Source organism: Antechinus flavipes, chromosome 1 (assembly GCF_016432865.1).
Source record: "Antechinus flavipes isolate AdamAnt ecotype Samford, QLD, Australia chromosome 1, AdamAnt_v2, whole genome shotgun sequence".
Classification (NCBI taxonomy): Eukaryota; Metazoa; Chordata; class Mammalia; order Dasyuromorphia; family Dasyuridae; genus Antechinus; species Antechinus flavipes.
Window position 1 is genome coordinate 113,175,557 of NC_067398.1, and position 61,431 is coordinate 113,236,987.

General features: G+C 38.4%; 1 protein-coding gene across 3 annotated transcripts; it reads left to right on the forward strand.

Moving 5' to 3' along the window:
• Positions 1–7,472: 7,472 nt before the first annotated feature.
• On the forward strand, positions 7,473–44,217 carry ZNF316 (zinc finger protein 316). Of its 3 annotated transcripts, XM_051988172.1 has the most exons (7): positions 7,498–7,570; positions 11,391–11,527; positions 12,589–13,417; positions 13,702–13,793; positions 16,337–16,463; positions 17,535–17,648; positions 39,011–44,217. In XM_051988172.1, the coding sequence occupies exons 3-7, from the start codon at positions 12,616–12,618 to the stop codon at positions 41,182–41,184; spliced, it is 3,309 nt and encodes a 1,102-aa protein (XP_051844132.1). In that variant the 5' UTR covers positions 7,498–7,570; positions 11,391–11,527; positions 12,589–12,615; the 3' UTR covers positions 41,185–44,217. The 3 variants fall into 3 exon arrangements, with proteins under 3 accessions (XP_051844119.1, XP_051844132.1, XP_051844126.1); XM_051988159.1 differs by lacking the exon at positions 11,391–11,527 and having other exon boundaries at positions 7,473–7,570; XM_051988166.1 differs by lacking the exon at positions 7,498–7,570 and having other exon boundaries at positions 7,799–11,527.
• Positions 44,218–61,431: the final 17,214 nt, after the last annotated feature.

Sequence of the window (61,431 nt, forward strand, 5' to 3'; positions counted from 1 at the left end):
TCTGCATCAATTCATACAAATTTTTCCATATTTCTCTGAAATGATCTTTTATCACTTTTTACTGTAAAATAGTATTTTATTACATTTACAAAACAGTGAATTCTAAAGAACTTGTGGTGCTGGGTGCTACTGTGTCATAGGACAAAGAATCCCTGGCTACCTCTAGGGCAGTAAATTTCAAAATGGGCTCAGATTAAGAGTCAGACAGAGTAGATTAAAATGAGAATTGAAAAGAATTTTCATGGGACCAACCTGCAATATATGGAAAGCAGCCACCAGATGGCAGCAGTAGAAAAGTATCTATAAAGTTAAAAGATTTTATTTCTTCATGCATTCTGCCCCAGAACTGGATACAACTCTTTTGTTGATAGATAAGGAAAACAATTGAAGAGAACAGTTCTGGCCTCTGCTGCAGCGTTGTCTGGGGAACCCTGTTTCAAAGCAGATCATATGTACAGTGGATCTGGACTCAGTGGACCTAGATAGATGAGATGGCCGCTCAGATCCCATCTAGCTCTGACATTCTATGAAATTAAAGTAAATTAGTTGGATTTTGTATAATTTACGCCCTAAAAATCACCTAGTTTCCCTGTTTTATACAGAAAGAAATTTCAGTCCACTGAGAGAGGAAGGCATTTTCCCAGGGTCACACAGGTGGCAAGCAACAGAGCAAGGACTGGAAACCTTTCTTGGCTGCAACTCCCATATCCTTTCTACTTCACATGAAAGAATTCTAAATAGGATGTAAAATATCATAAAAACAAAGGTATATCTATTATAAATATCTACAGTCACTAAAAATGGAAAAATGATGTTCCCAGACTTGTAAAATAGAAATAAATTTAGATCGCACATTGGGTGTGTATAGTGGAAAGAAAATTGGGAGCAGAAGAGCTAGGTTCAAATTCTGAGATTTGACTTGCTATTTGACTCAAGCAAGTTACATAATCTCAGGACCAGTTTCCTCCTCAATAATATGAGGGAGTGGACTAGGTGATAACGAATGACCTTTTCAACATTAAATCTATAATATACATCAGGCTACAAAAATACTATAATTTTTTTCACCTTGTAATTTTTTCATGTGGGCAATTTTCCTATGTGAAAAACTCCTTTTGCTAGTGTAAATTAACATCTGCCCTGCAATTTATAGTATTAGGCAATTGTTTAGAGATTGCAAGGTTAAGTACTTTAATAATAACAATAGCTAATATTTATATAGTGCTATGGGCCAGGCACTATTCTGAGTGCTTGACAATTATTGTATCATTTAGTCCTCATAACAACTCTTGAAGGAAAGTATTATTTTTATGTCATTTTACAAATGGGGAAACTGAGGTAAACTGGTTAAATTACTTCCCCAGGGTTACATAGTTAGCAAGTGAAAAGAGACTACATTTGAACTCAGGTCTGGGACTCTACCACTGTACCAACTAACATTCCTGGTATAAATCTTACTTGGTCATAGTATATTATCCTGCTGGAAAGTTGTTTTAATTTCTTTGCTAATCTTTTATTTAAAATTTTTGCATCAGATCACAAATCTATTGATGAGCTCATCTAGCTATGTTACATGAACATTATTTGAAGTAATAGAATTGAGCATGTTGAGGGGAGGTCAGTTTAAGATTTAAGGAAAACAGAATAACAGACAATGGATTACCACATGAAAAAGTGTTTTTAAAAGCACCTCTGATCATCAGAGAAATGCTAATTTTAAAAACCCAACCTTGGATATCACTTTGCACCCATCAAATTGGCAAAAAGAATTGAAAATAATAAATGCAATGTTGGTCTTAGTGTGGGAAAACAAGCAAATATTAGTTATTTTTTTGGGGGAAAGTATTATGTAATTATACAATAAAATCTACATAATGTTCCACTATTGATTCCACCACTATAACTATGCAATAAGTATATCACTGGTGGAAAAAAAAAGACCATCTTTTCTCAAGGAAAAAAAAATAGCTGTAAATAACTTTTGTCCAATGAATGAGGAACAATCTCATACATATTATGATATACTGGAATATAATGGAATACTATTGCATCATGAGAAATGACATAATGAATACTAGAGAGAAATATGAGAAAACATAAGTGATTGAGTAAAGGAATTCCCATCTAAAGAACTATTCAGCTATGGATCTACCATGACTTCTGTGTGCAGACACTGAATCTCTGAGGTTTCCAAGGAAAGTGGGGTAGCATTGCTTATGTAGGCCCAAGTCTTGGGGAAAAAGCTTTCCTGGTGTTACTTTTTGTATAAAATGTCTCTTGGCCAGGAAGATGCATTTTTTGTATGTATATATTTGTATGTATTATGTATCCTTGCCAACAGTTACCCATTCCCAGTTTTTCAGTGAATGAACCCTAAAACGATATGATATGTATGTACCTCTTGTAGTGTAGTGCAATAGAGAGAGTCTGAATATGGAGTCAGAGAATATGGGTCTGATCTACAAATCAAAATCTCTTTGGGCCTCATCTGTGAGTTAGGATTAAGTAACTAAGTAACCATTTTAGATAAATATTAGTCTTTTAATCTAGGACAGTCACAATCTTTCCTCATCTGCAAAATGATGGTGTTGGAATAGGTGACTTTTATAGTCTTTTCTAGATCTAAATCTATGATATTTATTCTTTCTGAGAACAATAATGGGCTATGCCTCCCCAAGAATCTATTGTTGGAAGATGATTATCTTTTCCAGCTATCTATCTGATATAAGGGAAACTCCTCTCCCACCAAAACCCTAAATATTCGAATAATTGTCATGTGAAAAAATTATTAAGACTTGTTCTTCTTGGTCCTGTTTCCTGTTAAAGAGAGGCAGATTTATGGTCACTATGAGAGTTTCCTAATGATCGGAGGAGTGGGGACATGAAGTCTTAAATTGTCAGTGGAGGTCATCATTTGAGAAATGCTGGGTGACAACTGGTTTGGTACATTGTGGAGAGGGTATATGTTTCAGGTGTTGGTTGAATCTGATGAACTCTGATGTTTTGTCCAACATGGTTTGTTCTATTATTTTGATTCTATGATAGGACTTACCAGGGTTAAGAAAGAATCATCAGAGAACCTTTATTGAAATGTTTTAAGTCCTGTTTTGTTCCCAATCCTTATCCTAGTGGAGGAAAATGAAAAATTCCAAATAGATTAAAAAATAATACATAAATATATCAGAGGGAAGCAAAGTTCAATGTAAGATCTGGGGACGGAGAAGGGAGTCATTAATAACTGGAGAGATCATGGAATGTTTCATGCCTTGAGGTGGCATTTGAGCTGACATTTAAAGGATGGGTAGGATTTCAACAGGAGGTGTGGGGAGTGGGAGAACATTCCAGGCATAGGGAACAGCACGAACAAAAGCATAGAGGCAGAAAAGCCTTTAGTCTTCTATCCAGTGTGTAGAATACATGAAAAGGCATACTATAAGACAAGCCAGGAAAAATAGGGTGGCACCAGATTGTGGAGGGCTCTGAATACCAGTAAGGAATCTGAAGTTTCTTCTGTTGGTCATGGTCCACCTTTGAAGAGTTTTAAAGCAGGTGAGTAAAATGATTAGCTCTATGTGTAAGGATAATTAATTTGTGTGTCTGAAGAATGGCTTTGAATTGAGGAGAGAGTGGAGATGGGAACCAATGGGTAGAAGACAGGCAGATTTTGGTTCAATGGGAGGAAGAACTCAATTGGAGTTGCCCAAAAATGACCAAAAAAAGAATTTCACTCATGGCAACTTCATAATCCCTAACAAGATCTTCTGTTCCTGGGACTGAGGTATATTGTAATTTCTTTACAGCACTAGAAGGTTGGTCCCCGACTATGAAAACATATTGGAGCATTTAATCTGGAAATGGCCAGTTTTCCCCCATGGGTCATCCCTCAAGAGGGTAGGCATCCAGTGCCATTTGTTTTTCTCTTAGAGATGAAAATAGTGTACCCCTTCCAAAGAAGAAGTCCTCAAAACTGCATTCTAAGGAAGAGATTAAACAAGTTTTTTTTTTTTTTTTTAAATCTATTTCCTCTCCTCCAGTTAAAACAATTTCAGTTACACTAGTTTGTGGAAGTTGGATCTTGAACAGTCCTCTGATATAAAAGAGTAGAAATAAAACCTACTAAGTTTAAAACTGCTGGTTAATTTATTATTTGTTGGACTTTGGGAAAATTAAACTCTTTAAATCCAAGTTTATTTATCTATAAGATAAATGTATTGGATTACATGATCTCTAAGATGTCTTCCAGCTCTAAATGCTGTCATTCAATATAATAGGCTATTTTGGTAATGAGTTCCTCAGCACTGAAGTTTTCAAGTGCAGGCTGGATGATCATTTGTCAGATATCATTTACAGAGGGCATTCATGCTTTCAGGAAAGGGATGAACTACATTATCTCTGAGGCCCCTTCCAACTTTAGAAGTCTACATAGATCTATTAGGGTCTTGTAGCAGTAGCTGAAGTGATTGATAATGAGCTTTTGTACCATGGTGGTAGTGATTAAAAAAAAGAGAGAAAGCATGACAGATGTGAGACAATTCAGAGGTAGAAGTGACAGGACTTGAATTGTGGGAAGTAAAACAGGAGAAAAAGTCAAATAACAAAGTTTTGATTATGATAAGACTGGATAGATGACACAGATAGTGAAGTCCAATAGAAAATGGTTTTCTTTTTAAAGATAATTTAATTGGGCAATTGTTATGAATAAACATGACTTTGAAGGAATGAATCTAACTCTTTTTTTTTTTTTTGTGGAAGTAGAACATATTATTAGAACTTGATTATGTGCTTAGTTCTTCATAATGGCTTCCTCTCTCGTCTCTTTCCTCTTCTTTTTCTGCTATTTCTTTAATTCCTTGTTTTTAGAGATAGATCCCTGGATGGCATAGGGAGATGGATGAAAAACAAAGTGACAATTTTTTTTTCATAAAAGAAAGATAAACACAAATTTTAACATACTGGGTATGAGGCACTAGTGGTACATACAAGGTGAAGTTTTATAAGCATTTGTAGATATGGATCTGGAACTCTGAGGAAAATACAAGGCTGGAGACAGATTTATTTGTAATTAATCTTCTTTGAAACCACAAGAATAATGTTGTCAAGGTCGAGTGCAAAAGGAAGACAGCAAGGGACAGAATTTTGAAGAACATCTACTTCTAAGGGGTCAGGAGGTGCTACAGGAGACAGAGGAATAATCAATTAGGATAACCAGAAGTATGTGAAGTCAAGGGAGAAAAAAGTTGCCTGAAGGAAAGGAGTGGTCAAATTTTATAGGAACTAAGGAGACTGAAGACTAAGAAGAAGCTTTTACAGAGGACATTTAGGCATACCAAATAGCTGAAACATACATTTGGCAACAAGGCAATTACTAGTGACCACTGAGAAAAAACTTTCAATGGAGTGTTGAAAATGAAAACCATACTGCAAAAGGTTATGGAGAGTGGATAGAAGTATGGGTTTCTAAAAACATTTTTTTTTTTTCAAATTGTGATAAAGGGAGAGAGAGATAGAATTAATGGTAGTTGTTGAAGGATATTGATGTTAAAAAGTTAAGCGAAAGAGGGTGTTTATGTGTGTGTGTGTGTGTGTGTGTGTGTGTGTATAGGCACCAGCCCTACATAATCTTGTTCAGATTTTGTGCACAATTAGAATTTTTGAAGTTGGGTTGGCTGGTACTTACTGATGCTTCACTCCAAATCCATCTCAGATTTTGCTGTTTTGCAGGGCCAGATACTTATAGGTTCTGAAGGAATCTATAGCGCCACCCTTCCATGTTGCTTTGCGTGATCTATGTTACCATAATAGTCTCACATTTTGCATAAATAATGCAGGACCATGATCTGGGTGGAAAGTATGGCTGTCTACTTTGAAACAGGAAATGCTCTGATAATAACTGGTTTGGGAAATTCTTAATGTACCTAAAGGCAGGCAAAATGAATATTATGAATATAAAATAATGAGGGGCTCGTTCCTGGCAAGGGAAGGAGGAAGCAAAACCACCCTTTTTTCTAATGAAATCTCTTTCCAATATTTGATACTCATTGTTAATTTATATTTCAGGTGGATTTTTGATTGAATATAACGAACCAAATACCTGGACTAAAAGAGTGTTGTGCTATAATTCTGAAGGGAAATACAAAGCTTAAATAAGATAAGGTCTCTACTTTGGCAGATAAGGCGTATCCACACTAATACACTATAAAGCACGATGTGGATTGGGGAGGTGCGAAGATCTGAGTAAGGAAAGTCGGGGAAGTCGAGGTGGGAGCAGGTAAGACATTACTGCCGGAGGCGGGCGGTGAATCTGCCCTAGAATTCCTCGGTAGAGTTGGATTTAAAGGAGTAGGCGGTGTTCAGCAAGTGAATTGATCTTTAGGCAAATGGATCATTGTGTTAAGCAGCTTTTGGTAAACTTTGGAAAAGCCAATACACTCCCAGCCGGACGCACCCACGTGGGCTCGCGTATTTTCACCCTCACGTCTAACTTTTATTGGGGAATCATCTTTCTCGGATCCCGTCCTCGGGTTCCATGCTTCCCAAGCAGAGGGGTGCATGCAAAAAGGGTGGGGGCGGGTGAGGCATTCTCACTCTCCCCGCACGCGCGGACGGAACGTCTGCCTCACTGCACCCCATCTGGACCTCCCCGCCACTTCTCAGGCGGACTGTGGACCACGTTCCTAATCCTCCTTGTTCTCCCTCCTCGGGCCTGGGGCAGTAGGGGAATGGAGCTGACAGTACTTGGGCCCCAGCCCCCTCCAGGCTTCCAGGGCCGGACCCAGTCGGCTTGGGCCCGGCCTTTCATCCCCCACCCCAGTCCGGCGCCTCAAGGAGTTCATTTCCGGCAGCCAGAGAGTACACCTCCTTCCTTCCCTCCTTCCCACCCTCCCTGCGCGCCGCGGACTACGGGCAGCTGGCCGGCCACAGCTGGCCCGGGTCTCACACAAGGACAATAAACCCCGCGGGAGAGAGAGAGGGAGAGGGCGCCTGCGTGACCGGAAGTGCCCCCCCCATCCAGCCCGAGATCCGAGGGGCGGGGGAGCCCGAAGGGAGGAGAGGCGTGGGGGGCACTAGAGAGGCTCGGCGGGCTGACAGCGCAGGCGCCCCCGCTTGGTTCCCCCTCCCGACTCCCAGCTCCCCACTCCCCCGCCCTTCCCAGGGTGAGGAGAGGGGAGGAGCCGGGATCCGAGGCGGGCACTTCCGGTGCCCACGCGCCGCGCAGCTCCCGCGGCCGTCACTTTGTGTCTGAGCCCGGGCCCCCCCAGGAGCGCCGAGTCTGGGCTCCGGGCCCCGGGCCGTGCTTCCCCTTCCTCTCACACCCCCCTCCCCCCATCCCGTCCCCAGACCAGGCCTCCCCGACCCGGCCGGCTCCAGGCCCCAGGAGTTCGGGGCTTTCCAGTACCAGCCCTCTCGGAGCCCCGGCCCAGCTCTCCGGGCCCGGACCCAGGAATCCTCGTCTCCCAGCCGGACTGGGCGGCCGCCGTCAACCCCAGAGTCCGTCCGGCCGGCTTGAGGGAGGGCGCAGAGCCAGGCCCGGGACCCAGGGGATCGGGGTCGCCCAGCCCCGAGCCCCGGGGTGAGTCCGGCGGGGGCCGCCCGGGTCGGGCCGCGGCGGGGCGGGGCTCTCGGAGGGGAATACTCTCCCTCTCGAGGACTTCGGATGTCCCACGGGGGAGTGGACCCAAGCCCGTGGAGGGGGAGCGGGAGCGGGGAGGCCCCCGGGGAGGCGCCTTTGCTTCTTTCCCTTTCCTTTCCTAGTTGGGGACCAGCCTGGGAGGGTTTGGGGGAGAGGCCTACAGCCGGGCGAGGGGGGAGAGCGAGGTGTGCATGTTGTGTTTGTGTGTGTGTGTGGGACCGGCATGGTGGGAATCAAGGACAAGGGAAGGGGCGCGGGCCAGCTCCAATCCTCCAGTGAGGAGGTTGGCGGGGAGTGAGGGGAGTGAGGGCAAAGCAACCGGGGCCCCGGCAAAGAAGCTGCAGGTGCCCGGGCGCTCGTGGGGTTCGTGTCTAATCGCCTCCTTCCTCTCCCGGGTCTTCGAACGCCCCAAGCCCTCGGGCAGGGGCTTGGAGCTCCCCGTTGCTGTGGCCAGAGAGAGCAAGGACAGAGTGGGCCCTCTCATTTGGGGAGAGCTTTTTCCTTAGGCTGTGTAGGCCCTTTGTGAATCTGTAGGCCAGCTGCCTACCAGGGCTCCCTTTGGTGGAGTGGGAGGAACACTACCGGCTTAGGAATCGGGAGCCACTGGCTCTTAAGAGCCGCCAACTCTCAGGGTCTGATTAACCTTTATCTGGGCTTCCAGTTTCCCGGATCAGTGAAAGGGTTCCACTCGGCGATAATGTTTGTAGTCCTGCCTACCCCACCCGGCACTTGTGAGGATCGGATGCGAAAATGTATTTGGAAAGCACTTGGAACTGTTAAAAACCCTATATAAATACAAAGGATTGATAATTCTAAGAGGATTAGCTCGATTATGCTAACTGTTCAACCAAAAACCCAGTGGAAGAGAATAGAGCAGACCCCACACCTTAAAGCTAGGAGATAGGAAGTGCTAAAGGGCCGGAAAACTGCTGAATTTGAATTCGTGCACTGAAGTCGAAATGGATAGAGAGCTGACTTCGAAATTAAGGAGGTTCAAGGTGTCAGTCCAGACCCTGACACGTACTGGTTGTGTGACCTTGGCCATCCCTCAATGCTCTAGACAGCCGTCTGCCACTGTAAAGTGGAAGAGTGGATGCCAACCTAAATTGGTAGAGACAATCTTCTCACTTAGGAGTATCCTGAACAAATGAAATCACAGGTCCATTCCCTAATTTTTTTCCTGTTAAACAGGTATCAAGCCCAGTGGGGTAGAGAGAAGAGAATAGGATTAAAGGAATGAGAGGAGAATGGACTCAGTAAAGGTTTGGGATTAAGATCTTTTTCATGATTGAGGTAAATGAAAGTACAATTTGTTAGCCATATTCCCTACAGTTACCAAATGAATAAATTTGGGAAGGTAGGTCACCTTGATTGCTTTTGAGATTCTGTAATTAAATTTTTGTCAAAATGCATACTTATGATTTTTCATTCCATAAAGCTTTCCTTGAAGGAGATAGACTATGGAGGAAGGTTTGTGGACTTGGGAATGGTTTTAGGAGTGACTTAGGAAGAGAGTTTGGCATGATGAAAAATGCAATGAATTTAGGGTTTGAGATACCTAAGTTTGAAGCTCAACATTATTATTTAGTAGCCGTTTAATCACAGACAATCATTTAACCTCTTGAGACTTTAGTTTTCTTTTCAGTAAAATGAAAAGGTTAGACAAGATCTATCTTTACATATAGCTCGAGAAAACTGATGTTTATGGAAGTGAAAGTTGCTGCATCTCTGTAATAAGTTATTAGGCTTTACATCCTTGAGATACTGTCAGAGGGAATAACCTTTTAAGAGGTATTGGTAGGTATTGGTAGGATTTACTAGGGCAGTTATTAGGTTTATTATTATTATTCCAGTAGAGAAGAAAGTATTGAAGAATGAAGAACTGTATTTGTTGCATATGATCTCTGGATGCCAGCCGACTGTGGGTCCTTGATGAACACTTTATAGAGAAGGTTAAATTTTTGTTGGTGGCTAGAGACAAAGGGGCGATTCAAGGTCCCAACATTCTTTTTAGGATAGATTTAAAGGAAGTAGGGGAAAATGACTTGCATTCAGATGAAAACTGAGGGCATAAAGAGTCAAAGGCATGAGGATTGGTGAAAACTAGAAAGCTCTGAGTTTACCTATTCCCTGTGTTAAGATAGAGGTTTGGATAGGAAAATGGACCTTTGAGTCTCGGAAATGTGTATCCTAAGGAGATGAACAGGAAAGGTCTGCAGACAAGAAAAAACAAAAACAAAAACTAGAGTCTTCTGCATTGTTTTATTTTTACAGGAATTGCTGTTCACTTCAATTTTATTGAGCACATTATGTCCCCATCACTGTACCCATCAGTATAGAGGCTACAAGAGAAGTATATAGTCCCTGCCCTCAAAGATCTTACTGTTTAGATGGGTACAGGTAACTAGATGAAGCAAGGGAGAGTATAATTAAATGTTAAAGGTGTATATATATTTTCAGACAATAAGTGCTGTAAATAAAGGAGGAAGAGGAGCACCCCAAGATGTTAGGGAAGATTATATGTGTGATCTTGGGCAAGTTATTTAGCCCTCTTGGGCCTATAAAATATAGAATTTATTCATTTATTTATTTAATACTTTTTTATTGACAGAACCCATGCCAGGGTAATTTTTTACAACATTATCCCTTGCACTCACTTCTGTTCCGATTTTTCTCCTCCCCCCCTCAACCCTTTCCCCCAGATAACAAGCAGTCCTATACATGTTAAATAGGTTACAATATATCCTAGATACAATATATGTGTGCAGAACCGAACAGTTCTCTTGTTCCACAAAAATACAGAATTTGATTGAATAATTTCTAGTTTTTTTCCATGTCTAAATCCTATAGTTCTATGTCTTACAGGAAGAAATAGAACTTGTTCTGGGCTTCTCCTAGATAGAGAAGAGTTAGTAGTGACCTCCAGATATCCTATTATTTAGCTCTGGAGAAGCTAATTTGGAGATGGAGTTTTTCAGTCCTTCGGGCTATTCTCTCATAGCTGAGGGGAAAAGGCAGTTGGCAGTAACAACTAAAAAAAAACCTGATTAGAATCAGAATATTTATGTTTTCAATCGGTAGATTCCCTCTATCCATTTAACACTACATAAACCTTGAAAGACAGTCTGGATTATTAGACATTCTTCAAAGAAGTTTGAAAACAGTGATTCTCAAACTTTTTATGACACCCCACTCTGACCCGGAGCTCTCCAAACTTTTTATACAGACTCCAACAGAATCTGGAGCATTAATACTACATGACTTTGACTTTCCATTAGTATCACAATGAAAATAAGAAAAATTGATTTAAGATGATGAATACTAGGTAGGAACTTGAAATGTACATTTTGCATTTAATAATCAAGGAAATTGGAAACCAGCAAATTGATTTGGAGAGGGGAATGGTGTGCTCCAGGTTATAGATAAGAATAGATTGTTATTTGAATTGAAGAAGGAAAAAGAGTTTAAAAAAAAAAGTGGGAGATGGACAAGAGCCGAGGTTGAATATCACTGTAGGGGGGAAACAGAAGAGTGGATGTTTGTTACAGAGATGAAAGAGAATTTTATGAATGTAAAGGAGCCATATCTGCCTTGCTCCAGTCTTTGTTCTCTTTATATCTCTTTTTAACTTGTATTCCTTGGTCTCTAGGACTCTGGATTTCCATAGGATTTGCAGGTATAACCTCTTTGAGGATCTGTTTAGCCTGGGTCCCGTTGCTTTGCCTTACCTAACTTGTTTCTTTTTTCCTTTCCTTCCTAGGATATTGGACCTTTTTCTTCTTTTAGAGTACCTTATCTGATTTCCTTTAGTTTCTGATTTTGAGATGAATGTTTTGGTGCCCCAGTTAACTTTATAACGTTGTACCTCCTCCCTGGAAGTGATACGTCTGTATTAAGGTGAACTCTAGTTTAGGGTTCCTTCTTCCAGGTTGGGATGATAGCTGTGGGATTAAAGGTTAGTTCTGTAATGGATATGAAATTTAGGCTTATATCTGTTTTTGTCTCGACAATCCAAAGATTAATATTTGGAGTCATTCCATTTTAAAACTCCCATATTCTCCTTTGATGTTATTCCTTCTCAGCCACCCTGGCTTATTCATTGGAATTCTGAAGTAGCTACTTAGTGTAGAGTGGAGGCCAAGGCAGGGACACAGCTCTATTTGACTTGGCGTGGTGTCCAGTTTCAACTGGATCTCCCAGCCTGAGGCCCAGGCAAGAAAAGCCCTCCTTTAGGCATGAAGTGGGTGGAGATTGTGTAATCTTTATTAAGAGTTCAAAATGTCCTAGGCTCTGTACAGAAAATATACTTGACAAGACTCTGCCCTCTGGGAGATGACCAAGGCAACATGCCACACACATGTTATCACACTGTGGGTACTGCATAGGGCCAACAGACCCAAGGGAACAGGTTGTACCTAAAGCCTAGAGGAGGAGGCTAGAAGTTTTTTTTGTTTTTTTTTTTTAAATCTTTGGGTGCTAGAGGGAACCTTAAGATTAGAAATCTAAATTGGAACAGAACATTTCAACAAATTAAACTCACATGAACTTTTATTGCATGCTTGCTTTGTGCCCAAATACTGTGCTAGGTACTGAATTATCTGCCAGAAAGGAGGATCAGGAGAGAGGAATTTGGTCCCTGAGGGTGTAATTGATCAGTTCTTATATGTAGGAATAGAGAGGAACTAGATTATCTTTTCCTTTTTGGATTTTTTTTTTTTTTGTATTAATGGTATTCCCCCTCTTTCCCCCCCCCCCCCCCCCCCCCCAGAGAGCTAGACTGACTGGAATTTAAGAGCTTTATTTCTTTGGGCAAAGGGGCTATGTTGGGAGTTTCTGATTGTCCCAATAGTGGTGGCGCAGAGGAAGGCCTAGATGCAGGTATAAAATTGGGTTCATCAGGCATCCAAAGAAATGTGTTGCATACATAATGTCCTGATTGGATAACCTACTTCTTCTAGGCCGAGGCATCGGAGGAGAAACAGAAGATGGCAGCTTTGCATACAGCACCAGACTCCCCAACCTCCCAGCTGGAGAGAATGGAAGTCAGGCCAGAGTGTGAAGCTAATCATGAGGAAAGGGAGGGCAGCTCAGATCTGGTTGAGGACAGCCCAGATGAGGGTGAGGGGAGTCCAGAGCCGATGGAAGAGAGTCCAGAGGAGGGTGAGGGGAGCCCTGAGCCAATTGAGGGCAGCCCAGAGGAGGATGAGAGCAACCCAGAGGACAACGAACACAACTCAGAGCTGATTGATGGAAGTCCAGAGGCAATTGATGACCTCCCAGAGCCAATTGAAGGCAGCCCGGGGCCCATCCTTGGAAGCCCAGAGCCCATGATGGGCAGCCCAGGGCCTATTGATGACATCCCAGAGCCCATTGATAGCATCTCAGAACCCATCATGGGCAGCCCAGAGCCTATCGATAGCATCCAAGAACCTATCATGGGCAGCCCAGAACCTGTTGATAGCATTCCAGAGCCCATCATGGGTAGCCCAGAAATAATTGAGGGCAGTCCAGAACCCAACATGGGCAGCCCAGAGGTGATCGAGGGCAGTCCAGAGCCCATTGAAGGTAGCCCAGAGCCCATAATGGGCAGCCCAGAGGTAATCGAGGGCAGCCCAGAACCCATCGAGGGTAGTCCAGAGGTGATCCAGGGCAGCCCAGAACCCATCGAGAGTAGTCCAGAGGTGATCCAGGGCAGCCCAGAGGTGATCCAGGGCAGCCCAGAGCCAGAACCACAAGAACCATTGAACCATGACTCTAAAATGGAGTCCCCAGTTCTTCAGGAGAAGGGTAAGGAGAAACCTTCCATATGATTATGATGAAGGGGAATCAGATAACTGGAGAGATCAAGAGCACAGAGTAGGGGGAAGGGGAATGAAGCAAGAGACATTGGAATCAATGAAGTGATAAGTTCTAAACTCTGTAAGAACAGAATAAATAGGATTGGCCAGGCTGAATATGGGGTTGTAATGGTCTTTCCTAGTTTTAACTTTCTTAACTGTGGGGCTGGTGGTAGAAGGTGAAGGGGGAGGCATGAGCCTGGAGGAGTGATGAAAACACACTTTCTTCCACAGCTGTGTCAGTTTCCTGGGTTCCAGCTATTTTAAAGAAAGAGATCATTGCTGATGATGAGACAGCAACTGACTTCCTAACTACTGAGTCTCAGGTGAGCTTTGTTCTCTGAGATTCTTCTTTTAGTAGCTCTGTGACTTTGGGCAAGTCCTTTAGATCTCTGTGATCTTATTTCTCTTGTCTGTCAAATGGAGCTAATATTTAAAAACTCATCTCACAATATATATTTTTTTTAGGATCAAATGACATTACAGAAACATGAGTTGGAAAGGAACTGAGGGATCTTCTAGTCTATCACATATAAGATTTCCAGCATTGGAGAATCTACTGTTTCCCAAGAAAGCCTGTTCCTTTTTGGGAAAACTAGGATCCCCAAGAAGTCTTACTTCCTATCAAGCTTAAATCTGCATTTTTTTGCAGCTATAACCATTTCTCCTACTTCTGCCCTCTGAATTGAATCTTATTTCTATGTGACAGTCCTTAATATCTCTCCCTTTGAAGTTTTCCTTTCTCTGTGCTTAACAATCCCAGTCTCATTAACCTGGTCTTCATGAACTTGTCTTGATTGTCTTCCTTTGGAGGTTCTTCAGCTTTTCGGCGTCCTTCTAAAATGTAGCCTCTATAACTGAACATGATACTTAAGATATTGTTTGGGCAGCACACTGAGTACAGTTGGACTATTACTCCTTAGTTCTGGACCTAATGCCTCTTTATGCAGATTGTGTTATTTTCTAAGCTGCTGTGATCACACAGATGACATGTTCAGACAAATTTCTGATAGCATCTCCCCCCTCTTTTTGCTCATGAAGTTGTTTTTGAACCCAAGTATAAGACAACATTTATCCTTGTTAAATTGGATCTTGGATTTCTGCCCAGTGTAAGAGCATTTCAAGCGTTTTCTTGTTTCTGACTTTTACACCCAATATGTGGGTTGTCCCTCTTAGTTTTTTGTCAACTGTCAATTTGATATAAATGCCACCTGTGTCTTCTACTCATTGAGAAAATGTTTAATGGCACAAGGTATTTTGTAATACCAAAAGGACTATACAGAGTGTTCCTAAAGTTTGTAAGGAGTTTAAAACATTAGCTTCACTTCAATAGGACATAAAAACAATGTGTAAAATGCAATAGAGATAATTTATTCATTTTTTTAATGAAAAAGAAGTGAATTTTATTATTTTGTATTTTTCCAGATAACCCTAGTAGGTTAGATGGCTTCAATAGAAGAAAAAAAAAGATTCTGTTCTTTAGTATCAAAAAAGTTGTAATTACGAACTTATGTTAAAACGAAAGTATGGAAGAAACCTTGCTTTTAGAATGAACTTCATGATAGAATAATGTGACCAGTGCTGTAACACAATTTGAGCATTTGTTTGTGAAACTAGATGTAATGGGGAGACTGCAGTTCTAGAACATAATCTGCTGGTCTGAATAGGGTTTGTAGAATAACCACAGAATGTAGGCTACATAGAAAACTATAATGTGTGTTATATATATACTGAAGGTAAACATGTTGAAACTAAACTATTTTAAGATTAAATGTGCTAAATCTAGAATTAATTACCTTGGCATATTTAATAGATTTTTTTTATCTCCTATAGAATTTAATTTACTAACATTTTTAACTGCACTTGGACTTTAAGGACATCCTGTTTAAGATACCAGTTATTATTATTTAATGCACTTTCTTGGTAACCCTTCTGTCTAATCTGGATTAGATGCTGTTCCTCTTAGAAGCAGAGTTAAAAATTTTTACTTTCTGGAGATCATTGCCTGTCAGTTATTTAGCCAGTAAATTTCCCTTCTGGAATTTTATGCTCAGCTTTTTCAAATGTAGAAGATTGAGCCTGTCCCAGGAATTTTGGTTTCCTCAATATTAAATTCACCTCTGATTACTTCAATGCTTCAAAGCCCTCTGCTTGCTAAGATTTGGGTGTTCCTCCCACTGGTACAGATTCTAACTTTTTTTTTTTTTTTTTTTTTTTTTTTTTTTTTTTTTTTTTTTTTTTGTGAGTTGGTCTGGCCAAAAAAAATGAAGAAAAAAATCTATTACCTAACCCCCAAACTATTGATGATGAACCTTTCTCAAATTGGCTAGTCTGATCCTTTACTACCAGTCTGTCATCAAGCTTGTATCTGGAAATTTTGTGGTTTGATGGGATATACCAGAACTTGTGGTCTGTTGTCTCAGTATTTCAGAAACCAGAGTTTTTTCTCCACCATGATTTTTTACAGAAACGTTTTAATGGAAGCTACCAAGCTGTTTCTTTCCCCTAGATTTGGGCTTCTTTTGCTTCATATACTTTTCATGCCATCTTTCAATATAAGAGCTTTTCCCTGATTCAGAAAACTAAAATTTAGACTTATATGTGGATTTTTCTTACATCTCATTCACCTCTCTTTCCTCCCATCTCTCCTAAAATATTCATATATATTATTATACAGTTTAATTAACATCTATTAAGTTATACTATCTGAAGGTTAACTTTTGTGTGACCCAGACTCAAAGAACGGATTGTTTTCTCCACTTTATCTTTCAGTATGGTTTTCAGTTGTCACTGTTCGCTTATTTCTTTACTCTTCCTCCTCATTTGAGGCAAAATGGAGATGTATTTATTACTCTTTTTTTTTTCTAAGGGACTGGTGACATTTGAAGATGTAGCTGTGTATTTCTCTTTGGAGGAGTGGGGAAGGCTAAATGAAGCTCAAAAGGATCTTTACAAGGAAGTCATGCAGGAGAACTATGGGATTTTGGTGTCTCTGGGTAAGTGCTGGTTTTCCCAGCATCTAAGTAACAGTGAGCACAGGAATAAACTCACACACTTCCTTGGGAAATCCAACTGTGATATTCTTTCTGAAACATTGTCATTCTTTAGAACCGGTGGTCTCTGACAGATTGGGAAAAGTGCTAGACTCAATTCACACTTCCCAGAACAAAGCAGCACTCCTGGAGTAGCTCTTGAATTATAAGCTTAGAGAATGCACAGAATAGCATGTACATTGTACTCTCAAAGCCTCTTTTAGGATATATACAGTTTTAGATATGGCCATTGTATAGATTAATTTTGATTGTGTTAAACTTTTATTCCCTGTTCCTTTGTGTTTTAATTAGGAGGAGGAAAGGGAAGTTAATGGAAAATGAAGTTAATTTAAAATATATGATGATGATAATGTTTTAAAGGGCCATTGTAATATTTTAAATTTACATAAGGAAAATTCAGTTATTCAGTTAGTATTATAACAAGCAAAACTACTTTGAAGTGAAAGTAGAATTATATATTTAAAGCAAGTGGTAATCAAATAAAATTCATTTGCAGTCCTATTTTGGGAGGGGATGTTTTGATTTATATATGAAAGTTTTCTTTATGTTTAAACTTAAACAATAAATAAATAATTATAATTTAGCTTTTAAAAGCAGTCTCTGTTAGCCCAAGAAGCCCAAAGTATGTGTTAGGTTACATACATCTCTCAGTCCTACTTGGAATCTGTAGGCTACAGATTTTACCTATACATCCAGTGGTGTGAGGAGTCAATTGGAGTTGGAGAGATGAGAGCACTCAAACAAAAGCCACATTAAAATAGTGGTTATGGGAAAGGTGTGGTTAATAGAGTTGGGGGAAAATTAAAGGAAGGTTCCAAAAGAAAACTGAATGTGAAAGAAGTTATAAATATTTGAGATGGGCTGAATTAAGGAAATAACTTTGCTAGCAGAAGGCATCAGTGTCCTCCTTGGAGTATGGGGTAGAGGCTGTTGAGATAATATCATTTTCATTGATAATGAACAATCTGCTGTTCACCCTCTTTCTTTTCTTTTTATTTTCATCCTTTTTGATAGGTTATCCAATTCCTAAACCTGATGTAATCTCTCGAATGGAACGTGGGGAAGAGTTGTGGGTCCCAGACAGTCCTGGTCCTGAGGAAGGAGATATTTTAACTGGTGTTTACACAGGTGAGAAACATGAGAATCAGGGATTAGAGGAAAGCAAAGGAGTGAGAATTCCACAAGTGTTTTCTTTTCTACTGTTTTGCCCTCACCCTAGTCCTATAATGATCTTTAAAGCTCACTTTAATTTTCTAGTTTTGTGTTGATGTTGATTGCTAACAGTTCCAAGATAGTTGTGCAATGAGGAGTAAAAAAAAAAAAAAGCTGCTTAATATGGTTTCCTTTTTAAACTGGAAATTTTTTGGTCCCTGTGGCTAGCTAGTCCAACTCTCAACATCACAGCATGATTTTGAAAAATTAATTTTACTGACTATGCTGGTACTTTGTATTCTTTGGGGTTTGGGATGGGTGTGTTCAGGCTGAGACTGAATCTCAATGCTTGGTGGAAATATTTTCTGGCTAAAGACATTACTAGGCTAAGAATCCATGGGTTATATCAAATAGCTCACTGAAGTCATAGTGGATGAGAGAGAAGTCCCCTTTCAGCATCTTAAGAAGTAACTTTTTCTTCTATGAAAGTGTATGTTAAAGGTGTTTTCTAAGCCATTCACAGTTTTTAAGAATACTGCCTTCTCAAGGGTGGTATAAGTCTATGCCAGACTTTTCTTATGGTCTCATGTGTGGTTCTTTTCTTCTTTTGGTGGAGAACCAGCATGCCACAAAGCTGAAAGATCTAATGTGTGGTTCCATTGTTCCTATCAGCTTACTCTGTATCCTGCATTTGGGCCCCTTTGACATCATAGCCTTTCATTGTTCCTAAAACTACCTTTCTTTTGTGAGTCATGTTGCATATTAAGTTATATGAGTGGTAAGGTTTGATATTTAAATCAAAATTAGAGAAATGATATTAGAAAATAAATACCAATATTTCTTTTTTTTTTTTTTAAACAATTTACCAATACTTCTGGTCTGGGTTCCCTTCAGTTTGGAAAACTAATTGGATTTGAAAGAATAGGAAGAAGAAATAGAGGTTAAAAAGGAAGGTATATGAGGCTAAAAGTTAAGGCACAGGGATTAAGTTTAGGACTAGGACTGACTGGACCTAATCAAGGCATGAAGATTATTGCAACTTTGTTGATGTTTCCTGTCACCTTCCTGCTCTTAAAAATGATTTGTAAAGTGCTTGATATTTTTCAAAGCACTTTAATATAAATTACCTTGTTTAAATTTTACAAAAATCTATTAGGCAGGAAAGATAGAGATTTTCTCTGTTTTATTTATGGAAAAAGCCCTCAGGTCTAGAGTAGTTATGACTCATTCAATATCACATAAATGGTAAGAACAGTGTCTGGATTGGAGCCTAATTTTCTTATTATCCAGCCCAGATTTCTTCCTAACACACTTCAAAATATTATTCTTATGTGTTCATCATTTCTGTTCAACTTCCCAAACTGGGAACTCCGAAGGATTAGGTATATATGAAATATGTCACACCCATTTCCAAGAACAATTTCAAACAATGTTGTAACACTTAGAATGTATCTCAGGGGTTGCATGGATATCTTATGGTGAGCCATGCTTTTCCTAAGCCTTGCTTTAGTTGTTGGGACCAAAGTTCTTTCTCTTGACTTTCATGTACCCCTGACTTCAGAAACAGGTATTATGGAAATTACTAATCTGTTTTTTTCCTCATAAACCAATTGGATTAAGATCATGTGCCACCCTGTGACCAAGGACAATTGGGTCTGGCTGTACCTGACCTCTTGCTACCTTAGTTGGGCTGGCTGTCAGCCCTTACTACTTACCTCTGTCATTCATCTTCCTCTGATTGGTCATCTTAGTCCCAGGAGACAGGGGAGATTTTGGGGAGACCATGATTCTTTATGCTATAGCACAAAATTAGAAGGGTACCATGGAATTCAGAATGATGACAGTAATTCTCTTATAGGATTCATTATTTCATCAAAAGCAGTAGTCTTCTTTTGTACCATGTGTCTTTGGCCAGCTTAGGATCTCATGTACTTTTATATCAGTTGGGACTGACTTAGAGGTACAGAGGGCCCAGTGACAGTGAAAAGTGCCACTGCTGCTCTGGGGCCTTGTGGCTATGCCTGACCAAGGAGTCTGAAGCTCTGTACTATGTTGCAGAGAGGGAAGAAGGGATAACTTTCCATCAAAGAAAGATGAAGTTCAAAGGGCTAATGAAATGTTCCTTACCTACTTCACATGAGAAAATGTTCTAAAACAAAAAGCCCTAAAATCCAAATAGGAAGCTACAATGAGAGCATTAGCTCTAGAATACAAAAAGTTGGTAAATTCAGGGACTCCTAGAACAGTCAATATCAGCTTATTTCCTTAGTATCTCTAGACACACAAAAATGGTCTTTGCTATTTTGGAAAACTCTAATCTCATCTTTCACAATATTCTCTCTCTTGCTTTTGCTCTGGCTCTCGCTCTCGCTCTGGCTCTCATTCTCGCTCTCATTTTCGCTTTATCTCTCGATCTTTCTCCCTGTCCCTCCCCTTTCTATTTGTTTATCATCTATCTATTTATTTATTACCATTCCACAGTTTCCCGCTGATTTATTCTTGAGAGTTGGGAAAACTAAGACTGGTTAAAAATAAAACAGAATCAAGAGCTCTTCTATCACTAGATCCTCAATTTCTGTTGTTTTATGTTAAAAAGAACCAGGTATTCTTTCCTGGTTCTGTCAAAGAAAGAACCATTTTAATGCAGATCCATGGGACTGATAAGGAAGAGTAAGGAAGGATTAGAAAAGAGAAGAGGAGAGAGATGCTATGTTAGAAAACAGTCTGAATCAAACATTCTTGGCTCATTTCCTAGCATATAGAGCCTAGAGCTTGAGGCTAGAGAGGAAGGTCCAAGTAATTTAGGGTTTGAAAAGGAAGAAGGTATGTTATAGCTTGGGGGTTTTGTGTATATCGAACCACATGCTCTTACTCATGACTTTTCTGTACTCCAGAAGAGAATTTTAATCTCTCTGCCATCTAAAGAGTTGAAGGAGGCCTCGGGACATCTAGTCTAGTCCTCTCACTGGAATTGTCTTTGTGGCATTCCCAATAAGTGGTCATTCATCCTTCACTTGAAGGTTGTTTGAAATGATCCTGATTTTGTTGAATAGTTAAAATGAAAGTAGCCCCTTTGAGATGCTGTTGCTGTTTCTTTTCTTAGCCTCTTGGCTGTGTACATCTCCTAGCTATAAATGAGACCAGGATACATTTTTCTAGGCAGTCTTATTCATGGGTTGCTCTTTTCTGGAAAACAGTGGGGAAATTTTCTTTTGTTCAACAGGGAATTCCCATTTTTCTTATTATATTGTCTCCTGATAACTTTTCCCCCTTTAAAAAAAAAAAAAAAACTCCCTAGATAGGAGGGAGATCTCTGGAAGTTTTTTTTTTTTTTTTAATAAAACACAAAAATGTATGAACTTAGAAAATATTTCCCAACATTTCCAGCATTTCATTATGATTGGACAATTGCACAATTGACAGCAAGTGCAGCACTAGACAGTAACATTTTCATTTTTAATCATATTTCACTGACTTACTGCCTGTTTTTTTTTTTTCTGGGGCCTGGGCTTGTGGTTTCTTGCCAGAATTAAAGGGACTGAAACTAAGGGGGGGGGGCGGAACCTTGAAACATTGAGGTTAAATGAAGTGCCTAGGGTCATACAATGAGTCAGTGGCAGAGTCAGGATTTGAATTGCATTGTTTTGACTGAGTAGCTGAGTCATCCATCTGTGGTGACTGACTTGGGTTGGGAACTAGCCCAAAATAAAAATAACATTGTATGTGGCATTTACAGTTTACAGGGCACTTTCGAATTCATTAACTCCTAGGTTCTTCACAGCAGGGAGTAGATTGGTCAGGTCCTATCATCTCCTTTTGTCAGGAAAGAAAACTAATCCTGGGATGTAGTAATTTGTCCAGAATGACTCCAATAATAACTAGCAAAGCTGGAACAATCTGGATTTTTTTACTCCTGATTTAGTGAACAAAGGGTCTCTATTACATATTGCCAAATCAGAATATAACTACTATATCAATTTTTTATATTAGCAAGAAAATTCTAAAGAATGAAATTGAGAGTTGGGAATAAAGAAAGTTCTTAAAATTGATAGTGTCTCAGAAACTTGGCAGCAAGGTTACACAGTACATACCTAGAGTGCTAGTTCTAGAGTCAGGAAGACCTCAGTTCAAATGTGGCCTCAGATGCCTACTACCTGTGTGACTTTGTGTAAGTCACTTAACCCCTGCCTCTATTTCCTCCACTATAAAGTGGGGATAATAATAGTATCTTTCCCATGGGGATTGTAAGGATCAAATTAGCTGTTTGTTAAGTATTTAGTGCCTGATACATAATAGTCAACAGACACTCAGTAAATATCTATTAAGCACCTACTTTATGCCAGGCACTGAGCTAAGCAGTAGGAATGCAGAAAATAATGAAGAAGATAGTTTAATAAGTTATATAAATATATAAATTATATAATCACCTTATGGCCAGTGATGAGACTCTTCAGTTCCAGCTAGACTAGTCTTCAGATTCATTGTCTGCTTGTCTCAACTGCCTGTTAACTCAGTACTTTCATTCTTTTTAGCTTGATAAGAATTACTAGAGCTTGTGCTCTGATTGTATCACTTTTGAGAGTCCAGGATGACCTCTGTGTCATAATGGTGCAGCGGAAGAGGAAAATGGAGAAGTTAAATCAAGCCATAAAAATATATGAAGTTAATGTAAAAAGGACATGGCAGCAGTGAGCCAATTTTTAAAAATTTTTAATTTAAATTTTTGAGCCAGTGGTTCTAGAAAGAGAGGGAAAATCAGAGAAGTTAATAAGCTTAATTTAAATAAGAATTTGGAGTATAAAGGGGTTATTCCATTTGTCAGTCAGAGTTAAATATTTTTGGATCGAATATTGATGACCATAACTTGAAAAGAGTTAAATCTACCAAGACCTGCAATATCAAGTATTCATGGGAAATAGAACCCAATCTTTAGTGAGGGTAGGTACCTTGTAGCTCCTGATCCCACTTCAGAGTAATTTTAGGAACAGGAATAATTTGTAAGCTCATCTGGCTGTGTTTCTGTTTAACCTTAGATTAGAGGCCCCATTGTACTTACTCCTCAGACTATCTATTCCCTCTCCTTCATCTCTTTAGTGAAAAAGGCATTCCTGTGGAGATTATTGACATAGTGTGGAGGAATTGAGATCGTAGCTCTTTTTTGATTTGCCTTTGAGAAGAACTAAAGGGCAAAAAGAATGGTTTCCCCTTTTCTTGAATAAATTCAGTTCATGGTTTTCCTGAACTAAAATTGGTTGCATGTTCATTCGTGTCATAAAGTGGCCCTTGACCATCCAGTATTAGTTGGTTAATATGAACTTTGCCTTGCCCTAGCTATTGGCTTTTCATGAGAATCATGTTGTAATTTACTGTTAACTTGTAGCAGAAGGCCTTACTATTAACATAACAGTCAGTAATAATGCTTCTGGATTCCTCAAAACCTTGTCTCCATGGAGTAAGACGATACGGTTGAAGTTTAGTGCATCCCAAACTCTGAGCAATTTTATATTCAGAATTTGGAATCAGAAATTATTTACTTATATGTAGCACTTTTAAGATTTACAACATACTTGCCTCATGACAGTCTTATGAGGTAGATATAACAAATATTTTCTTCTTCTTGCAGATAAATAAACTGAGGTGCAGACCATTATTTAATTTATCTAGCATTTACATAGTGCTTTAAGGTTATTTGTGTTTAATTGTATTTGCTCTCTCCTTTGAGGTAGAGGCTATTCCTATTATACTGATAAGTAAACTGAAGCACAGAAAATTTGACTTGCCCAAGTTCACACATTTAGCATGTGTCTAAAGCAGGATTTGAATTTAAGTATTCCTAACTCTTTGTCTTAATACCCATGATCACATAGAAAATGGCAGAGTTGGAACATGTTTTCCAAATCCAATATTCTTTTTGTTATGCCATGCAACTTTTATATGATCCATTTATTTAACCACAAAACTTTCAGGTGCTCCACACACTGCTTGGAAATTTATTTAGGAAGTTCTAGGTACTTCCTTTCTCATTTTTTGTAGTTCAATCTCTTAGTCATGTAGGATCAAAATAGCTTTTAGCTGGGAGAGATCTTAGAAATAATCTAATCCAAGCCTTTCATTTTATAACCGAAGAAACGCAGGTTTACTGCAATCAGGTGACTTAAAATCATTTATCTATTGAGTAGAATTGCAGAGGCAGAATTTGAACCTAGGTCCTCTGTTTTTAATACTTTCCAATACTTTCCTACTGTACCACATTATTATTTCCATTTTAACTTCAGTTGTTAGTGTATTTTCCCCATCATCCAGACTGTCTTCTATTCTTCAAAAGTATTCCTCTGACAATAATTAATAAAAATTCAAAATTACAAAGTGAATTCTTCTAATCAGAGGATCCTTGTGACCCTGATGGGTTCATAGGACTTCCTTTGAGTAACCTAGCTAACCAATTTTTTCCCCCTGAAAGCCGAAGGGGAATTTAGTATCAATTAATAGCATGATAATTTCTGCATCTAAAACCAGAGAAATCTTGGAAAATGGGGTATTCATCTCTCTGAATTCCATCTTTTCAGAGAGAGATTATTCAAATGCATACTTGGTTTCTAAAGAATAATGTGCCAACAGCCAGAAATCTAGATCTTTGCTCTCACTTTGCATCCCCATTTTACAGAAGAGGATACTGAAATGACATGTTCATATCATCAAGTGAAAAATAAGAACAAGTTCACGTGGGAAGGGGAAGGGAATATACATTTATTAAATGCCTTTTGTGTGCTGGGTACTGTGCTAAGTTCTTTACAATTTTTATATCCTTTGGGCTATCTAGGTAGTCCAGTGGATAGCGCATTAGCCCTGAAGTCAGGAGGACCCGAGTTCAAATCTGGTCTCAGATATTTAACACTTCCTTGTTGTGTGACTCTGGGCAAGTCACTTATCCCTAATTGCCTCAGCATAAAAAAAAATTATTATATCCTTTGACACTCATAACAACCTTGGGAGGTTGGTACTGTTATTACGCCCATTTTACATTTAAGGAAATGGAGACAGACTTAGGTAAAGTGAGTTTTCCCAGTCATACAAAGCTAGTCAGTGTCTGAGGCTGAATTTGACCTCAAATCCTGTTGACGCCAGGCCTAGTATTCTTGCTGTTGCTCATCCAGCTCTTCCCAAAAGTAATACAAGGTATAATACCTTACAACTCCTTTGTGTTTTAAGGTTTGTAAAGGACTTTTATCTTGACAGCTTTGTAAAAGAGTATCAGATAATGATCCCTCTTAAACTGGGAGAAGATGAGTATTCTTCATAGCCCTTGAAGGTTTATAAAGCACTTGCCTCACAATCTTTGACTGAGAAAGTGTTGTATGTTTTATCCTTAGGTCCCAGAGGTTTAGTGAATTGACCTAATTAGTGTCAATCCAGGATCTGAACTCAGGTTTCCTAATTCTATGTCCAGAGTTCTTTCTGTTCCACCATAGAATGTTTTTTAAAGGGTATGCTTTTTGCAAATGTAATTACTATTCTGGGAAAGAAATTATTTTTGTTGTTGGACCTGGAAGGGACATGACCTTTCATATACTCTTTCACCTAGAATACAGGTAATGATTGGTTTCCAGGCAGTCCTAAACTGTCCCCTACCTTTATTCATTAATTCTCTAGATAGACAATTGAATCCTAAAAAGCAAATCAAAAAACAGGGATCGTTGTGCTTATTTCCCATTCTTAGTCATTTCCTAAATTTGTTTTTTCCTGAATTTTAGCCATGTCCAGCCTTTTTGGTTCTAGGAATGGAATTTTGTGACCGAGATATAGTCAAGGGAAAAGAAGCTTCTTCTAGTCCCTCATAATCTATACTTTAGCTAACCAAGTAAAATTTTAATCTCTGAGCCCAGGACTGTATTTAATGACTTTAACGGAATTTGGCTGAGTCTTATATAAGGCATTCACATTTTATGTGCTTTGGTCTCCACTTTATCAACCATTGATTAAATACCTTCATTAGAACATGTTAGTCTCAAGCAACTTATTTTTTGAAAGAGAATTTTATTTTCAATTATGGCTTTTATATTTACCTCTCCCTTCTTCACCCACTGAGAAAGCAAGAAAAACAAAAGTCATTACACATGTATATGGTCATGTAAAACAAATTAGTCGTATCCAAAGTAAGATAAAATATGCTTGAATGAGCTTGGAGTCCACCAGCTTTCTATCTAGTTATGAATAGCATGTTTGATCATGAGTCCTCTGAAAATGTGATCATTTATTTACCAAGCTTTTCAGAAATGATCATTTTTAAAGTATTGTTTCTGTAAAAATTATTCTCTTGATTTTACTTAATTCACTTTGCATCAGGTCATATAAGTTTTCCCAAGTTCTTAATCAATTCTTACAACACAAATATATTCATATACTGTAACTTGTACTACTGCAAAAAGCAGCTGCTGTAAATATTTTTGTATGCACAGGCTTGTTTTCTTTCTTTGATCTCTTTGCAATATAGATCTAGAAGTGGCAGTATCACTAGAGCAAAGGCTAAGCACACTCTAATAGCTTTTTGAGCACAGTTCTATGTTGCTTTCCAGAATGGTCTGTCAAGTTCACACTACTACAACAGTGTATTAAAGTATCTGTTTTACCATAGTCCCTCCAGCATTTGTCATTTTATTTTTTTTGGCAACTTAAGCCAATCCAGTTGATATGAAATGGTACCTCAGGGTTATTTTAATTGAAATTTCTCTAATTATTAGTGATTGAGAGAATTTTCTCATATGGCTATTCTTAGCTCTGATTTCTTCCTCTGAAAACTACCTATTCATATCCTTTGACCAAATCAATTGGGGGATGGCTTTTATTAAAAAATGCCTCATTTCTCATTAGAAATGTAGTCTCAAGTGATTTTAAATAGTTCTGGAAATAATTCCAAGAAATACCTCATGTATATTTTTCAACATCAGGACAGCCTTTCTTTGGGTGTCTTTTTACTCAGAGAACAGACAGGTTACCATTGGACCCAGGGATACCTGTTTCATCCATCAGTAGAATGCACTCTGTATTCAGAGACCAATAAAATCAGACAGTAAAAGGGGCTATTGGAATCTTTTGGATTCTATTGGTTGTATCATTTAATTAGAGTTGTTTTTCAATCTTTTTTTTCCCTTCAGTCATGTCTGACTCATTTGGGGTTTTCTTGGCAGAGATTCTGAACTGTTTTGCCATTGCCTTCTCCAACTCATTTTGCAGATGAGAAAACTAAGGTAGACAGGGGTCAGTGACTTGCTCAGGATCACATAATTATTAAGTGTCTGAGGCTGGACTTGAACTTATGAAGATGAGTCTTCCTGACTCCAGGTTCAGTGCCCTGTGCACTGTGGTACCCCTGTCCACTGTCCTTTAGTTAGACACCTTTTATCTGTTTGTGGATCATTAAGCTATAACTCTGGGAGAAAAGTTTTGAGAATGGGAGTGGGAAAGCAGGACTGAGTCGGGAGGACAAGCGGTGAGAGAAGCTTCTTTCTTTGAACAAGCACCAATTGTGTGCTTGGCAAGACATTTAACTTTTCTTGACCTTAGTTTCCTCACTTACAGCTTTGGATCTATGGTCTCATTATCCAGACTTTTATTTAGCATCCTTTACACAGAAAGCACTCTGCTAGGGAGATATTAAAAGGTCAGTCATCCTTGAGTTGCCATCAAAAAGCTTAAAAGTTCAATGGGAGATAAGACATGTACATAAATAACTAAAATATAAGATAAAATTAGTACTGAGTTATATAATTCTAAGCAGAAGGTTTAGAGAGGCCCAGTGTCTAATACTGACTGTTCTCAAGCAGTGTTTTCACTTTGATGGATTTTTTTTTTTAGTACTTCATACATCTCTAAATATGGTATTAGCAGAATTCCAGAGGCAAAGTGCAGGTGGCCTTAGAGCCCATTTGTGGTTCAGGTCCTTGGCATAGAATAGATAGGTGCTTCATCAGTGCTAGGTAAATTAGATTAATTGACCACTATTCTTAGTATATCCCAAAGGAACATCTGGCCCTCATATTTAACAAAAATAGGAGCTTAGTTATAGAGACCTCTGCTGCTCCCCAGGAGTTTACCTTTCAGAAGATTTCATATCCTAGGGGGGAGATAGTTTCTCTGTTTTTATTTTTATGAGGGGAGAGAGAAGACTGTAGGATGTGACCACTATCATAAATCTTTTGAGTGGCTATCATATGAAGAAAATGGACCTTTTGTGCACAGCTCTAGAATATTAGCCTAGGACAATTCACTAGGTAGAAGTTACAAGAAATCAGTTTCAACTCGAGTAGAAGATCAATTTGTAAAAATAAAAGTAGCGTCAAAAAAGGAATGTCCTGCTTCATTAAAGAGAGAATTCCCTGTCACTGGAGAGCTTTGTTAGGGAACTAATTATCGATCAGGTGGGTGAAAGGACTTGCAAAGTAACTTTCATTCTCTCCAGTGACATACACCAATAAAATTCTTTGATTCATTTGGCATCAGTTCAGTGGGTCAGTAGATAGCCTTTCTCATTTGATTGAAAAACAATTCCTTCTGTTAATAACAACAACTGATACTTATATAGCATTTTAAACTTTGGAAGATTTGCTTGAGCTCACATAACTAGTAAGTATCAGAAAAGGGTTTATACTTTAAATTATTTAAATTGTTTTAGTTTATACCTTTTGTTTTACACTCCCCCTCCATCCAGAGGGATAGAGAAAGAGAGGGAGAAAACAGGGAGAGGGCCAGGGAGAGAAACAGAAACAGAGACAGAGAAGCATTTTACCAAAACTAGCATGGAGTATGCAGTATTTTATACCCAGAATGGGATTTCATTCAGAACTACAGTGAAAGACTACTTACTAGTGCTAAAGAATGGGCTTTAAAATTATAGCTCTATTTTTTATTCCTTCTATAACCACTGACAAGTCATTTTACCTGTTAGCTCTCAGTTTCCTGAACTATAAAATGAGAAGATAGGAATATAGTTCTTGGAGGGTCTTTTGTTTTCTAAGTCTGTGAAAGGACTCCAAGCACAACTCTGCCCTGTGTTGTCCTATACTACTTTTCAGTCCCTTGAGAGTCTGTGACTTCAGCTCTTAGGCATATCTTTACCTGGAATTTGTTGAGCAGTTACCTGCATTCCCTCCAACTCAAGAACTTTAATTAAAACATTTAGGTTCAAAAGATAATCAAGTTGAAAGAGACTTTAGCTTTAAGCCAACCTTCTACTAAGAATTCTAAGTTGCTCTTATAACTACTGTTACAAGTATTACTAATACTGTTATAGTTTTGATCTTGATCTTCAACTCCTGGTAGTTATAGCTACATAGTTGTACTACATTAGCTGGCAAACATTGTTCTGTTAAAAAATTATTGATCTATTTTGTTTTCATGCTGTGCTCATTTCCAAAGGAGTTAGTTTATTTTTAAATATGAGGAAACCCTGGTTACTTGCTATCAAGGAATTAGTTCTGCTGATGGATCTTGTTTGATAGTTATATAGATTCCTTCCTGCTTTTCTCGATTATCAAGTCCTATACTGAATTTCTTCTAGTATTTTTGTTTCTTGGTCTGAACCTTTGAAACTATACTTGAGAGTGAAGAGACAGTGTAGCATAATGGAAAGGACGTACTGAATTTTGAGTCTGAAGACCTATGTTCATATTCTTGTGTTCATTTTCTGTTACTTGTATGATCTAGTAATGGAACAAGCTGTCACCATTCTGAGAATTACCTGTAAAATAAAGGGGTCAGGCTATATTATGTCTAAGATTCTTTTTAGCCTAAAATCCTGTGATTCAGAGACTAGGTCCCCATGAGATCCTTAGTCACTCTGGAGAAGAGATCTAAGTTTCTTCTCTCTTGTTAATTATGCCCTATGGAAACCTACTGAACAAAAAATGTTTCCAAAACTCTGAAAAGCATGATAAAAATAAGTTTACTGGTAAATAAGGAGACTTTATAGAAAGAGAAATCATACTTGACTACTCTTATTTGGAGGAGTAACTATTCATGTCATGGAAACAAAAGAGAAAACATCCTACATTGTTATTATTGATATAATAAAAAACCTCACAGTTCTATATTACTTTAAGTTTTGTAAACTGCTTTTTTCAGAACAATTCTGTGTGGTAGACAGTATCAGTATAATTATTTCTACTTTTTAGATGAAGGCTTAAAAAGAGACTGTGACTTCTCTAAGCTCATAAAACTATGAGCTGAGTTCAGATCTGGAATTTAGCTCTAGGTCTTCTGACTCCTAAGTCTAGTGCCTAGTAATGTTTGCAACCTATCGAGACTGTGATTCAAAGGAAGGAGAGACAGTTAGATGTTGGGAGATATTCAAATGTTAAGGGAAATCATCCCTTAAATGGGACTTTGTACATAATGTGACCACTCTTGGCAATGAGAATACTGATGAAGAAAACTCTGCAGAAAGAGAAGGAGGTGGTGGCAGTGGGATATTTGATCAAATGACACAAATAGATGTGTAGTAACCTTGGGGTGGCATATATTCACTTATTTGCCAAGTGCAAGAATCTAGGTCTCATAGCATAAGCAAATTTGAATGTTGAGGTAAGTGTGCCTATGGATACGTATGACCATTGACATGGAGATGCCTAATAGGTTATTCAAATGTGGTCTCCTAATTTTGGAAGCTTAAGGTCTTTAAACTGGTTGTCTGAGATACAGTTGCTTTCACATGAATGACAAAAATCAAATGTTTGTTAAGTACCTGTCTTATGCAAAGCATTACTTAATATTAGATACTGAGTAAGATACAAAGACTAAGTAGACATGGTAAATGTCCTCAAGGAACTTCCATCATTATGGTGGTAGAAGATACTTAATAAATACTTGACTAATACAAAGTAAGATGTGAGTGCATAAATGAGTTATAGTGGGAATACCCTGAAAGTCCTGGGGAGGAGAGATCACTTTTATCTCAGAAAATCTCTTTATTAAGAGTTTCATGAAGGTGTTGGCAATCATTGGCATTGGATCATAAAAACTCAGAAATAAGCAGAACTGTATGTGATGATAAATTATGAAAGAGGAAGATTTTTAGTTTAAGAAACTGGGAACCCTTTGGGAGACAGTCTATTCAGATTGTTTGTCCTAACAGAGAAACATATACCACTTCTATAATCCAGATATTAGAAAAAAATGGATGTTTCTTTAAAAATTAGGCTTAGTAGGAAAACAAAAAGAATCTGAAAGTTGGAGGATGAAAGAATGTCACACAAAGTAGGAAGAAGGGGAAAAGGACAAAGAACATTTAAAACTATTAAGTTGAAAAAAGCCCCAAACCAACACCCGCCCCAAAACAAAACAAAACAAAAACAAAAATAACCCAAACTTGAGGTCCTTTCTGAAAAGGAAGTTGGTGCTTATCCTTTAAGGAATGAAAAAGTGCTGCCAAATATGTTAGGTGAGAGATCATCCAGAAAGTAACAGGGGGGAAGAAGAGGGAACAGACATTTACTAAGTATCAGTTATATGCCAGATATTGTATTAAGCACTTTGCAAATGATCTTTGTTGATACTCACAACAATCATGTGACTTGCTTTAATGGCCCCAATTTTTCATTGAGGAAATGAAGGCAGAATCCAGGATTACACATCTAGTAAATCTGGATTTGAATTTAGGGCTTTCTGATTCCAGGCCCAGCACTCTTATCCACTGCTCTACTTAGCTGCTCTGAGGCAGAAGAAGAGAGGAGTTATGGTGCTACTAAAAGAAATATAGAAAGCATTGCTAAGGATGACAAAATATTGAGCAACAAAAAACCCACTAAATTGCACATAACCTTTGAGTTTTTGATATCACACTAGGCATATACCTCCAAAAAATGGAAGAAGAAAAGAATAAAAAGATTTATAACAGCTCTTTTCATAGGAAAAAAAACTGGAAATGTAAGGGAGTATCCACCTATTGTGAAACACTCAACAAATTATGGTATGTACAGGTAATGGAATATTAATATGCCATAAGAAATGTTAGAATGAACAGTTTCAGAGAACACTGGGAAAATCTGTATGAATTGATATAAAACGAAGTGAGTAGAATCAGGAAAACTATATGAAAACAACAGTCTGAAACAAAAACGCTGAAAGACTAGAATTTTGAGGTTACAGGGATAAACCATGATCCCAGAGGAACAGAGATGAAACACAATACCTATTTCTTTACTTAACCATTTATTAAGTGCCTACTATATGTCAGGCTCTATCTTAAGTGCTTTATAAATATTATTTCATTTGATCCTCTCAACAAATCTGAGAGGTATTAGTGTCCTCATTTTTCAGATGTTTAAATTGAGGCATATAGAAGTTAAATGACTTGCCCAGAATCACATAGCTAGTAAGTATCTAAGGATGGATTTGAACTGAGGTTTTCCTGACTTCAGGCCCAGCATTCTAGCCACTGTGTCACTCAGCTGCCTTACTTAGAGGGGGTAATATACATTTTTGGACATGGCCATTAAGATTTTTGTTTCACTTGACTATTTATAATGATTACAAGGATTTTCCTTATGGGAAATGTAAAGGAGGGAAAATAAATGCTTTTAATTGGAAAAGTAAAATAGCTTCTCATCTCCCCCCAAAAAAGATTTTGGTCAGGAAACTGAAGAGCTTAAAAGGCACAGATGATGTATTACAATTTCTATTGTAATTCCAGAAGACAAAAACTGATTTGGGAAATGAAGTTAAGAAGATGGTATTATATGAATATAATTACTATTTCTGGACCACAGTTTAAAGTATTGTAATGAAGATCTGGATGGAGATAGCATATATCGCGATAGTGGCATGAGAAATTATAGAGAAAATTAGCTCTCAGCAATCATCTAGAAAGGACATCAGATCCAATAATGACTAAGAAATTCAAAGAGAAATTTAAGTAAGCTCCTTAATCTAGCCATGTACAAAAAGAGAGCTAGAAGATGTGGGTATGAAATAGATGTTCTACCAAAGAATCCAGAATGAGGTCAGATGAACAAACTAGAAATCTTAGCAATGCTCAGACCAAACATTCTTTGGGGAGGATAGATAACTACATACAGTTCTCCTCTGGGGATTCCTGAGGGATGACAGAAGCTTTCTGAGACAACCTTCTCCTGGTGGGCTAGAAGATCACTGAAATGTCTTATTTAGGGACAGCCAATTACCATTGGCACATTGAAGCCTGCCAGCATGCTGAGAATAGACATTAAAATGAGTGGAAGCTGCTCCTAGAAAGAAATCAAAGCACCAAGCATGGTCTAAATGCCCTATCCAAGAGTGCAGAAAGGGGCAGAGTTTTACCTTAGCATAAATTCCCAAATTAGGAACTGAGGCTGGAGATTTGATCAAACAGAAACAGATACTGATATCTTTGAGTAAAGAAGTACCTCAAAGGTCACTCTAGAAGAATAAAGTGCAATGATAATTAATACATAATAAGTACAATCAGAGCCTGAGGTGGGGAAGTGACTTAGCCACATACACTACAAAAGTATCTGGACGAAACAAAGCAAAAATGAAATAAGAGCTCTGGAAGAAAAAAAATATGAGAAAAAATAAATAGAAAGTAAAAAAAAAACTTATTAAAGGATTGGAATCCTTTCAAATAAGAATAAGCCACACAGATTACTTCATTAGATAATAAGAAATATTAGAATAAAACCAAAAGGTTGAAAAAAATAGAAGAAAATGAAAGGTATGAAAAAAATTTACCTGGAAAAAAGATGCCTTAATCCCATAATTTGAAAACCCACAAATAAAATCTTTATATATTTATTAAAACCAGATGACAAAGTGAAAATATAATCTACCAGTCACTTCTTAAAATGATTATCATAGGAATATCATATTCAAAATTGAGAGCTTTTAGGTAAAAGAAAAAAAATTATTGAAAGCATCCTGAAAGAAAGCATTCAAAGTCCCAAAGAATTACCTTCATAATCTTGCATGACTTCTTAGCAATAATTTATGGGAAAGAAAATCTTGTAAAAAAGGCTTACATTTTATCTTTTAACATTGAATATAACATTTTTGGATAAAATTGGGCCTTTGTTAGGAGAGAAAACTATCATTCCTGGTGAAAATATCAGATCTGAATAGAAATTTTGAATTGCAAACACAAGAGTAAAGAGAACCCTTGAAAGGACCAATTGATGATGAAATATTTATAATTTAATGAAAGAGAAGAGATGTGTCCCTTCAGAATGTTTATGTCTTCAAAGGTCACAGAAAAATAAATAAAGGGATTGGAAGGTCTAGAGACAATTTTCCATTTTGATTCTTTTTAGAGCAAAGAAGATTCATCTAGGTAATGAAGTGGATAAAACACTCAGCCTGTATTCAGGGAGATGCGAATTCAAATCTAGCCTCAGACACTTACTTGTTATATAACCCTGGGCAAGTCACTCAATTCTGTTAACTCAGGCTCCTCATCTGTAAAATGATCTGGAGGAGGAAATGGCAAATCACTCTAGTATGTTTGTCAAGAAAACCCCAAATAAGGTCACAAAGAATTGGTTGTAACTGCAAGTAGCAGAACAACAATAATTAGAGCAAAGAAAAGGGAAGAAAAAAAGAACCATACTAGGGCAGTAATAAAGTAGGAAGTGGAAATTAATATTTTTGTCAGTTGGAGGGCTACAAGAGAAGAGTTTATAAACATGGAGAAAGGGGTGAGTGGAATGGGTATAACATGAACTTCACTCTCTTCTGAACTGGTTAGAGTGAGGTGAATATACACATGCATATTCACAGAGGTTAGTGTAGAAACAGATTAAATTTAAAAAGGAAATTGAGATGGATGTAAGAGGAAGGATGGCTAGCGTCAGGGGAGCAATAGTCATGAGCAAAATAGAACAAAATAGCTTCAGAGGCGTAATCATAAAGAGAGGATTGAAAAACAAAGTATAAAGTGGGCCAGTGATTTTGGTAAGGGCCAGGGGTAGACAGGAAGATCAGGATTGCTTTAGTTACAGAAAAATAGTATTAATTGTATTCTTTGCTTTTTTCATCACCTTCTGCTTTGTACAGAGAAAAGCAAAGAGAAAAGAGACCAAATGAAGGGAAATACACAAAATCATAATCATGAAGAAAGATGTAATGAGCTTAAATACAACTGAAGAGGAGAGCAGATTGGATTAGAAAAGTGCTTTGCAAATCTTAAAGTGTTATATAAACATTTGTCTCAGATAAGGCAACAGTAAAAATGGATATGTTTAGAAGAGTAAAGAAGTGAACTACATTATTCTTAAAAGCATAGTAGACAATAATACAATAACAATAATCCATCCATCCATTCATCTGTCATCTTGAATAGCATAACATCAACGTACTTTAAAAGTTAACTAGCTTTAGGGATCTCAAGCAGTTTTGGGGTGGGGTGGGAGTCAAGAAAGGCTTCTTGCAGGAGATCAGGATTGAGATGAATCTTAGAAGAAAGAGAGCCTCTTTGATATGGAGGTAAGGTGTAAGGGATAGCCAGAACAAAGATCTCGAGATAGAGAATGGAATGCCATTTTGTGAGGAACAAAGATATTTTGGTTGAATCCCAGAATATATGTCCAAAGAGGTTGCAAAGATAGGTAAAATTTGTGTAGGGCTTTAAAAACTGAAGAGGAAGGGTTGTATTTTGTTCTAGAGAAAATAGAAAGCTTTTGGACTTGCTTGAATAAGGGAGTCATAGCTGTTTCTGTACATGAGGAAAATTAGTGTAGCAGCAGTTTAGAAAGGGCTGTTGGGGACTAATTGGAGGTATGTTATTGCAAAAAACTTGGGAAAGAAGTGGTGAGGACCTGAACTAAGGTGGTAGCTCTGTAAGTAGAGAGAAAGAATCAAATGTGAGGGATATGAAGATAGAAAAGGCAAGATTTGTTTCTTGATTAGATATGTGAGATGATATAGTGTGAAAGGCCAGAATAGTACTGACATAATGAAACAGACACTGGAAGAATGATAGGGTCTTCAGCAGAAATAGGGAAATTTGGAAGAGGGGAGTGTTTTGCAGGGAGAGATTTAATTTAAATTTAATTAAATTTAACTTTAATTTAGATTTTACCTTTAAGAATTCTTTAGACATTCAATTTGAAATGTTCAGACGGCAATTGTGGATTTAGGACTAAAGCATAGGGGAAAGATAGGCTAGCTATATAGACCTTTGAGTCCTCTGTATAAAGATGATGGTTAAATCTATAGGAGCAAATGAAGATACTGAAAGAGAGAAAATAGAGGGATAAGATAATAGGAAAGAAAGAAGCAAGCATTTACTAAGCACCAGCTACATGCCAGTTACTGTGCTAAGTGCTTTACAAATATCTCTTGATTTTCACAACAGTCTTGGAAGATAGATACTATTATTATCCCCATTCTACAATGGAGGAAACTGAAGCAAATGGGCCATGGCTGGCCCAGAGATGATCACAGAGCTGTTAAGTATCTGAGGCAAGATGTGAAGTGAGGCTTGGAACTGTATCCATTATACTCTCTAGCTACCTCAATGTGGTCCACAACAAAATCTTAGGGAAATCCTAAAGCAAATATGCATAGGTGTGCATAATGAACTAGGGAAACAGACCGAAAATTAGTTGTCAACTAGGGTCACAAAACACCAGGGAAGAGAGAATCTATGAATATAGGATTGTCAGCAGTGTCTGAAGTTGAGGAAGATTAAGTTGGAGAAAAAGCATCAGATTTGGAAATGCAGAAATTATTGCTCACTTTGGAGAGAGTGATTTCTTTTCAGTGAGGTTGCCAATTTAATTACAAAGGTTTGAATGGTGAGAGGAGAGGACGTGAAGAAAGAAGGAATGTAGGATAGAGAATTTTTAGACATATTGGAAGGCAATTGGAAAGCCAATTTATAGGGAGATAAGAATTTAAGAGAAGAGTGTGATGACTGAGGATACAGTCTATTAGTAAAAACAGAAGAGGATGGGACAAATGCACATGTATAAGGGTGGCAAGGAGAAGGGTCATGTCTTTGTCAGACCCTGAGGGGAAGGAGGAAGGCGCTATAGATGATATTATAAAGTGAGTGGAAGAAAAAAGGACACTCATGTTAAATAGCCTTTCTCTCATTTTCAGTAGAGGCAAAGTCCTCAGCTGAGAGTGAGGGGAGAAGACAAGTTTTGGAATAGCTTCTGTGAGAATTGATATATAGTAAAAGAAAACTAGTTTCTTGCCATAGTGTGGACTCATTTGACACTGAATATCATAAATTTGTAAGTTATCAAGTCAGTGTATAGTTGTAAGGTTTATTCCAGTTGTATTTAGCACTTGTGAATAGAAATCCAGGGCTGATCCAAGAGAACAGCAATGATACAGTAAGGGGTCAAGAGATTCTTAATAAGGGTACAGAAGTCCCTTTCAGACCTGAAACTATTTCTATGGAATCCGATTGATTTAAATGAGCATTTATTGAAAACACTTCATTAAAAGGCTCCTTGCTAAGTTACAATAGTAGTAGACTTTTCTTTTGACTTCCCATCCCAGAGTCCTACCTTTCATCTCATTGTTCTTTATTTGTTCTTTAACAATGGCTTTGCTACAACCTAGAAGAAGTCTTGCTACTTAGAATTATAGTTAATGCAATAATATCTTAAATTCATAAAGGGTTTTGCTGTATCCAGATACTTTTCAAATCTATTACTTTGCTCAATCTTGACAACACACCCAGGAGGTAGTCCGTGTAGTATTATTGTCCTTACTTTACAAGTAAGAAAGTGGCATGTCTGAATAGCACATCAAACTAGTGGTAGAACTAGTCTCCTCACATATTTTTTCTTTTCAGTACAATTTCTCAAAGAAACAAAGGTTCTAGAAGTGGACAAAAGAACATTAAAGGATATTTTAATCTTCATTCAACCCCTTCATTTTTCAGACATATAAACTGAGGCTAAATGACTTGCTTTAGATCACATAGGTAGAAATTAGCAGATTTGGGCTTGGAAATCAGGCCTTTAGATTCCCATTTCCGGAAATTTTTCCTCTGTATCACGATGCCTGTCTCTCTGTAGTTGAGGCAGATATTTTTCTAAAAAGATAAGTATGAGATCCCTCTTGTCTTTAACTTTGTGAATTCCTATACGGAAGGGAAGATGAAGAAAATGTGTAGTAGTTTCATAGTGAATTGTAGCTTTAGATTTCTTTCAAGAAGTATAGAGCAGCCAGCCCAAGGAAAAGACCTCTCAAGAATTATGTCATATGAGCTTCAGGGAAGTATTGATAATGGAAAATGCATCCTAAAATGTCCTTTAGCAGTAGGAACTGGAATAGTTTTCTGAGTTAAACAATTGCTTTTGTTATCTGCTTTGCATTTAGACCTGGTCTAATAGTAGTGTTGCTGGCTAGTCACCATAATGACTTGGGAGAAGAATTTTCAGGTGATGGAGCTGTGTTAAGGAGCCTCTAAAGAAAAGACTTAGTTTTTCAGAACCCCTACCCTGCCTGAATCTTATTGGTGGTTAAGTGCTCAGTTAATGTTTGTTGACCAATTGGTTTTGATGTTAACAAGCAAAATAAGCTTTCTAAAAACTTTCATTGCAGGGAGCATAGTTTTCTTTAGACCTTTCCTGTTTTTTTTTAAACCCTTTTTGCTTTTATTTTTGGAAGAAATTGTCATTGTATACCTTTTCATGAAAACATTCTTTTTTCTTTCTTTCTTCCTTTCTTTTTTTTTTTTTTTTTTTTTTGGTTCTTTTTGATTTTGAACAATAGACATTTATTGTTGTGGTTTTGGTTGAATGATCTGATTTTCTTGGTGAGGATATTCCCACCATCAGTGTAGATCACAAACCCTCTTTGCCTTGTTAGATGGTTTTTAAAAATCGTTATGACTGAATCATTACTCGGAGGCCAGTTTTGTTTTGAACTTCTTTCAGATTACTGAGATTAGTCCTTACATGATAACTCACAGTTGTCACCAGATTTAACATCTTTCCAATTTGGACAGACCTACTAGAATTTGTATTCTTCTGAAATACAGCCTTTGGAAACTCAGTATCATCTTTACAGCATAATGAGGTACAGGAGGAAGAGAGTAGAATAATAATCAAAGCAACTCCTACTTCTCTAGAATTTACAGATCATTTTCCTCACAATAGTGATATGAAGTTGGGAATGCAAGTTTTATTATCCTCATTTTGTAGATGAGTCAAGAAAGATTAAACATCTTCCCTGGATTCTTGCTTGTACTTCCAGTCTGTGCTAGAGTTGGAACTCAGACCAAGCTCTTATCACTCTAAAATGAATGTTTTTTTTTTTTTTCAAACTATACCACACTCTTTTTCAAGGACCTGGTTTATACTCTTCCTAGCTTTTCTGTCTTTCTTTTCTAGGGGGTTGGTTCTGGAATGAGGATGAGGAGGATGAAGATGAAGATGAAGAAGAAGGTCCTCTAGAGACCCCTGAGGAATCAGAACCACCGGGAGTATGGTCAGCAGCCTATGGTGTAGGAGATGTCCCTGGAACCTGGGGACCTGATGATTCCATCCAGGTCCAGCCATCCGACTTGTGGGGAGGAGACCCTGCAAATATGGGGATGGTCCCTGAAGGACAAGAGATGAAGCCCATTCTTCATAGTGGGGAAGGAGGTGCCCCACTCCTGCCTCCCTGGGCCTTCTCAGCAGTGGTAGAAGCAGCCGGGGGCAGGCCAGAGACAACGTGTGATGTGTGTGGGAAGGTGTTTCCTCATCGGTCAGGGCTGGCCAAGCATCGTCGCTACCATGCAGCTGTGAAGCCTTTTGGTTGTGAAGAGTGTGGGAAGGGCTTTGTTTACCGTTCTCACCTGGCTATTCACCAGCGTACACACACCGGAGAGAAGCCCTTCCCCTGCCCAGACTGTGGCAAGCGCTTTGTCTATAAGTCCCACCTGGTAACCCACCGACGCATCCACACAGGTGAGCGGCCCTATCGCTGCTCCTTCTGTGGGGCTGGCTTTGGCCGCCGCTCCTATCTGGTGACACACCAGCGCACCCACACAGGTGAGCGGCCCTACCCTTGTCCCCAGTGTGGCCGCAGCTTCAGTCAGAGCTCGGCCCTCGCCCGTCACCAGGCTGTCCACACTGCTGAGAAGCCTCACTGCTGCCCTGACTGTGGACGGGCCTTTAGACTTCGAGCAGATTTCCAGCGTCATCGAAGGGGTGGGAAGTGCTCTGATCTTAGAGAAGAGGCAAGAAGAGAAGAGAGCGAGGGACCCGAGTTGGGTGGGGAGAGTCTGGACCCTGTAAATGAAAGCCCTGTTATAGATAGAAATTACCCTGAATTGGGGAATGGCTTTGGGGAAGGGGAAGGTCCTTCTCACCCTCTTGACTTCCACTTCCCCCTGCCCCCTAAATCTTGGCTTCATGGAGAGAATCTCCCCATGTTAGCTCTTCAGGATTTTGGAGAAAGGGTGGCCCATGAGTTGGTCGATGCCTCACCTATCCCTAGTCATTTAGGAAGTCAGATCTCTCTAATTGATGGGACAGCAATGCCTTGCGACCCCTGTGCCCCTGGACTGCTATCTTTCGGACCTTCAGTGGGGAGCCTCCTTTCCGACCCCCAGCCTTCTTCCATGTTGGAAGAAGAAACTCCATGGATATGCTCTGACTGTGGAAAGACCTTTGGGCGTCGGGCGGCTCTGGCTAAGCACCAGCGCTACCATGCTGGGGACCGGCCACATCGCTGTGCAGACTGTGGCAAGAGCTTTGTGTATGGGTCTCACCTGGCTCGGCACCGGCGCACACACACAGGTGAACGTCCTTTCCCCTGCCCAGAGTGTGGGGCTCGTTTTGCCCGTGGCTCTCACTTGGCTGCCCATGTGCGTGGTCACACTGGGGAGAAGCCCTTTGTGTGTGGGGTGTGTGGGGCTGGATTTAGCCGGAGGGCTCACCTGACGGCCCATGGACGGGCACACACAGGAGAACGGCCCTATGCCTGTGGGGAGTGTGGGCGGCGTTTTGGGCAGAGTGCGGCCTTGACTCGGCACCAATGGGCGCATGCGGAAGAGAAGCCACATCGGTGTCCCGACTGTGGCAAGGGCTTTGGCCATAGTTCAGACTTTAAGAGGCACCGAAGAACCCACACTGGGGAAAAGCCCTTCCGTTGTGCGGACTGTGGTCGGGGTTTTGCCCAGCGCTCCAATCTGGCCAAGCACCGGCGGGGTCACACAGGTGAGCGGCCCTTCCCCTGCCCCGAGTGTGGGAAGAGGTTCTCACAGCGGTCGGTGCTGGTCACCCACCAGCGAACGCATACAGGGGAGAGGCCATATGCGTGTGCAGCCTGTGGCCGCAGGTTTTCTCAGAGCTCCCATCTCCTCACCCATATGAAGACTCATCGCGGAACAACAACAACTGGGCCAGCAGCAAAAGCAGAAGGGGCAGGGCAGAACCAAGCCAGTAGGCCTTCAGGGGAAAAGGAGGACAATAGTAATCCCAAGGTGGAATTTGGGGGAAACTCTAGTAGCTTTGCATCTGAGGAACCTACTATGTTCCCTGGCCCATCCTGCTCTTATGAGGAGACCCTCATGTGAGGTGGGTGAGGAGGGAGCTGGGAGGAGGCATATCCCAAGAGACCATTTGTCTCTTCCCTTTATGACTCCCCTTGCACAGGGAGCTGAGTATAGGGAATAACCCCTGTGAGGTCTCCTGGGGGTCACCTGACTTCATGCTCCCTCCTCCTTCTCTCTCCAGACAGTGACCCAGGCAGGAGGGAGTTCGGCTTAAGTTGCTTTCTCTGAAGCCCCAGGCACTTCCCCAGCCCCTCACAGTTACGGTTCTCTCCTGCTCCAGTTCTCTAGTAGGAAGCTGCCTTTCTGAAGGGGCCTAGCTGGTATCCAAGAGGTGGCCTTGGGGTAGAGCGGGGTGAGAGCTGGGATTTGGGAAAGATTGAAGGAGAGAAAAGATGCAGAAGAGTGAAGGTTGGCATCACAGCGTCCTGGAATATGATTCCATTCGGGGTTTAAATAGTAGAGCAAACCAATAGTCAGGAATGGTGATGTTATTTATTTTACTCTGATGCAGAATTGGGTGGGAAAAACCCTTTCTTCTCTGAAAGCCTGGGTTTGAGCAAGAGAAGGAGGCTCTTGCTTGGTAGCATGGGACTAGATAGGGGGAGCAGGGCCGTCTGTGAATCAAAGCTCAAGTCTGGGTGGCAGGTGCAGTGGGTGGAGCAGAGTGACTTTTAACTTGCAGGTATGGAATTCCCCCTTCCCTCTTTCTCACCTAGCTTTGTAAAAAATGTTTGGCTAATGGGTGACTTCAGTCAATTCAGTTCATTTTAATATCGATTAGAAAGTGGTGTAAGAACCTGGTAATTTCTATTGATGTCAACTGGCATTAGCCTGGCAACTTCAGTCACTATTCTAGGGTTAAAACTAGATGATTTCTAAGGTCCCTTCCATCTCTAATATTCTCTTTTCTATGTTCTAAAGTCCTTTCCAGTTATGGTATTCTATGTTTTAAGGTCCTGTTCACTTCTGACATTCTATTTTTAATGTTTTAAGGTTCCTTCCAAATTCAGTTTTCTGTGTTCTAAGGCCCCTTCCACTGCTAACATCTTCTGTTCTAAGGTCTCTTCCAGTTCTGACATTCGATGTCCTAAGGAACCTCTTTAGCTCTGTCATTTTTATGTTCTATATTTTTGTGGATCAGTGGATAAGAAAACTTAGAGGAATTCCAAAGAGATTGGCTCTATGTTCCTAGCCTAAGGGAATTGAAATGGAACTGAGAAAACTTTTAATGTGACTTTTTTGCGATCATGCTTTGAAGTTGAATCATAATACCAACTGATGGAATTAGTAGTCAAGAATGTTAGTCACTGTCTCCTCTGCTGGAAATCCTAAGTATTCTGGAGGGAGGATGGATCGGCTGGGAAAGGTTGGGTCGTTTGAGGCCTCCTGCTTCAAAAGTGAATGTGCTTCCCACGGCACCACGGTCCACAGCCACATTTCTTGGCTGCCTGAAGGCAGTCTTAGTCAGATGGGCCGGTTTGCCTTGTCATCACCCACAGGTAGCACGTCTTTGACAATAATAGTCAAGAGGGTTCTCATTCCAGTCATCTCCCCAGAAGTCTTGGCTGTCTCTACCTCAGCTTGGGAGCTAGAGACAAAAGACTTCATTGCACAGAGGGGCCTGTGGAAAACCACACATTTATGTGAACCGTAAGGCTGCTTCTAGTGAGTTCTATGAGCCGTGTGGATTCCCTCTCTTGTGAGTTAGAGTGAAATAGATTAATGTTCATTGTTTCCACATAAACTCACCTGGAGGTGAAAGTCACTGGGAAAAGGCTCTGCTGCTTCCCAGTCTTCCCTATAGCCAGAGATCCTCTGCACTAGCGTTTTCACACAGACGTCAGACTGTCTCCGGAAGGCGGTGTGGTTCACTTAGCACCTTTCTTCTGAACTTTAACACTTGATAGACTTTCAGTATAATTAAGCACTGCTGGGAGTGATGGACTGAAGGAGGTCATAGAATCTCTTTCTTAGAGGTCTTTAGGAGTAGGATAGAGGCCGGGGAACGGGCCAGATGACCTCTGGAGGCCTTTTCCAGTTCTTTTTCTATAGTTAGTTCATTACTAGAGGTGAGTCATATTTCTGTTTACAAGCATTACTCCCATAGAAGAGTAGCATTCCTGTTTCGTGGAGCAGGGAATGGAGACACTAAGAAGTTAAGTAATTTGCACAAGAATGATGGTGAATTAATGACCAAGTTAGGATTCAGAACAACCAATATTTGTTGAATGCCTATTATGTGCAAAGTACTCTAGTTTAAACTGCACAATTAGTTTAAAGAGCAGCGAAGGGCATCTTGGGAAATAATCAGCAAACCATTTTGTTTCTTTGCCAGTCTGAACGGTACCAAAAATTGCCATTTTGAATCCAATTTCATTCATTACAACTACAACTCACTTGCTATAATGTAGGCATGGCATTGAGGGCCAGGAGGGAAGAGAGGCAGGGCTGCTGAGGGTCTTTGTGGGAATTGGGGTTGGGAAGCACAAGTAGTTGGTGGGGTTGGGAGGTGGGCCTTAGAAAGGGGGGAGGGGGGTTGGGAACGTAGAAGGGAAGGGTTAAAAATTGATATGGGGATAGGGGTGAATAGGAGGGGAGGGGACAAAGGGGATATGTGGTGATGCAGAGGGGATTAGCAATGTTTGGGGGAAATCACTGTATTGATCACTTATGCAGCATTATCTTGGCTTTTGGCTCAGTTATACCTGGGCAAGAAAGATATTGTGCCTGAGCTATGGGCAGTGTCCTACATAGCAATTTCTGCCCTTACTCTAGGAGAAATAGAAGCCCTAGAAATGGGGTGTCAGGGAGGGAAGTGGATTTGTGTGCTGCGTTCCTGGAGAGCAAAGGAGCTGCGGAAACCACAGACGTTTTTGGTAGCAGTGCCGGGATCCAGATGCCATCCCTTTCCACATCTGGCATGTCTCTTCACGTGCATGTCTTGTGTTCCTTTTGGCCCCCTTTCTTGCCTCCCCTCTCCCCTAAATGCATCCATCCCATACTCACCCTTGTCAGCTGGAGAACCTAGCTTTAATAAAAGAATGGAGAAATCGAGCTTGACTTGACTCCCTTGCTGTCGACAACTTGGGTCCTTCATCAAAGGAATTTTCCATGATGAATGAGAGGCCTAGTGCTTTTTATTTTATTTGGTTTTATAAGTTTGCCAGATGAAGTGGCAATGTTTTACATTTTAAGGGGGGTTTTCTTACTGTATACTACATTAACATATTCTCTACTTTAAAGGAGTCATTTGGTAAGAAGGGTGAAGTTTGCAGGGGCTCCTGCAATTGATCCCAATTCTTTTCATTTGATGGCTCAGTTAGTTTTCACTCAGATTTACACTTTAGGCTTATTAGTACTAGGTTACAGGGTTTGGACTAGTGTAGAGGGTGGGATGTTAGCTTTTGGCACATAAAACCATAAAATCATGACTCTTATAGTCATTGACAATAGTCAGTTTTTGACTTAACAGTATAGTTGTTAAATGAAAGATACTATCTAATCCTCTTGTTGCCATTCACTGAAATGCACAATTTGTTCCCTAGCAAGATAATAATATTGGACAAAAACTGTGTCTCACCAATTTTCTGGCTATCTAGTAAGTACCATATGGAGATGATATTACTCTGTTCAGAGTGCTGCAGTCTTGAGCAGAATTCACCATTGAGGCCCCATCATTTCTGTCTCTTTGAGATTCTGAAGGTTTGGTAAGAACAGATCCATTTGTTCTTAAAAGGTTTCCAGTAATTTTTTGGTTCCTGTTTTTTCCCACTAGGACCCAAAGATTTTTTAAAATAAAATAAGGTAGATAGAAGGCTGAAAATAATGAACTGAATGTTAGCTTTAGATGTGACCTTTTGCCATTATGAAATGAAGCAGCCCTACTCTAAAGATAAGGCAGTTTGATGATTTTTAAATCTAAAAGTATACTCCTAGGAATAGCTTCTAAATAAGTTAATAATTTAGAGTTTCTAAAGTAAATTTCTAAAACCTAAATCATTGCTTCACACAGTACAGAATTTCCATAGGAAAAATAAACTTTTATTTCAGAAATATACTTTGAAGATTGAACATTAAAAGCAAAGCAAACTGCTACCCAGTGAAGAAAGGACTTCTGAAGAGCTATTCAGAAAATCCAGGTAATAATTTGCTCTGGTATGACAGTCCAAGTAAAGAATAGGGTGTGACAGAGAAATGAGCTCACTAATCACACTAAACATCTTGAGCTTCCCTCTTGTAGCTCCCTCTCTTTGTCTTAGTCCTCTCCTTTTCTCTCCCAGAATTCACATTCACATCTTTTTCTTCCTGTAATTTTTTCTTCTCTATCAGTTATTCATGTTTTACTGTTCTCTTACTTCCTCCCCCTTTTTTGTGTCTCCCTTAATTATAAAAACTCATATTTTAATAACACTTTGTAATTTTCCCTCAACACAGGTGGGTGTAGTGCATTTATATTCCCATTTTATAGATGCAGAATCAGACTGGGATGCAGAGTGATGTGCCCAAAGTCACACAGCTAGTGAGGGTGACTCCCAGGAGTCAAACCTGGAAATACTTTTTGGTGGCTCTTTCTTATTATTATTATAAATTGGATGTTTCCAATTCTTAATTTAAAAATGAAAGCAAGTTATTGCTGTCACTTGTCTTAGGGTGACAAAACTTAAAATAAATTGCTCTTTGTAGCCCTTATTGATTTTTGTGGATAGAAATTGTTGGTAAAAAAAGATATTCCCATTTCTGGTTCACTGTTAATTTTCTTGTTTAAAATTTTAAAAAATGTTCCCATGCACATAAAATTCACTCCATCTGTGCCATTTTTCACTGACAGAACTCCAGTTTAGCATGGAGACCATATGGAGACTACATTCCTTGGCATGAATGATTCTGGTACTTGTTGATTTTGGGGAAGGAGTAGATATTAAGAGGCACCAGTGGTGAGTGGGACACTCTCATTAGGGCTCGCAGATGCTTTTGCTCAGATACTCAGATTGCCTTATGGTTCTCGGTGGGAACTACCTTTGTTTTGACTCTTCATACCCCTTGACTCCTCATGTGAACTTCCCAGTTCCCTCAAACATCTCTCTCCTTTGCTATCTTTTAGCTTCCCCTTGTTTCTCTTTTCCTTTCTCTTGTCTTGGATTGACTCCTTTCCTGGCTTTTTCTAATCACCTAGCTTGTGCTTTCTGTTTACCTGTTGCAACATTCCCCAGCTCCGAGTGTGTTGGGAGACTTTGTTGAGTCCTCTGGGGAGCTGCACAAGTGATAAAGTCCAGCCCACTGTGGAATCTCAGGGACTATGTATATCTGGCAAGTTTTGTAGCTTGTGTTATGGAAGTTTTTCTTTCAGCCTACACAGAAAAGGGATGAGAGATGACATGGTGTAAATGTGTACTAAGGAGAACTAACCTTAAATTGGTGTAAGCTGTAAATGCAAACACCTATTAGTTCCTTCCTAATGTAAAACCTCATTTCCACATAACTACACAGAAAGCAGTGTACAGGTAGGTATTCTTTTATTTACATGTGTTCCTGCACAATTCAATTCTAATAAATGTTATTTACTTGTCTATTCTGTGTAAGGCATTGTGTTCTAGGTTCTGGATGTATAAAGATGAGTACCACCAAGGCCTTGCCCTTAAGGAATTTGTTATCTTTTGGGAATAAAGATAGAACTTCAGCACAAGTAACTATGATGCAAGGGAGAATGTATAGAGGAGAGGTCCAAACTGATAAAAGGACCCTGAAGGAGTCCTTTTAGCAGGTTCTGGGAACATCCCTTGCAGGGCCCAAAAATGCATTTCCACATCAGATGGAGTTGTTACACAATAAGGAATGTTTCCCCTTTATCTCTTATCTCCTCAGATAACCTGCCTTCTACTCCTCCCTCTCCACCCCCCCAAGAAAAGTTTAAAGTTTTGGCCAGGAAGTCTACCCCCTTCACTCCACCCATCCACGTACACTTTCCATTTTCTTAATATTCTATTTGTAGCTTTACAATGCAGTTTTCCCATCCCACCCCTTGGAATCCCTCCTTCTCTTCAAAGATTAACAGAAAAAGCACTTCCAACATGATGCTACTTCCCCTCTCCTGCTCCTGGCTAATTTCCCCCTGTAAAGCGCTATATAACTTTGTATTTTTGGGTGTATATATGTTCTTTCCTTATATGGAATGTTGGTTTCCTAAGGGTAGGGACTTACACTTTTTATCCCCAGGACCTATCAATCATTGCCTGACACATGCCAAATACCATTTTCATAGCTGGTTTCTAATCCAACCTCTTTACTTTAGACATGAGGAAACAGAATGAGTAGTTAAGTAGCTTATCTAAGGTAAATGAAAGAGCCATAATTCAAATTCAGTATTTTTTTCATTATACCACTACCCATCTGTCTATTTGGGATTTATATATTTCCTGCTTTCAAAAATGACATGAGGCAACTTATAATGTGGTCACAGAGGGAACTCATCAACCAATTTAGATTTTTTTTAAAAAAAAGATAATATACATAAGATGGAAGCAAAGGCAGGTAACAGATTGAATACAAAAACATGATATGGTCTTATAAAAACAATTAGTGCCAGGGTACTAAAGCCTAGTATGATAAGGTTGTTGGGGTAAGCTAGGAAAAACAAAAAGGGTTTTTTCCCCCCATGTCTTAAAGCTATATGGGGGAAGGAAGATAAAAATGGGTAGGCCCATTGGACAGGGTGGATGGAGTGACGATAACCTGACAGGCGGGAGAAAGGGTGAACTTGTTTAACTCTTATTTTGCCTTTTTTTTTTTAATTGGCTAAAGAGAATATTTGAACTGAAAATGAGAGGAAAATATCTCTAAAAGGTAATTGACCTCTAAGAAAAGTAAGGAAAATTAAGAGAAAACAGATTGCCTTGATAAGTTCAGATCACCTGGCCTAAATGAGCAACCTCTTAAGGAAGGACTGGATAATATTTGACCTGAATGACAAGAGTGAATTTTGAAAGACTAGAGAATTGAAGCAGTACTGCAGAAGCAAAGAAGGGTAAATGTCTTCATTTCCTTGCCCTTCCCTTCCAGGAAGAAAATGGAGTAGGAAAACCTGAGGGGCAGTGACTTAGATTTAGATTCCTAGGAAAATTCTAGAAAGTTTAAAGAGGTTGGGAATCCTTCATGTAAGGACTGATCTGTTTTTGTTTACTGAGGGACTTGTTCCCCATGAAGACAGGACAGGGAAACACAGATTATTACCAATGCTTACATGATGCCTGCCTCTTACTGCCATGATACATATGGAGTTGCCTAAAAATGTAAAATCCAAAACAATTTTTCATACATTATTTCATAACTTTATCACAATTGTCTTGTATTCTCATTTCCTATTAGGATTCTTATCACCTTCCAAATTTTGTAAACTAAATAAAAGTACACTTGCATTATTGGAGTAGAATATGTTTCTAGTCTGAAATTCAGATTAAGAAGGAATTTAGGACTGAAAAAGATAAAAGTATTAAACTCTTGGCAGCACTCATTCTGATGAAGACCTGATAAACTCCATTTTCTTGCTTCTGGGCTTCAGATGATTATTCTCAGTGTACTCCAATCAAAATTTAGGGACGCTTATTCCCCGAGCTCCACTTTTACCTGAGGAAAGCAGAGGAATAGTCTAACCAGGATCAATTGTAAGTAGAGATTATGTAGTACAGTGATTACACTGAGGTGCAGAGGCTGACTCGGTTCCAGCTGTCTCCCTCATCTCTTGCTCCATCCTTTCCCCATAAATCTCCACTCAATTCTCTAATGTGTGTCTTCTCATGTTGGGCTCCAAAAAGTCTCAGTGGCATTTCTGCTGTCCTCACAGTCCTGACTTCCAACACCTGATGCCTAGGAGAGAGAGAGAGGGAGAATGAGAGACAGACAGACAGACACATACACACACAGAGGGAGGGAGAGATGGAGAACCCCCTGCTTCTGTATCAAAGGCAGATTTGATTTCCACCTGAAATTTCCCAGAGGCTAAAGTCTCAATGTGCCTTTCCACTGGGAGTTGTGCCAGAAAATCTCTCAAGGTCTTAGTGTTTTAATGACTTATTCAGCACAACCATTTGTGACCTTTTGTGATAGTATCAATACACCCTGAGTTTGAGTGTAATTTTCTTTGGCTCCCATGATTTTTCTGTCCCCTTAATGGTTCCATCTGAGTATAACTACAGGGACATTCAAAGAAAAAAAGGCTGTTTAAACATCTGCTTCATTAAAGGGATGGTTAATAAATATTTAGAAAAGGAAGTTATGAGGACAAATAACCAGCATTGCTTCATCTTGACAGACAAGAATATCTGGCTCCAATTAATAAAATTTGATGGGGAAAATGAAAATTCTTAGACTTGGGTTCAGAAAATGAGTTTCATGGCTATAAGATACAGATTGTGGCTGCAGGCCCTAAAAAATCTGGAACTTTTAGTGGACTATGGGCATGTGTCAAGCAACACATTAGCATGGTAGTCAAACAAGTTGATGATGATTTTAGGCTATATAAAAAGAAGTCTCCTATTCCAAACTAAAGAAATGAGAGTCCTGATGAACTTTGTCCTGATCAGATCCCATCTGGAGAATTGTGTTTAGTTTTCAATGCCATATTTTAGGAAGTATACAAACTAGAGCATGTTTTGAGCAAGGTAATCAGCAGGATTAAAGGACCACAAGTTCATAATATTTGAATATAAGTTGAAAGACCAGGTTATGTTTAACCTGAAGATAAGATATAGGACTTGTTCCGAGAGAAGCAGTGGGTGGAAAGTGCAGAAATAGGTTTTAATTTGATATAAGGAAAAACATCCTTATACCTTGAGCTGTCCAAGAGTGGAATGCATTATGTCTAAATGTAATGCATTTCCCATTCACAAAAGTCTTTTTGCAGAGGCTATATGACCACTTGTTATGTTATCTTATAGAGGGAATTATCCTTCAAGTTCATGTTACACTTGATCACCTGTGTTCCCTTTCACTTTAGAGACTGAGATACTAGATGAAGTAAAACACTTAAAGCATCTTACAACAAAGACAACAAAATCCAGGTGAAAGGAGCATAGAAAGAAATGTTACTGGGCATTGGTGATAAATTAATTTCTGCAAATGAATTCTGAATTTAACTGACCTTCTTGACAACTAAGACAAAAAAAAAGGGAAGTGCTTTGGATTATGTATAATTTTTGCCTTAATTGAAGAATGAACAACTCAGGGACAGCATTAAGAAGTAGAGTTAGACGAGTTAGATTAAGTATAAAAAGGAAATGAAATAAATTATCATTTTCAGCCTGACCTTGAACATTCACTTCAAGGATATGGAAAAACAATGAATCTCTGACTAATAAATAACAACTCTGGTTCTTTAGAGATATAATTAAAATTTCTCTTAGATTTATCCTACTTGTGACCTTTTAGCATTATTAGATTATGATAATAAATTATAACACTTTTTATAGTACTGTTCATAAATTGCTTTCCTTACAACAATTCTGTGAGGTCTGTAGGAAAAGTATTATCCTTTTTTTTTTAAAAATAGATTAGGAAATTAGATTCAGAGAAGGTAAGGGACTTTCTCATGGATACATAGCTACTGTGTTTAGGATTTGAATCCCTATCCCCTGTGTCCAGATCTAGCACGCATACTCAGTTTGACCAGGCAGTGTCTTCTTTGATTCAGGCAAGCATTCTTGGGGAAATGGCTTAGAAGGAGGCAACATTTCTAACTTTAATTTCTTACATAGGAGAATCTGACAAATTCATTGAAAATCCTGGCAAAGTTCCTAAAATGATCTTGTTAACTAATATATACCTAAAAAATAGAACGTTTAGAAGACTGGAAAATTGAGAAAATTTTGCAGTTGAGGAAGGGTTAGTTTGCACATTACTGTCAAGGATATATACATCAAGTGTATTGGAAACATAACTGACAATATTTGCTAGAGACATTCACAGAGAGAAGAGAGAGGGGTTTTACTTTCACAGATAACTAATCACACACATTGCAGGAACTTGTAATAAACAGTGGAATAAGCCCCAGGTTTAGAGGCAAAAAGTCTGTGGACCAAAGGACTGACCATTCCATTTATCAGCCATGTGACCTTGATCTGAGCCTCAGTTTTCTTAGATAAAAAATTCATATAATAATTTGTATTATCTACATATTGTTGAGGAGAGATTTTAAGTAGTATAAGGGTGTGCTTTTGGATCTCTGAGAATGCACCTACTGAACCTACTGACTATTGAGCTAATAACACTAATAGGACAATTCCAGATTAAACTTTTATGTATCCATTTGAAGTTTTATTGGTTTTTTAAAAAAATAAATCATTTCCTGACTGACAATTCTATCATTGAATTTTTCCTTGTAATAGAGGAAAATTATTAGATAAAAATTTGTCTAGTCTTCTCTCCACAGATATGAGAGAAATTCCCTCTCTTCCTCCCTCCCCCCCCCTCCCCCGGGGCTGTGATTGATTGGTCATTGAATTTATTTTGAGTTCACTTGATGTGTTTTTGTTTATATTTATGCTGTTATTGTCTGCTTTTTGTCGTGTGTGTATTATATTTCTGAATTTGCTTACTTCACTTTTATCAAACTGAAAATATAAAAGCCTTATGTTTATTTGAATTTTTCATACTTGTTATTTCCTATGGTACAATAATATTCTATTGCACTCATACATCCCAGTTCAGTTCTTCCTTGATCAATGGGTATTTAACTTTATTTCCAAGTTTTTGTTTTTGTTTTTGTTTTTTGGCTATCACCAAAAGTGTTGTTACAAATAGTATAGAATGATTTCTTTCTTTATGTCATTCATCTTGTTGAGGGTAGGTGCCCAGTTATGAGATAAATGGATCAAAAAACATGAACATTTTAATGTTTTCTCACATAATTTAAAATTTTCCAGATTAGTTGGAGCAATTCAGAGCTCTATCAACAGAGCATTAGTGTGCCTATCTTCTTACAGTCCATCTAGCATTCACTATTTTTGTCATATCATCTATGCCACTTTGAGGGATGTGAGGTGAAGAGTTATTTTAATTTACATTTTCTTAATACTTGTGATTTGGAGTATTTTTCAACATGGTTGTTGATAGTTTGCAATTCTTTTTAAAAATTGTTCATAGCTCTTTGACTGGAGAAGGGAGGGAGGGAATATTTATAAAGCATCTATTGTGTGTCAGGTATAAATATTATCTCATTTGAGCCATTATCTGTGGGGGAATGGTTATTAGTCATATTATATCAATTTTCTCTGTAGCTTGGATGTAACTTTAAATTTTTTTTTTTTTGGCAAGGCAGTTGGAGTTAAGCGACTTACTCAGTGTCACAAAGCTAGTAAGTGTGAAGTATTTGAATCTGAATTTGAATTCAGGTCCTCCTGACTTCAGGGCCTGTGCTGTATCTACTGCGCCATCTACCTGCCCCTTGGTTTTCTTCAGTTTTATGGAAAGGTTTTTTTTTTTTTTCTTCCCTGATGTAGTAGATTGTTTTTAAATTCCAGTTGCATTGATTTTGTTCATGTGGAGGGTTTTTTCAATTTATATGATTTGTATAATTTCAATTTATATGATCTATTTAATCTTTGATAAATACCTCTATCTTTTGCTTAGTTAAGAATGGTTCTTTTTTTCCTAATTTTATTTTTAGATTATTAAACATATAACATTCCATTTTTACACGTTATTTCCATATGAGTCAGGTTGGGAAAGAGAAATCAGAACAAAAGAGAAAAAGAAACATGAGAAAGAAAAGAAGAAAAAAAGGTGAAAATTGTGTGTGTTAATCCACATTCCATATATTTCTTCCCGGATGTGAATGGCATTTTCCATTCAAAGTTCATTGGGGGTTGCCTTGGATGACTGGATTATTGAGAAGAATCAAGTCTATCACAGTTAACAGTTTTGTTGGTAGTGTTACAATGTTTTCCTGGTTTTGCTTGCTTCAGTTAGCATCAGTTCACATAAATCTTTTCAAGCTTTTCTAAAATCAGCCTGTTCATTTTTTTTTAAAATAAAAAGCTAGTATTCCATTACTTTTCATGTACCATAACTTATTCAGCCATTCCTCAATTGATGGTCATCTACTCAATTTCCAATTCCTTGACACTACGAAAATGGCTGCTACAAACATTTTTGCACAAGTGGGTATTTTTCCATTTTTTATAATCTTTTTGAGATACAGTCCCAGTAGAGATACTACTGGATCAGTTTTATAGACCTTTGGGCATAATTCCAAATTGCTTTCCAGCATGGACAAATAATTTCCCAACTACACCAAGGATGCATTAGTGTCCCAGTTTTCCCACATCCCCTTCAACATTTATCATTATCTTTTCCTGTCATCTTAGTCAATCTGATAGGTGTGAGGTAGTTTTAATTTGTATTTCTCTAATCAATAGTGATTTAAAGTATTTTTATATAACTATAGATGAGTTTAATCTCTTCATCTGAAAATTGTTCCTATCCTTTGATCATTTACCAATTTTATCAGTTTATCATTTGGGGAATTTATCAATTGGGGAATTTATGAATCAGAGAATTACATGTAAAGAACAGTTCTTTGAAACAAATCTGAAATATTCCTACTTTCATTTTTCTGTAATCTTTTTAGATGCTGTGACCTTTTATATTTGGGTTGTGTTTTCATTTGGAACTTATTGTGATACAATGTGTAAGATACTGTCCTAAGATTATTTTCTGCCACACTGCTTTCCAATTTTTTCCAGAAATTCTTGTGTATAACAAAAAAAGAGTCCTTTCTTAAGTAGTTTGTGGTCTTGGGTTTTTTTGAATGCTGGGCTATTGTATTCATTTATTTCTGTGTCTTGCTTATTTTGATAATTTCACTGAGCTACTTTTATATTTTTAATCAACACCATATAGTTTTTAATACTGACTGATTTATAATATAATTTGAGATATGTTAATGCCCTGTCTCCATTTCTTTGTACTTCTACTAATTTACTTGTGATTCTATGCCTTTATCTTTCAAATGAAATTTGTTATTATTTTGTCTCTTTCTATAAGGTAACTCCTTGGTAAATTGATTGATATAGCATTAAAGATACAAATTAATTTAGGTATAGTTTATATTTATATTGTATCTAATATTATTAATATGAATTGTAATTTCCCCTTCAAAATATGATTTCAAAATATTTTATGCATTCTTCACTGAGAATTGTTTTCTAAAATAAATTTTTTCCTATGGGATTCTGCCTCTTATTTTACAAATCTTTTATAATCTATTTTATATCCTATTTAGTTGAGGGTGTTGCCCAAACCAGATTAAAATGTAATTAGGAAATATTTAACAAAATAACTAAAAATACAATATAGATAATATTAATTTGTGGTTTTCTAATCCAACCACAAATTAACCTTATATTGCTTCTATTTAAATTTGACATCACTCAGCTAAGTTTGACCCTAAAGGTCATTAGGATCTTTTTCAGCTCTAAATGCCATGATACAAGAATAGGATTCAAAAATTTAGATTATAGGGGCATCTAGGAGGCGCAATGGATAGAGCAGCAGCCTTGAAGTCAGAAGGACCTGAGTTCAAATTATATATATATATATATATATATATATATAAGATTTTTGAGAAAGTGGGCCAAGAACAAGGTCAAACAGTTAAGTGGTAGATTTATGAGTCAGCTATCTTAAGTTACAATTCAGTGATTTCCCCCCTCCCCACTGTACCTTGGTGAACTTGAAGTGGTTGTAAGCAAAATAATGAATTTATGTAAAATAATTCAAATTTTACTTAAAATAATTTTTTAAGATTATATGTGTACAACAATCCTTTTAAACATTTCCACATTTGTCATGTTGTACAAGAAAAATCATTTTAAAAAAGGGAAAAATCATTTTAAAAGAGAAAGAAAAAGCACTCCCCCCACGAAAAAAGGTGAAAATAATGTTTTGATCAATATTTAGTTTCCATAGTTCTTTGAATGTGTTGGCATTTTCCATCCCATCTATTGGAATTGTCTTGGATCACTGGACTATTGAGAAGAACTAAGTCTATCATAGTTGATCAAAAATTGTGTACACTATTCTCCTGGTTCTGTTCACTCATTGGTAGTTCATGTAAGTCCTTCTAGGCTTTTCAGAAATAATGTTTTTTCCCAACCTAATAGAAGAAACACAAAAATAAGTTAAGACTAGCAGAACAGGCCTGCATTTTCTAATGAATATATTATAATGAATGTTCCCCCACCCAGTGCTGTCTATCGTATGACTTAATGACTTTATTATTCAATATTATGGACATTGTTTATTTTTAAACAAACAACTAGGCCCCATATATTGATTTAGTAGAAAGGGAGCTGGTTGGTTCTAGAGCAAGGAGTTGTGAGTTTAAGAACTCTTAACATTTAGCCAGTAGGTTGTATGATGAGCAAGTCACTATCTTTCTGAGCCTCAGTTTCTTCATTTGTAAAATGGGAGAAATAACGTACTTCTTTTTATACGGGGTTTTGTGAGGAAAGTGCTTGTAAATCTTAATATGCTGTAGAAAACTGGAGTCAAAGTCGGTGTCAGGGATGTGAAATTTTGAGTGAGTCACTTCTCTGGGCTTTCTTATTAGTAGAATAAAACAACATCTTTCTACGACCTTGAAGTTCCTCAAAGGGAAGACTGCTTGCTTTAGAGTTAAGGGGCCGGGTCACTTCCTCCTTCTAAGGTCCTCAGTTTCCTCATTTGTAAAATGAGGGAGTTGGATCTGGGAGGCCCCTTCTTTTTTTTTTTTTAAATAACTTTTTATTGATAGAACTCATGCCAGGGTAATTTTTTACAGCATTATTCTTTGCATTCACTTCTGTTCCGATTTTTCCCCTCCCTCCCTCCACCCCCTCCCCCAGATGGCAAGCAACTCTTTACATGTTGAATAGGTTACAGTATATCCTGGATACAATATACGTGTGCAGAACCGAACAGTTTTTTTGTTGCACAGGGAGAATTGAATTCAGAAGGTATAAATAACCTGGGAAGAAAAACAAAAATGCAAGCAGTTTATATTCATTTTCCAGTGTTCTTTCTTTGGGTGTAGCTGCTTCTGGCCATCTTTGATCAGTTGAAACTGAATTAGCTCTCTTTAAGGAAGAGATCCACTTCCATCAGAATACATCCTCATACAGTATTGTTGTTGAGGTATATAATGATCTCCTGGTTCTGCTCATTTCACTTAGCATCAGTTCATGTAAGTCTCGCCCATCATCTCTGTATTCATCCTGCTGGTCATTCCTTGCAGAACAATAATATTCCATAACGTTCATATACCACAATTTATCCAGTCATTCTCTAATTCATGGGCATCCATTCATTTTCCAGTTTCTAGCCACTACAAACAGGGCTGCCACAAATATTTTGGCACATACAGGTCCCTTTCCCTTCTTTAGTATCTCTTTGGGGTATAAGCCCAGTAGTAGCACTGCTGGATCAGAGGGCATGCACAGTTTGATAACTTTTTGAGCATAATTCCAAATTGCTCTGGGAGGCCCCTTCTAACACTAAATCTATGAACCTACAAATCCTATGAATATTTCCGAGCTGCTCAAGACATATGCTGCTCTTGTTTCTATTAGGCTTATATCCCAAAGAAATACTAAAGAAGAGAAAGGGACCTGTATGTGCCATGTATGTATATGCTGTTTGTAGCAGCCCTGTTTGTAGTGGCTAGAAACTGGAAAATGAATGGATGTCCATCAATTGGAGAATGGCTGGGTAAATTGTGGTATATGAATGTTATGGAATATTATTGCTCTGTAAGGAATGACCAGCAGGATGAATACAGAGAGGACTGGCAAGACTTACATGAACTGATGCTAAGTGAAATGAGCAGGACCAGGAGATCATTATACACTTCGACAACGATATTGTATGAGGACATATTTTGATGGAAGTGGATTTCTTTGACAAAGAGACCTGAGTTTCAATTGATAAATGACGGACAGAAGCAGCTACACCCAAAGAAAGAACACTGGGAAACAAATGTGAACTATCTGCATTTTTGTTTTTCTTCCCGGGTTATTTATACCTTCTGAATCCAATTCTCCCTATGCAACAAGAGAATTGTTCGGTTCTGCAAACATATATGTATCTAGGACATACTGCAACATATCTAACATATATAGGACTGCTTGCCATCTAGGGGAGCGGGTGGAGGGAGGGAGGGGAAAAATCGGAACAGAAACGAGTGCAAAGGATAATGTTGTAAAAAAATTACCCTGGCATGGATTCTGTCAGTATAAAGTAATTATTAAAAAAAAAAAAAAAAAAAAAAAGACATATGCTGCTCTGTCGCCACCTGGCGGTAACTGCAAATGTTACATGGTCTAGCCGTCAGAAAGAGAAATTCCCTTTCCAAGGTACTGAAATCAAGAGTGCGATGGGGGACTGAGAAGCTGCAAATTATGATGATAATGGCGATGTTAGCTAGGGTTCACACACATATATAGAGAGATCGATTACTTAGGTCATCATTCTCACGACAAGACTGTGATGTAGGCAATGCGAGTTGTTTTGTCATTTTTTCAGCGGAGTCCAACTCTTCATGACCCTAATTTTTTTTTTTTTTTTTGTTGTTTTTGCAGGAATACTCGAGTGGTTTGCTATTTCCTTCTTTGGCTCATTCTACAGATGAATAAATTGAAGCAGAGTTAAATGACTTGCCTAGGGTCTCACAGTTGGTATCTGAGGCTGGGTCTTCCTGACTGCAGATTCCAACTTAACCACATCTTCTTATCCCATATATAATCCTTATTTATGTCTTTTTATAGAATAGCCACTCCATGTTCATAACCAAAGCCCTTCTTTTGATATTTATAACATTTTATGGATATAATACACTGCTTACTTCTACCTAGCTTTCTCCTTCAGTCTCTTTACATGAGTAGCCTACTTCCTCTTCTGATTGTTTTATATTGTTTTTCATTTGCAGTCATTATTGGCAATATGTTGTTACCTACATTCAACAACCATATGAAATTCATTGTCCTTTGCATCCTCTGAAATTTTGATTCTTCATAATGATTAATATTCTATTATTTGCAGTCATCTAGAATCACTGGGCTTGTCCGGCAAAGAGTGTAGTGCTTTGCATGTAGTAGGCAGTTAAATGTCTGTCAGATTGAATTAGGATAATAATGATAACAATGACAATAATTGACATTTACACAGTGCTTTCATACTTTATTTTATTTGAGCCTCACAATGATTCCATGGAGTACAGATTTATAATACAGACAGACACCACTATCTCTATCTTGTAAATGTGAAGATACTCTCAAAGAGATTAAATGATTTGTTTATTAGTGAATATCAGATAAAGGACTTGAATCTAGATCTTGATTCCAAGTCCAGTGCTCTATCCATTATGTGAAAAGATGGGCAATGAACTTGGCTTGGGATCAAATGAGAACATATTGGGATGGATTGTACTTGGCAAAATTTAGCATTTTTTCAATGGAACACAATCCTATTTTACTTTAAAAAAAATCACAATTAGCTGTGATTTAATTGATCCAATGGTGTGAACCATAATATGTCTTCTGCCCATCATATATGAATTTTGTCCAAGTCTTCTCATAATGCCATCACAAGGGGGTCCATCCAACATAATGGAAGTCTTCCTTCCTTAATTTTTCCTGATATGAGAATAAGTGCAGATATTCAGGCTGTCCATCTGTCATTTCTCACTCCTGCCATGAACCTAGTCCATCTTTTCTCCTTTTGTACATTTGTCTGATAATAACATTTTAAACTTCTGTTCTTTGAACTCCAAAAGCAGCTTGGAGCCATTTGGAGAATGTTAACATTTCCCAAAGGTAATTCAGTCTACTCTCCTAGAGGGTTAGAGTGAGTAATAGGCCCTGACGAGATTTGGTTCAAGACTAAAGATGACTTCCAAAGTTTCATATGCTATCTGGTGGCTCAAGGCTCAAACTTCCCAACTTTGGGAAGGAATGTAACATTTTAGGGTTTGATTATCTGAGATTTAAGTAGATTCATGTGATATAGGAAAGCAAAAGAGGCCTCATACAAGGTATGATAATGAAAAATGATCAAACAGCAAGGCTTGCAGATAGTTGGTCTACAATAAGAACTGGGTTCAAATATTGCCTTGTCCAAATCTTGTGTCCAAGGCAAATGCTAGGTGACTTTAGCAAGTCATTTAACCTCAGCATGACTCTCTAAGACTTTTAGTTACAGATAGTTGGCTGCCTATGTTATGTAGAATGAGTTCCCACATTAGGAATTTCTCACACCAATGAAATCATACGCTTATTGTGCCTAGAAATAAAAGCTAAATTGGAAAGTTATTTGAGAATTTCCTTATAAATTTAAATGTTATGCTAATTGGTTTATTTAGTTTAGTATGTTTATTAAGTGTTTCAATGTATATGCCTTTAAGCAAAAATTTGTTCCCACTTTTATCTTTCTCAACATTATGAAATTTTATGACAATTGCAACTATTAGGTTTTTTTTCCCTGAATCACCTGAAGCATATCAAATTTTGTTCTAGCTCATTTTCATTTTGCAGCTTTTCTTTTAGATATATTTTCATATGCAGCAAATTGTTGCATTTTATCCATTCTTTCATTGTATTAATACAATGCATGTTTATGGTTATGAATGCTTGGTTTGTATTTTCCCCTCTTTCTTATATATCCTTTGGCTAGCAGTTCTTTTGCAGAAAAGCTACAGCAGGATGTCTCACCTGAATCTCCAATTTACCAATGTCTCCAAAATATCAACCCTTCTTCTTAATTCCCATATTTATGTTAATGGCAACATAATTTCCTTTTCCAACCTTGCTCAATTTGGGGAGTCTTTTTTGATGCTCCCTTTTTTCTCAACCTGCAATTCAATCAGGTGTTAAGCTTTGCATCTGCCACCTACTCAGTAATCTCTCAAATCCTGTATTTTCTTTCTTACAGTTACCAGCCTATTTTAAGCCCTAATTACCATAACAGCTTTCCAAACTCTTAATTTTCCTACTTCTAGTCTTTTCCATTTCCAATGAATTCTTCACGTCATTGTCAGAATAATTTTCCTGACATAAATTTCCTAATTTTCCTAGTGATAGATCCAGTGATACCATTTCCCTGCTCTGGAACCTTTTGTGAAATCCCAACACTGACTTCATGATGAGGAGAACGTTGGATTTGAAATAGAAAGGCTGGCTCTGAATCTTTGTGTAGCCTTGCACAAATTCCTTAACCTCATCTGCTAGACTAGATGATCTCTTAGGTATCTTTTAGCTCAAAATCCTAAATCCGCATTTAGCATAGCCTTTGCATATAATAGGTATTTGGCATTTTCTTTTACTTAGCATTTATATAGGATTTTAAGATTTACAAAATGCTTAATATCTCCTTTTATTTTTGCTACAATACTGTGAAGTAGGATTATCCCTCCTTACCACCGTCAACTGAGCAAACCAAGAGAGTTTGGCTTTTTCCAGGGTTACACAGCCAGTAAAGGGTCTGTGGTCACATCTGAATTCCTACTTTCCCAAGACCAGGTCAACAGTGCTATCCACTATGCAATTTACGTTCCTCTAGATGTTAAATCAGTATCATTTCTCCTGTTCAAAAGCATCCAGGAGCTCTCTTTTCAAATAACAGTGCAAGTTCCTGAACTTGACATACAAAGTTCTCCAAGATCTGGTTCCAACAAATCTTCATTCTCTAATCTGTTATTATTGTTCTCTATGTAGCTTATATTTCAGTCAAGCTGTATTACTCTTTCTTCTTCCCCTTCTGAACTTTCCTGCCTCCTTGCCTTTGCTTACATGTTCTCTGTCTAGAATGTCCCTCCACTTAATCTCCAGTTATTGAAATGCTATTAATCTTCCAAAGCACTTTTGTGGCACTTGATTATTTATGCAGAATCAGAATTAGAAAAGCCCTTCAAGATCATCCAGTTCATCTGGATATAACAGTTGTATTGGGAAACTAGTACTGGATTTGTTATTCTAAACCTTGCATCTATCATTGCCAATGGTCATGGGGAAGACAGGTTCTCACAATGATTTGATAATTAGGGAGTCATCAACTACAATTCTGCTAAGATGCAGGACCACTGAACTTTACAATTTGCATAGGTACTGTAAGACCCACCAGACTTTAACTGCCCTACTATTATACCTTCTTGATACCAAGTTGGGGGCTATCTGCCCTGTCATTGCACTTTGAGGTCCACTGGGTCTTCCTATTTGCTTTGTAGCTAAACCCTCCTGTATATGTTAT

Excerpts from the sequence above, each read along its gene's own strand:
- ZNF316 (XM_051988159.1), top strand. The coding sequence starts at position 12,616 with ATGGCAGCTTTGCATACAGCACCAGACTCCCCAACCTCCCAGCTGGAG. Across the intron at positions 13,418-13,701 it reads CCCAGTTCTTCAGGAGAAGG|CTGTGTCAGTTTCCTGGGTT; the intron begins GTAAGGAGAAAC and ends TTTCTTCCACAG. Across the intron at positions 13,794-16,336 it reads TCCTAACTACTGAGTCTCAG|GGACTGGTGACATTTGAAGA; the intron begins GTGAGCTTTGTT and ends TTTTTTTCTAAG.